The following is a 70591-nucleotide window of genomic DNA, read 5'->3' as shown; positions in this document are numbered from 1 at the left end:
TCCACAGGGTCTTGGAAGCAATCCCCAGAGAATACTGAGGGGCAGCTGTATTTTTTATTACAGAAGTCTAGAAAACTAGTACACTTAGCTTGTGATACATCACTCCAATCTCCGCCTATGTCTCTGCATCACTTTCTTTATCTTTTTGATGCAGGGTCTCCCTCTGTCACCCAGGCTGCAGTGCAGTGGTACAATCATAGCTCACTGCCACCTCGATCTCCTGGGCTCAAGTGATCCTCCCACCTCAGCCCTTCAAGTAACTGGAACCGTAAGCGTACGCCACCACATCCAGCTAATTTTAAAATTTTTTGTAGTGACAAGGTCTCACCGTGTTGCCAGGCTGCTCTCGAACCCCCTGGGGCTCCCACCTCTGCCTCCCGAAGTGCTGGGATTACAGGCATTCAGTCTTATTATTTCACTTTGGGAGGCGTTTTGTTTTGTTTTTTTTTTCCCCCTCCTAATCAGATGGTTCTCAAACTGTATGTAAGAATTACCTGGGGTGTTTGTTTAAATCATTTCCACAGCCCTGAGCTCACAAAATCTGAAGAAATGACAGTGAAGACCAGTAGTCATCATGTTTAGCAAATGCACACAGATGATGTGGATGCTTTGGAGTCCATGGACCAGTTTTGCAGAATTATTGAACATACGATGACAAGAGCTGATAGCAGAGGCCGTGTCTCATGTGCTTTGGGGCAGCTTCCTTCATCTCTGTGTTCTCTCTCAACATTTGGAAAATGGAAATTATCACAAGGACCAGAAGGGTGTTGGCCAGGATGGTATCAGGATTGAAAAGCCAGATCTCATCTCAAAATCCTTAACTTCATGACACCTGCAAAAGCTCTTAAAACCCTGTATCCAAATAAGGTCACATCCTTAGGTTCCGCAGGTTAGGGCTTAGATGTATCTTTTGGGGGTCACCCATCAACCCCACTGCATGTGGAACCAAGGACACCGAGGGACAGATGTTCTTTGTTATTACAGAAGCCTTAGAAAACTAATACATTTGGCTTGTGGGTGCATCACTACTGCAATATCTGCCCCCGTCTTCACATCACCTTCTTCTCTGTGTTTGGCGTCTACCTTCCTCTGCCTCACTCATAAACACCTGCCATGGCGTTTGGGGCCGACCTTAAATCTAGGATATGCTCAAATCTTGAAATTCTTAACTTTACAACATTTGCAAAACCCCTCTTTCCAAATAATGTTACGGTCACAGCTTCTGGGGGTTAGGACATCCTCTTAAGTAATCCCCTCATGGGAAACCACGGCCGCGTTACTTCCTCTTCGTCTTACAGCATTCACTGGGAATGACAGCATTGTGGTTTTGAGCCTCTGGACTGCGGGTGCCTGCAGCCCAGGTCACAGAAAGGGGCCACTGGACTTCTGCAGCTCTGTGTCCTCTATCTGGAGCCCACAGGCGTGCCCCTTTGATGACACACTCTCTGTGTTGCACAGTGTGGCTGCTCACCAAACTGTTTGGAGCTTTCTGCTATGGCCCAGGTTAGAGGGTGTATTCGCCCCATGCTTGAGTGACTAGGAAGCTGGGGCCCAGGGATTAAGTGGATGCCAAACAGAGTTCCACTCCCTGCATCAACATGGGGAAGGGTTCTCCTTGTCTGCAGGTGGCTAAGGTGGAGGGGGAGGCTCAGAGTCAGGAGGTAGCTTGCACAAGGCTGCCTGCCTTGGAACCCAGGGGTGTCTCATGACAGAGTGTGGGCTCCTCCCAGCTCCAACCTGGCTTACTCCTCAGAGGAGAGGTGGGGTATCCAGGGAGGGTGAAGGGGTGGTGTATCCAGGGAAGCATCCTCCTGTTACTTGGAGTCCTTCAGCCTCTACTCTTTCAGGAATGGCTAAACTCACCTCATATTCCAATGTGCCAGACAGACTCTCTCTCTCTTAACCTTGAGGGCTCTCCTATGAAGGACAAATTGAGACAGTCCCATTTTACAGATGAAAAAAGAGAGGCTCAGAGGAATGAAATGGCTCCATGCCAAGAACAGGTCACTAACTGTGATGGAATAAGTGTTCGGGTCCCCTTAACTTCATTGTTGAAATCCTAATCCCCAAGGAGGTCGAGGCTGCAGTGAACAGTGACTGCACCACTGCGTTCCAGCCTGGACCACACAGTGAAAACTTGTCTAAAAATAAATAAATATATATTTGTTTTCTGCCCCTAATTTCTAGCACAGAGCTCCTAAAATTCTTGTAACTTCCTGAGTGAGGAGGTGAGAAAAGCATATTTTGTTATTCATAATTAGCCCCTATCAGTCACACCTGAGTTTATACTAATGAGGCAGATCTGGGCGGATTGGGGATGGTTGCCAGAGAGACGAACCCTGTGATCCCAGTGGAATTTTTAGCCTCATGCCCCAAATTTCAAGAGGGGAGAGGGGCTGGAGATTGACTAATCACCAGTGGCCAATGATTTAATCAATCATGCTATAAAATAAAAATAAAATCCTAAGGCCCTCCCTCCGACTACCTTACCACCACCACACTGACTCAACAAGACCCTTTCTTAGCCAAAGGGATCCCAGAGAAACCTAAAAACTGAGTTCCTGGCGGTGACTTGAAGGAGGGTGGGACACGCCTTCTTATGCCCCTTCCCTTTTGGAGTTTAGGAACGACAGAAGACCAGCATTATAGGTAAAATAAGATTGACAAAACACTCTTTGTGATGATAACATACCAAATTACATACAAGACCTAAGGCAAGTGTTAAGTCACTTCTAAGGGCCATCAATCTTGCTACACTGCATCCTTATCGTAAAACATTCTTTTTTGCAGACTCCAGGTTTTAAGCAGACCCTTACTCCTTTAACCAACTGCGAACCAAAGAATCCCTGAATCCATCTGTAACCTGTAAGCCCGCTCCTCTTCAAGATATCCTGCATTTTCAGGCCAAACCAATGTACGTCTTCCATGTATTGATTTACGACTTTGCCTGTAACTCCTTTCTCCCTAAAATGCATCAAATCAATTTTTACTTTAAGTTCTGGGATGCATGGGCAGAATGTGCAGGTCTGTTATGTGGGTATACATGTGCGATGGTGGTTTGTTGCACCGTCATCTAGGTTTTAAGCCCCGCATGCAGAGTCTAGGACCCCAGTGCCTCCTCCCTCAGATCCAGAAGTCCAGGTCCAGCCCCTCCTCCCTTAGTCCTGGGAGTCCAGGTCCAGCCCCTCCTTCCTCAGACCAGGGAGTTCAGACCCCAGCCACTCCTCCCTCAGACCCAGGAATCCAGGCTCTCAGATCTTAGTCTAAGCCCCTAGTTCCTCCTTCCTCTGTGACTGGCAGGGTATAGTCTAGTGACTTAATGCCTAATGCCTGTTTTCTGTTACGCAGCCACGCTGCCTGTGTGCTGTATCACTTGTCCCAGGAAACGACTCTTCTTTTGCCTCCGTTTCCCTATCTGGAAAATGAGTCTCCTCCTCTCTTGCTTCCCTGGAGAGGATAAACAGCTTTTGCAAAAGGAAGCGCCTCCCTCCCTCTCCCTCTGTTCGGCTCTTACTGTCTCTATTTCTTTCCAGGGAAAGGGGCAGGAGAGGTGGTGGGTGCTGGGGTAGAAAGTGCCTTCCACTGGATACAGGCAGGGCCCTCCTCCTCCAGGCCTTTCTCTCCCTCCTCCCAGCTCTGGAAGTTCTACAGTTTCTCACAGAGGCACTGGCTAGAGGCAGAAGGTGGATGTACAGTCATCATTGCTAGCTAGGCTCCCTCCCTCCCTGGATTTCAGCGGAATCATGGAAGCCTAGGGGTTTCCCAGAATATGCGTGTGGGGGAGAAAAGGTTCCGTCTAACTCTAGCTCATCCAGGGCTCTGAGTTCCTGGAAGTCCGGAGGCAGTCTCTTTCCAGACTTGGGGTCTGTGCTGATGCTGGAGTCTTTTTTGTCTAAGGTCCCACCTCCCCGGAGCTCCTCAACGCATCCTTCCAGGACGGGCCACTCTGAGTGGTGTCCATAGAACTATTATGTAGGGGTGGGGTGGGGGTCCCAGCTGCTGGGCCCTCTCTCCTCAACTTCTCTCCTCCCCCTCTTCCCTATCCTTCCTTCTCTCTCTCCTTCCTCCATTCTCCTCTTCTGACCTTCCTCCCCCTCCTTCTCTCTTTCCCTCTCTCCTTCTCTCTTTCCCTCCCTCCTCCTCTCTTTCCCTCCCTCCTCCTCTCCTTCCTCCTTCTTCCCTCATCTCTCCTTCCCCTCCTTCCTTCCTCTTCATTTTTTTTCCCCCAGACAGAGTCACTTTGTTGCCTAGGCTGGAGTGCAGTGGCGTGATCTCGGCTCACTGCAAACTCCACCTCCTGGGTTCAAGCGATTCTCCTGCCTCAGCCTCCTGAGTAGCTGGGACTGCAGGCATGCACCACCACGCCTGCCTAATTTTTGTATTTTTAGTAGAGACGGGGCTTCACCATGTTGGCCTGGCTAGTCTCGAACTCCTGACCTCAAGTGATCCACCTGCCTTGGCCTCCCAAAGTGCTGTGATTACAGGCGTGAGCCACCGTGCCTGGCTGCTCTCCTTTTTCTTTCCCCTCTCCATCCACCAATCTGACTTTCTATCCCGACCTCACACATTTGTTCAACACATATTTGTTGAGCACCTACCAGGTACTAGACACAGGTCCAGGCGCTGAGGAATGAGCCATGAACAAATCAGATAAAGACAACTGCCTGTCTAGAGCTTGCATTCGAACCAGGAAGACACACATTGTACAAAAACAATACTAAACGTACCTTATGCAAGTTATACGTTATATAGGAAGGGGATCAATGCTATGGGGAAAAAGAAAAAGAGAAAGCAGAGGAGAGTAAAGTGGGTCAGGAATGCAGGGGTAGGGCAGGTTTTGCTGTTGAATAGATGGTCGCGGAAGCCAGCTTCTGTCTTTCCTCCCTCTCCCTACCTCCTTTTCTCCTCCGTCTCTAGTTATCTAGATCCCCGCAATGTGCATTTCCCTTCCCAACCCAGGACACCTAGCAAAGAAACCGTCTACCTGGATTCAAGCATTTAATAAAACAAGGATCTCTTCAGGTTACTGCCCAGGGGCCCCTTGCCCTCACTGGTTCCCCAGGAGGTACCTGCCTGAGATGGAGCAAAGGGAAGAGCACCTGTAACCAGAACTAGCTGAGGTTAGGAGTTTGGCAAGTTAGCCCACCATATCTGTGTCCATCTCCCAGTCTTCTTGGTCGTGGATCCTCGGGGTCCTGCACCTCTGCCCAACCTTACTCACACTTCCTCTCTACCCTGGAAAAGCCCCAGGGATCTCTGATGCAACCCCACCACCCAGCGACTCATCCTGGCCCAGAGCCCCTGTCTCTCCCTCCAGTTTAGCTCTTGCTCAGACCAAGAGCTGATCCTGCCCCTCCCTTGCTCACAGCCCTTCCATGGCTCCCCAGTGCCACCAGAGCAGTCCTAGCCTCTGACTCCTGCATTCAAAACCCAACACGTTGCATGCGTTAAATAGCTTGACTTAGCCATTTCACAATGGATTATATATATAACAAATGTCATGCTGTATATCATAAATATGTATAATTGTTACTTAGTTAAAAAAAATTTTTTTTGAGACGGGAGGCCGGAGTGCAGTGGTGCAATATTGGCTCACTACAACCTCCGCCTCTCATTCAAGTGACTCTCCCACCTCAGTCTCCTGAGTAGCTGGGATTACAGGTGCACGCCACCACACCCGACTAACTTTTGTATTTTTAGTATAGATGGGGTTTCACCATTTGGGACAGGCTGGTCTCAAACTCCTGACCTCAAGTGATCTGCCTGCCTTGGCCTCCCAAAGTGCTGGGATTACAGGCATGAGCCACTGTGCCTGGCCAAAAAAATTTTTTTAAACCCAAATGGGTGGACCTCACTAGGGACCTTCAAACCCCCACACCCTTGTTTCACCCACTGTGCTTCACAGCATCAATCTGCCCTTACTTTTTGGACTGGTCACACCATTTCTTGCCTTGGATGCCCCTTTCTAGCCCCACCTTCCACCCCCACCCTGACCATGGCTAACTCCTCATCAGCCAGCATCACCTCCTCCAGGAAGCCCTCCCTGACTCTTGGGCTGGGTTGGTGCATCCTTGCACTGTTTTGTGGCCCTCTGTTTACACAGCTGTCTTCTCCACCAGATTGGCATCTCCCCAAGGGCAGGGCCCAGGGCTGAGTCATCTCTGTGTGCCCGGCATCGCCCAGCCCAGCCCCGTCCACCAGGGCTCAGGAGATGTCCCTAAAATGAATGCATGTTTTCTCCTCTGCCTTTGCTCCATTTTTGCCTTACCTCTCCCACCCTGTGCTCCTTCCGTCCAGGTATTCTGTAAGCTGTACCCTGAGGTTTCCTGATGATGGCTGAAATGCTGGGAAGGCCACTGTGGACCCAGGGCAGGAACTGGAGAACAGCCACCACAGGAGTGGGGGTTTCCAGGAGCCATGGGTGTTAGTGAGGGGTGTGGGGTCCCTACCTGTCTCTCCACCACCAGCCCCGGCCTCCTGTGGGAGTTTCCAGCTTCACTGCTCCCTGTCTTTCAGCACTTGTCTGGGCTGCTTCCAGCCTTGGTCATCTCTTCCTGCAAGAAATTCTAGGGTCTGGACATGTAGGTCCAAGGGAGAAGGAGGCTGGGAGTTGAGACTCCTGGGTCTGAGGGAGGAGGGGCTGGGGGCCTGGACTCCTAGGTCTGAGGGAGGAGGGCCTGCGGGCCTGGACTCCTGGGTCTGAGGCAGGAGGGGCTGGGGGCCTGGACTCTTGGGTCTGAGGGAGGAGGGGCTGGGGGCCTAGACTCCTGGGTCTGAGGGAGGAGGGGATGGGGCCTGGGCCTGGACTCCTGGGTCTGAGGGAGGAGGGGCTGGGGGTCTAGACTTCTGGGTCTGAGGGAGGAGGGGATGGGGCCTGGGCCTGGACTCCTGGGTCTGAGGGAGGAAGGGATGGGGCCTGGGCCTGGACTCCTGGGTCTGAGGGAGAGGGGACTGGGGGCCTAGACTCCTGGGTCTGAGGCAGGAGGGGCTGGGGCCTAGACTCCTGGGTCTGAGGGAGGAGGGGCTGGGGCCTAGACTCCTGGGTCTGAGGGAGGAGGGGATGGGGCCTGGGCCTGGACTCCTGGGTCTGAGGGAGGAGGGGCTGGGGGTCTAGACTTCTGGGTCTGAGGGAGGAGGGGCTGGGGTCTGGACTCCTGGATCTGAGGGAGGAGGGTCTGGGAGACTGGGCTCCTGGGTCTGAGGGAGGAGGGGCTAGGGGCCTGGACTCCTGGGTCTGAGGGAGGAGGGTCTGGGGGCCTGGGCTCCTGGGTCTGAGGGGGGAGGGGCTGGGGGCCTGGGGTTCCTGGGTCTGAGGGAGGAGGGGCTGGGGACCTGGACTCTTGGGTCTGAGGGAGGAGGGAATGGGGGCCTAGACTCCTGGGTCTGAGGGAGGAGGGGCTGGGGTCTGGACTCCCGGTTCTGAGGGAGGAGGGGCTGGGGTCTGGACTCCTGGGTCTGAGGGAGGAGGGGCTGGGAGACTGGGCTCCTAGGTCTGAGGGAGGAGGGTCTGGGGGCCTGGACTCCTGGGTCTGAGGGAGGAGGGGCTGGGGGCCTGGGCCCCTGGGTCTGAGGGAGGAGGGGCTGGGGTCTGGACTCCCGGGTCTGAAGGAGGAGGGGCTGGGAACCTGGACTCTTGGGTTTCAGAGAAGGGAACCTTTGAGAATTAAAGCCCTGGTTTTATCCGCACTCTGGTTTTAGAAACATCTGGTTTTATACAGCTGCTCCACCCGAGCAGGGCGGGGTGGGGGCTGGGCAGCCAAATGCCCCACTTCTGGGGAGGGACCTGTGCTGCCCCCTCCCACTGGGCGGAGGACTCACCCTCCCCTTCTGCTCCGGGCTGGCCTCAGATCATCTGAGGATCCATCATCCTGACACAGCCAGACACCAGGCGGCCCGGCTCCCAGCAACAGCGTCAGACACAGCCCGGCCCGCCCTGGTGGGTGGGCGGGGCGTTCGGGGTCCTTGGGAATGCACCTTCTCCCTGACAGCCAGGCCCGGGCAGAGGCTTGGCCTGGCGCATCCTCCTCGGGAACAGCCCAGGGTGTGCGGATTTGGTGTCCGGCAGGGGAGAGCTCCGGGACAGGCTGGAAGAGATGGAACTGCAGGGAGAGACGAAGATGCACAAACAGAGAAATGGAGAGAAACAGTGAATGAGAGAGAGAGAGAAACACATACAGAGATAGAGTCTCACAAAGAGATAGGTGTGGTGGCTCACGCCGGTAATCCCAACACTTTGGAAGGCCAAGGCAGATGGATCACTTGAGGTCAGGAGTTCGAGACCAGCCTGGCCAACATAGTGAAACCCCATCTTTACTAAAAACATACGGGTGTGGTGGTGCATGCTTGTAGTTCCAGCTACTCGGGAGGCTGAGGAAGGAGAATAGCTTGAACACGGGAGGCGGAGGTTGCAGTGAGCCGAGATCATGCCACTGCGCTCCAGCCTGGGTGACAGAGTGAGACTCCATTTCAAAAAAAAAAAAAAAAGAAAAGAGATGGGGATGCAGAGAGATGGAGGGAGGATAGAGACAGAGATAGAGAGGGAGATAGAGGGAGAAAGAGAGACAGAGAGAAAGAGACACACACGGACACACAGTGAAAAAGTCACTCAGAAAGAGGGAGAGCCACACAAGAGGAAAGTCAGGGAGACCTCAGAAATGCAAAGGGACAGACACTCCTGGGTAAAAACAGAGAGAGAATGGTTGTGAGGGGAGATGAGGAGGAGAAACAGACAGGAATACACAGAGGCAGAGACCCAGATAGATGGACCGAGAAACAGAGATGGGGAGACAGATACAAAACAACAGAGACTCGCGGAGAGGCAGACAAAGAGAGAGGACGGGGGAATTTCTCTCTGCTGCTCCGTGTCTTTCAGCCTGTCCTGGAGCTGGACCCTGCCAGACACCAAAGGTCATCGGAGTCATAGGCAGAGAGAAAAAGAGGCAGCTACCAAGGCAGAAAGTGAGACATCAATAGTTCGCAGTAAGAGGAGGAAAGAGAAGAACAGAATTAGATACAGATAATTTTTTAAAAATTCATAGAAAGAAGGGCATGGAAACAGACATTTATCACAGATCTTCTGGTCCTGAGGGGCTCGGGTCTGAGCACCCCAGGTCCCGCATCTCTTTTCCACCCTTCCTCTGACTCAGTTTCCCTGATGGGTGAAAGCACTGACAGACCCCGGCTGGATCCCCAGGGGCAGCTGACCGACAACTCTCTGTGTTCATCCCTGAGTCCCTGGGGATACACACCCCAGTGCTCCAGCCCTCCACCCCAGGCCCTGGTGCACACACGCAGACCCACGTCAGTTAGGCACCGAATAGACGTTCACTCACAGCTCCGATTCCAGGCAGCCGTGCCTTGGGCCAGCGCACACACAGGCACACCCACAGCACGCACGTGTGTGTGTTTCGTTCCATGTACCAGTTGCTGAGACATGTCCCTGGGGGGCTCAACCCAGAGATGGATTCTGGGGACAGGAGAGGCGGCTGCGGGAGAGGCAGGGTGGGGGTGACTGGGGAAAGTGAGAAGGGGGAGGTAGGGAGAGCTTTAAAGTAAGAAGAGAAACAAATGAGGGTGACAGGAGGCAAGAGAAGTGGAGAGGAAGAAAGGGATGGAGAGAAAGACAGAAACTTGGAGAAATGTGGTAATGGGGAGAGAGAGAAGGGTACCAAGAAAGAGATGAGGATAAATAGTGGATTGGGGAGAAAGAAAGGGACGGAGGGAAATACAGGGATAGGGGATGAGGGGAACCCCCAAAATGCAAGCAAGGTGGAAGAGAAAAATCACGGGAGACAAGGGACAAGAGTGGGGAGGAAGAGAGAAGAAGACATAGAGGAGACAGGCTGGGAGAGGAGGGGGAACGATGGCAGAGAGGACTAGAGGAGGGGCGCGGGTAGACATGGGGGCCTGGGAAGGGAGGCCCGTCTGGCTGAGCGGGGTGGGAGTAATAGCGGGAAGCGGGTGGAGCTGCCCAGCCGTGACCTCAGAGCCCCTGGCCCAGCTTAGCCTGACTGACGTCAGCACTTGCTCCCGCCCCCGCTGTGCTGGTCTTCAAATGACTCCCCTGCAGCTCTCTGGCCACAGAGAGGCTGGGAGAGCAAGCAGGAGAGAAGAGAGTGCCCGGCCAGACCCACTGCGATGACACAGGTTGTGTGTGTGTGTGTGTGTGTGTATACAGCCATGTGGGGGAAACTACTGCCATATGTGTGACCAGGAGTGTTGGGGAACTGTGTGCACATGATTTCATGTGTGTATCCATGTGCGTGACAGTGACCATATGTGTGTAGGGGACATTGAGCATGTGAGGCTGAGTGTGCAGGTCTGTGTATACATTGCCCTGTGTGGGCGACCATCCCAAGTACATGTAGGTGAGATGTGCCATGTCTGTATTTCTGTATCTGTGTATCTTGCTATAAATTTGTGTATGTCTATGGTCCCTGGGAGGCAGACAGAAAGAGGGAGTGAGACAGTGAGCAAGTGAAAGAGACTGAGTAAGAAAGAGAGTTGGATTTGCCTGTGGCACATGGGAATGGATTTCTGTTTCACGCGTTCAATAGCTATTAAGTTGAACCAAATGAAATCACCGATACTGAGCCACTCAAAACTTGGAAGAACAGCAATTTCATCTGGTTCAGTATCAGCTTGACAGTCACCTACTATTTCTCTTGAAATCTTCCCTGTGTGTCCCATTGCCCCAGACTCTCAGTTGGGGCTCTGTGTGTTTGTGGCCACGTGGGCATCCCCTTGCCGGTGTTGCTTTTTCCTGCCAAGGGGTGTGTGCCTGCAGGTTCACCTGTGTGGCCGTCAGTGGGGGTCACGGGGTCGCTGTGTTTGGCCTAAGTGGGTGTCTGGGGTCATCCTGTAGAACACAAGTAATTTCATTCTGTGTGTCACTCATCACGTGTGAGTTCACGTGTGGGGGGTGTGTCTACACGTGTGTTCATCTGTGTTTCTAGAATCAACTCTCTGGATCCCTAGCATGAATTGGGCCATCCTTAGGAACTCAGGCAAGGCCAGGTTTGAGGCAAAGGAAGAGACAAGGGGGATTCGAGAAGAAAGAATAATGTTTAATGTTGAGAGTTTAAAAGCTGCACCTCAGCTTTGTCCTCTAGAAATGTAACAAAAACCACAATATCTAATTTAAAATGTTCTTGTGGCCACATTTCAAAAAGTAAAAACAAACAGGTGAAGTTAATTTTAATAATATATTTTTATTTAACCCAGTGTGTCAGGGGCCAGCACATTTTTTTTGATAAAGGGCCCAATAGTAAATATTTGAGGCTCTTGGGGGTCATCTGGTCTCTTTTGAAAGTACTCAACTTCCATGTTGTAAATGGAGAATCAGCCACAGATGATGTATAACCAATGAATGCGGTTGTGTGCAAATAAAGCTTCCTTTAAGGACACTGAAATTTGAATTTCATATTTTTCATGCTCCACAAACTATTATTATTCTTTTGGCTTTTAAAAACCATCTAAAAATATCAAAAAAAATTCTTAGCCTGCAGGCTGTAGCAGGTCTTAGCATGCCAACCCCTGCTACATATGAGATATGATAATTTCAATATGTAATCAATACATAAATGTTAATGAGCTATTTCACTTTCTTTTCCCCAGACTTGGGCTTCAAAATCCAGTGTGTTTATTGCGCTTCTCACTTAGATGCTACCTTTTCATTGGAAATACCTAATCTGTGTTTAGATTTTATAAAATTTACAGTTACAAAAGGAGCATCATAGATGCAACTTGTTCCAAACATATTTAAAAGTTTTCTAATAACTGAATCAAGTAAGAGTTTTTAAAATTTAAATGAATTAAAATTAAAGTAAAATTTTAAACTCAGTTCCTCGGTGATACTGGCTGCATTTCAAGTGCTTGGTAGATACATGTAGCTGGTGACACCTGTATTGGACACAAAGATCTATATCTTAATGACGCATTTAAATAACCCACAGTAAGCCTATGAGGCAGGAACTGGTGGCGTAGGAGGCAGTTTAGTGTAGAGGGGATGCCAGAGCCAGACTGCCTGAGTTTTATTTCTAACACTGCTTATTACCTGAGTGACCTTGGGTAAAAGTATTTGCCTCTCAGTGTCTCAGTTTCCTCATCTGTAACAGAAGACAGTAGAGGTACCTGCTCTATAAGGTTGTTGTAGAGACCGGGTGCAGTAGCTCACGCCTATAATCCCAGCACTTTAGGGGGCCAAGGCAGGAGGATCGCTCGAGCCTGGGAGTTCAAGACTAGCCTGAGCAACACAGCAAGATCCTGTCTCAATTATTGTTGTTATTATTATTATTATTATTATTATTATTTTGAGATGTAGTCTTGCACTGTCACCCAGGCTGAAGTGCAGTGGCACCGTCTTAGCTCACTGTAACCTCCACCTCAGGGGTTCAAGCAATTCTCCTGCCTTAGCCTCCTGAGTAGCTGGGACTACAGTCATGCGCCACCAAGCCTGGCTAATTTTTGTATTTTGGTTTCACCATGTTAGCCAGGCTAATCTTGAACTCCTGACCTCAGGTGATCCACCTGCCTCGGCCTCCCAAACTGCTGGGATTTCAGGTGTGAGCCACAGTGTCCGGCCCCCTGTCTCAATTTTAAAAAACTATATATATATATAAAGGTTGCTGTACAGTAGTGTCTGGCACACAGAAAGTACTCTTTCCTCTGATTCTGGGCTCTTCCAGCAACATTTACTGGGGCACCTGTTCTGCTGGGGAGCTGGGCAGTGGAAAAGCAGAACAAGGCTATGCCTCTGGAAAGTCAGAAAGAAGAGTCCTCCACCGTGGGCTGCTGACCCTGTGCAAGTCACTCCTTCTGGCCAATCAGTCCTCAGTTTGGCCACCTGTATGGTGGCAGCGAGCACTATCTGTCCCCCAGGGCTCTGCCGAGGGCTAAAGGTTGAGGTTTAGCAATTCAATTCCTAAGGTTCAAATCCAGTCTCCTCTGCTTTCCAGGGATGACCTTGGGCAGGATGCTGAACCTCTGTGTGACTCAGCTGCCTCATCTGTAGAATGGGGATAATAATAACAGTACCTACCTTATAGCGCTGTTGTAAGGATTAAAATAAATTCGTTTATCTTAAAGGCTTAGAGCAGGGACTGGTACATAGCATTTTGGTTTTTGAGTACATGTTATTATTACTGTCTCAACCCTAAGAAACCTTTGATTGGAAGATAAATCCTCATTGTATGTGCCACTAAGAAAGAGGAGGGAAACGCCCTGGTAATTAAATTGTGACACTCCATTGCATGCAATCATCCTCATGGATTTAAGAGATTTCAAAACGTGGAAAAAAATTGTATTGGAAGGAACAAAATCAGGCTGGGCTTGGTGGCTCATGCCTGTATTCATAGTACTTTGGGAGACTGGGGCCTGGGCAGCATAGTGAGACTCCTCCTCTAAATTTTTTTTTTTTTTAATTAGTAAGGCATTGTGACTCCAGCCTTGTGGTCCTAGCTACTTGGGAGGCTGAGGTGAGAGGATCACCAGAGCCTAGAAGTTAGAAGCTACAGTGAGCTGTGATGCTGCCACTGCACCCCAGCCTGGGCGACAGAGCAAGACGCTGTCTATAAAAATAAATAAATAATAATGAAAAGAAGGAATCTAATCAGCATGAAGCCTAGATAGCTATTTGCCCCAATTATTTTCGTTAATGAAAATGATTCTGGGTCCGGTGAGGTAGCTCATCCCTGTAATCCCAGCACTTAGGGAGGTCGGGGCAGCCATGTCACTTGAGTCCAGGGGTTCCAGACCAGCCTAGGTAATGTAGGGAGACCCCCGTGTCTACCAAAAATTTAAAAATTAGCCAGGAGTTGTGGCACACGCTTTGTAGTCCCAGCTATTAGGGAGGCTGAGGTGGGAGGCTGAGGTAGGAGTCTGAGCCTGAGTTTGGGAAGCTGAGGCTGAAGTAGGCCCAGACTGTGCCACTAGGCTGGAATGAGACCCTGTCTCAAAAGAAAAACAAAAAAAAACACACATACACAAAAGGAGAGAGAGAGAGAAAGGGAGAGCGAGAGCAAGAGAGAGAGAGAGAGAGAGAGAGACAGAGAAGGAAGGAAGGAGGAAGGGAGAGAGGGAGGAAAGGGAAGGGGAAGGGAGGGGAGGGGAAGGGGAAAGGAAGGAGGGAAGCAAGGAAGGGATTTTGTAATCTTCTCTCAGAGGAGGCCCTCGGGACTCATGCCCCTTCCTTTCCACTCTCTCTCCCAGCAGGACACGCCCAAGCCCACTCCTGCAGCCCGCCGCTGCTCCGGCCTGGCCCGGAGGGTGCTGACCATCGCCTTCGCCCTGCTCATCCTGGGCCTCATGACCTGGGCCTACGCCGCCGGGGTGCCGCTGGCCTCCGATCGCTACGGCCTCCTGGCCTTCGGCCTCTACGGGGCCTTCCTCTCGGCGCACCTGTTGGCGCAGAGCCTCTTCGCGTACCTGGAGCATCGGCGGGTGGCGGCGGCGGCGCGGCGCGCGGCTGCACGGGGGCGCCTGGATGCAGCCACCGCGCGCAGCGTGGCGCTGACCATTTCCGCCTACCAGGAGGACCCCGCGTACCTGCGCCAGTGCCTGGTGTCCGCCCGCGCCCTGCTGTACCCGCGCGCGCGGCTGCGCGTCCTCATGGTGGTGGACGGCAACCGCCCCGAGGACCTCTACATGGTAGACATGTTCCGCGAGGTCTTCGCCGACGAGGACCCCGCCACGTACGTGTGGGACGGCAACTACCACCAGCCCTGGGAACCCGCGGCGGTGGGCGCGGTGGGCGCCGGAGCCTACCGGGAGGTGGAGGCGGAGGATCCCGGGCGGCTGGCGGTGGAGGCGCTGGTGAGGACTCGCAGGTGCGTGTGCGTGGCGCAGCGCTGGGGCGGCAAGCGCGAGGTCATGTACACCGCCTTCAAGGCGCTCGGAGACTCGGTGGACTACGTGCAGGTGAGTAGAGGCGCCCTCAGCCCACTCGTGACTCGAACACCCGGATCCCACTTTCCTGGGGTCTTTCCTTCAGTGTACAGATTTGAATGACTCTCTCCCTTTCTTTATTCATTCATCTATGCAGTGGAAAGATTCTTTCCTTCACTCATCCATCCATCCGTCCATCTATCCCTTTATCCAATATGGAGATCATTCGTTCATTTCTTCGTTCATTTACCCATTCAATGTAGAGGCATTCTTTCCTTTCTTCATTCACCTACGCATTCCAGGAAGAGACAATTTCATTTATTCTTGACTCATCCATTCATGTATCCATCCATTCAATAGATTCATTCGTTCATTCATCCATTCATCCAATGATTCAGTTATCCATCCATTCAATGTAAAATTAAGTCTTTCTAGCCGGGCACTTTGGGAGGCTGAGGTGGGCGGATCACCTGAGCTCAGGAGTTCTAGACTAGCTTGGCCAACATGGTGAAACCCTGTCTCTACTGAAAATACAAAAATTAACTGGGCGTGGTGGCGAGTGCCTGTAATCCCAGCTACTCGGGAGGCTGAGGCAGGAGAATCTCTTGAACTGGGAGGTGGAGCTTGCAGTGAGCTGAGATCGTGCCATTGCACTGCAGCCTGGGCGACAAGAGCAAGACTCCATCTAAAAAATAAAATAAGTCCTTCCTTTCTTTATTCAGTGTAGACACTCTCACTCATTCAGTCATCCATCCACCTATCCATGCAATATGGATAATATTCATTCCTTCATTCATTTATACATTCAGTATAGAGTCATTTCTTCCTTTGTTTATCCACCCATTGGAGGCAGATTCTTAATTTCACGCATTCATTCACTCCTCCATTCATTTATCCACTCATTCAATATAGAGATTCATTCATGCATCCATCCATCTATCCACATTTCCATCCATTCAATATAGAATTAAGTTCTTCCTGGCCAGGTGTGGTGGCTCACGCCTGTAATCCCAGCACTTTGGGAGGCTGATCTGAGGTTGGGAGTTCAAGACCAGCCTGACCAACATAGGGAAACCCTGTCTCTACCAAAAATACAAAATTAGCCCAGCGTGGTGGTGCATGCTTGTAATCCCAACTACTTGGGAGGCTGAGGCAGGAGAATCGTTTGAACCTGGGAGGTGGAAGTTGCGGTGAGCCGAGATCACACCATTGCACTCCAGCCTGGGCAACAAGAGCAAAACTCCATCTTAAATAAATAAATAAAAGTTCTTCCTTACTTCATTCAGTGTAGAAATTCTTTTCTTCACTCACTCATTCATACACCCATCTATCCATCCAATATGGAGATCATTTGCTCATTTATTCATTCATTTATCTATTAAATGTGGAGATTTGTTCCCTTTCTTCTTTCCTTCTTCCCTCCTTCCTTTCCCCTCCTTCAGTGTTGAGATTCTTTTGTTCATCCATTCAGCCATCTATCTATGTATTCGATATTCAGATTAATTTCATTTATGTACTCATTCATCCATCCCATTTGGTGTAGCAATCTTTTGAGATGGAGTCTCACTCTGTTGCCCAGGCTGGAGTGCAATGGTTCAATCTCGGTTCACTGCAACCTCCGCCTCCTGGGTTCAAGTGATTCTTCCACCTCAGCCTCCCCAGTAGCTGGTATACAGGCATCTGCCATCATGCCCAGCTAATTCTTGTATTTTTGTAGAGACACGGTTTCACCATGTTGGCTAGGCTGGTCTCAAACTCCTGACCTCAGGTTATCTGCCCACTTTGGCCTCCCAAAGTGCTGGGATTACAGGCATGAGCCACCACAGCCGGCCTGGTGTAGCAATTCTAATGCTTTATATTAGTTTTCCATTGCTGCATAACAAGTTACCATATGTTTGGCAACTTGAACAAAACACATTTATTACCTCATAGTTTCTATGAATCAAGAGTCAGCACAGCTCAGCTGGGTCCTTTTTTTCAGGATATCACCAGGTTGCAGTCAGGGTATTAGCTGGAGCTGGTTGCAATCAGGGTATCAGCTAGAGCTGGTTGCAATCAGGGTATCAGCTAGAGCTGGTTGCAATCAGGGTATCAGCTGGAGCTGGTTGCAATCAGGGTATCAGCTAGAGCTGGGTCTTTTTTAAGTCTTGGGGTTATCTTTCAAGCTTATGTATTTGTTCGTTGGCAGAATTCATTTTCTTTCAGCCACAGAACTCATGGTAGCAGTAGCTTGCCTCTTCAAGGCCAGCAAGGAGACTCTCTGACTTCTAGATCTGCTTTTAAAGGGTTCTCCTGATTAGGTCAGGCCCACCCAGGATAATCTCCTTTTGATTAACTTATAGTCAAGAGATTTGGGGACTTAATTACATTGCAAAACCTATTCAACATTTCCATATTAGGTAATATGATCGTGGCAGTTATATCCCATAACTTCTGCCATATTCTATTGCTTAGTAGCAAGTTGAGGTCTCACTCGCACACCAGAGGAGATGGTATATGTCTCATTGTTCATGTTCATACAAGGATGTGCATCTTGGAGTACATGTTAAACTGTGATTGCACATTGAAAATGACTAAAAAGGCCGGGCACGGTGGCTCAAGCCTGTAATCCCAGCACTTTGGGAGGCCGAGACGGGCGGATCACGAGGTCAGGAGATCGAGACCATCCTGGTTAACACGGTGAAACCCCGTCTCTACTAAAAAATACAAAAAACTAGCCAGCCAGGGTGGCGGACGCCTGTAGTCCCAGCTACTCGGGAGGCGGAGGCAGGAGAATGGCCTGAACCCGGGAGGCGGAGCTTGCAGTGAGCTGAGATCCGGCCACTGCACTCCAGCCTGGGTGACAGCGCGAGACTCCGTCTCAAAAAAAAAAAAAAAAAAAAGAAAATGACTAAAAAAATCTCAAAATTGCATTCAGATCGGTTGCAGAGTGCCCCAGCTGCATTGAACCCCTTGGTGCCCTCCTCTCAAGCATCAGTCCGATGCAGGGGTCTGTGCTGATCCTGTCCCCTTCCACCTCACAGGTCTGTGACTCGGACACAAGGTTGGACCCCATGGCACTGCTGGAGCTCGTGCAGGTCCTGGACGAGGATCCCCGGGTCGGGGCTGTTGGTGGGGACGTGCGGATCCTTAACCCTCTGGACTCCTGGGTCAGCTTCCTAAGCAGCCTGCGATACTGGGTAGCCTTCAATGTGGAGCGGGCTTGTCAGAGCTACTTCCACTGTGTGTCCTGCATCAGCGGTCCTCTAGGTAAGCAGCGGCAGAGATTGGGAGGGCCGTGGATGGGGTGGAAAGGGAGAAGGGAAGCCGGATGGGGCTGAGGATGTGACTGGGGTTGGGGACAAAGATGCAGCCGGGCAGGAACTGGGGATGGGATAAAACTGGAAGTTGGCGGTGAGGATGCTGCTTGGGTTCGAGCTGAGTTTTGTGTGGGGAGTGAGATTGAAGAAACGATATGGATGGGGATTGGGGCTGGGCCTGGGGAAAAAGATGGGATAAGCTTGGAGTCAAAGACAGAGTTGGAGCCAGGTTTGAGGTTGCAGTGGGTTTTGGATGGGGCTGAGAATGGATGTGGGATTGGTGATGAGACTGGGGTGGGCAGGTTTGCAGTCACAGTGGGTATAGTTCAATGACAGGCAAGTTGGAGTGGATATGAGGTTGAGGACAGGATTGGGGCTGGAGTTGGAATTGAAGATAGTGCTGAGATTGAGATTATGATGACTGAGGATGGGGTTGGAACTGGAGATGGGGTTGGGGCTGGAAACAGCATTGGAGTTGATGTTGGTGACAGCAGAGACTGCCACTCTTTCACACCTCCCCTCACCCAGGCCTATATAGGAACAACCTCTTGCAGCAGTTTCTTGAGGCCTGGTACAACCAGAAGTTCCTGGGAACCCACTGTACTTTTGGGGACGACCGGCACCTCACCAACCGCATGCTCAGCATGGGTTATGCTACCAAGTAAGCTGAGGGGACCAGGTGGTCGGGTATGTGTGGAGGCCAATGAGTATCCCAGCATGTGTGCATGCTGAGAGTTCTCCAAATCCAAAGTAACTCACCAGACTGTGGGCTCTATCAAGTGAGACTTTAGAGGAGAGAGGAAGATACCATAATGGGCAGAGGGGCCATTTGCATTGAGCCAATGGACTTTACCAAGTGAGATATTAGGGAAGAGGGGAAGATGCTATAAGGGACAAGGCTGGCATTTGCATTGAACCATGGAATGCAGTGAACTCTACCAAGAGAGGCAAGGTGAGGGTAGAGAATTCCACCTAGAATTGAGTTAGGGTGAGTTGGTTCTGCCATGGAGACTAAGGTAGTGGGGAGTGAAGTAGGAAGGGCAAGAGACAAATGGATAGAGTGGGATCTAACTAGTGAGAGAGCCGTGGAGAAAGAATCAAGTGAGAGAAGAGGAGCACCCGAACTCTAGCAAGTTCTTCAAGAGAAGACAAGTAATTCCACGAGACTCAGGGGAGGATGATCTAGACCAAGTGAAGTTCAGGGAAGAGTGATTTCTGCAAAGTCAGGTCCACTGAAAGACCCAGAGGAAACTTGGGATAATCCAAGGGAATCCATGCATTAATTCACTCAACAAATATTCACTAGGTGCCTAGAATGTTTAAGCTGCGGGGATACAGCAATAGGCAGATAGGACACCAATTGATTACATCAGTAGGGGAGACACACAAGAAGTAAATAAGCAGAACATACAGTATGTTCATGATATGTGTTATGGAGATAAATAATGCCGGGCAGGGGGATGGATAGGAAGTTTTGGGGTGGGGAGTGAAGTGTTAAGTGGAGTGCCTGAAGTAGGATGGGGCTCAAGGCTGAGAACAGTGTGGCTGGAGCATGGAACTGAGGGAGTATTAGGAGAGGAGGATGGAGAGTCAACAAGGGGTCCACTCATGAAAGGCTTATAGGTCTAAGGACTCTGACTAAGATGAGGGAGCCATGGGAGGGTTTTAAGCAGAGAAGTGACATGTTGTAATGGGATCCCTCTGGCAGCTGTTTTGGGTACAGACTGCAGAAGGCAAGGTCGGAAGCAGGGAGGCCACTGAGGATGCCAAGTGACACAGGGGAAGGAAACTGGACACTGTCAAGTAATGCCCACGATTCTAGTCATGTGTGGGCTTGGCTGGAACCTGTGCAGGGATTGATTAACGATGTCTGCCACAAAACAGGAAGGAGGCCTGATGGTTCCCTTGAGAAGTTCCAATACATAGACTACCCTGGGTAGCAACCACGCCCATCTTGCTCCTCACTATAGGGACTGCCAGTAATAGTAAGCATGACAGTATTAGTAATATGTTAGTGATAGTATTAGTAATAGTGTCAGTAACCAACATGATATTAGTAATGGCAATAGTAATGGTATTAGTCATAGTAAAAACAGTAGTAACTAACATTTATTAAGCAAATACTATCTACTGGTCCTAAGCACTTGGCGTTTAATCTTCATTTAATCCTCACAGTATCCTTGTCATATGAGAACCTTTTTTTTTTCAGATGGACTCTTAGGCCGGACGCGGTGGCTCATGCCTATAATCCCAGCATTTTGGGAGGCTGAGGCGGTGTATCACCTGAGGTCAGGAGTTCGAGCCCAGCCTGGCCAACATAGTGAAACCCCGTCCCTACTGAAAATACAAAAAATTAGCTGGGCATGGTGTCGGGCACCTGTAATCCCACCTACTCTGGAGGCTGAGGCAGGAAAATCGCTTGAACCCAGGAGGCGGAGGTTGCAGTGAGCTGACATTGTGCCATTGCACTCCAGCCTGGGCAACAAGAACGAGACTCCATCTTAAAAAAACAAAAAATGATAGTCTTTCTGTGTTGCTCAGGCTCAGGCTGGAGTGCAGGGGCACGATCACAGCTCACCGCAGCCTCAAACTCCTGAGCTCAAGTGATTCTCCCATCTCAGCCTGCGAAATAGCTGGGACTGCAGGCACACATCACCACACCTGGCTATTTTTTTTTTTTTTTTTTTTTGTTAGAGATGGGGTCTCACTATGTTGCCTAGGCTGGTCTCGAACTCTTAGCCTCAAGTGATCCCCCCACCTTAGCCTCCCATAGTGCTGGGATTACAGGCATGAGCCATTGCATCCTGCCCATTGGTGCTTATTTATTTATTTGCTTATTTAGTAGAGATGGGGTCTTGTTATGTTGCCCAGGCTGGTCTTGAACTCCTTATGCCTCAACCTCCCAAAGTGCCGGGATTACAGGCGTGAGTCACCGTGCCCGACCTATCAACCCTATTCTACACATGAGAATACTGAGGCCTAGAGGGGTTCAGAAACTCGCCCCCAGTGGCCATCCACAGTGGTCACTTCTGCCTCCAGAATCCTGCCCAGGCCCCAGGGAGCATGCGATGATGTCCTTATTCCTCGCGCCCATGCAGGTACACCTCCAGGTCTCGCTGCTACTCAGAGACACCTTCGTCCTTCCTGCGCTGGCTGAGTCAGCAGACTCGCTGGTCCAAGTCGTACTTCCGTGAATGGCTGTACAACGCGCTCTGGTGGCACCGGCATCACGCCTGGATGACCTACGAGGCGGTGGTCTCGGGCCTGTTCCCCTTCTTCGTGGCGGCCACGGTGCTGCGTCTGTTCTATGCGGGCCGCCCGTGGGCGCTGCTGTGGGTGCTGCTATGCGTGCAGGGCGTGGCACTGGCCAAGGCGGCCTTTGCGGCCTGGCTGCGGGGCTGCCTGCGTATGGTGCTGCTGTCACTCTACGCGCCCCTCTACATGTGTGGCCTCCTGCCCGCCAAGTTCCTGGCGCTGGTCACCATGAACCAGAGTGGCTGGGGCACCTCGGGCCGGCGGAAGCTGGCCGCTAATTACGTCCCTCTGCTGCCCCTGGCGCTCTGGGCGCTGCTGCTGCTTGGGGGCCTGGTCCGCAGTGTGGCACACGAGGCCAGGGCCGACTGGAGCGGCCCTTCCCGCGCAGCGGAGGCCTACCACTTAGCCGCGGGGGCCGGCGCCTACGTGGGCTACTGGGTGGTCATGTTGACGCTGTACTGGGTGTGCGTGCGGAGGCTTTGCCGGCGGCGGACCGGGGGCTACCGTGTCCAGGTGTGAGTTCCAGCCACGCGGAAGCCGCCTCAAGGGTCTTCAGGGGAGGCCAGAGGAGACCTGCAGGGCCCCCGAGCCACGAACTTGCTGGGTGGTTCTCTGGGCCTCAGTTTCCCTCCTCTGCAAAACGAGGGGGTCAGCAGCCCAAGATTCTTCAGTCTGGACTCTATTGGGACTGGGACTTCTGGGTCTCTAGGGAGGGGTATTTATTGGTCAGGGTGTGGGATTTGAGGAGCGGAGGGGAAAGGGTCCTGCTTTCTCCTCGTTCTTATTTAATCTCCATTTCTACTGTGTGATCAGGATGTAATAAAGAATTTTATTTATTTTCCCTGAGTCTCCTCCTTTTTTGAGAACTAAGGGGACTGGATGAGTGAGAATTGGGGACGCTGGGCTCAGTGCTGGGTGCTAGCCGTTTGAACCTGGACAAGACACTCTCCTTCCTTGGAACCAGGGGTTCCCTCTTTTGAAAACAGGGATTATTAATCCCATGGGGCAGGGTTGGTGTGAGGGTTACTCAACTCATTCACAGGTTCTTACGAAGCACCTGCCACCTGCCGCACACTGTCAGGTACTGCAGATAATGCTTTTATCTCTGGTTCGTCTACTCAGAAGGGTAACACATCCCTTTTCTCTTCAAACCTCCAGCACCTCCTCCCCCAGCCTCTTAGCTGACTTCCTATCTCACTGAGAAAATAGGGGTTACAAGAGAAAACTTTTGCTGGAGTCCTCATCTCCACGTCTTCCCACTCACTTGCTCCTGTGTGCATACACTCCACCTTCTTGCTGTTGCTGAGGGTGACCTGCCTGTGCTCCAAGCCAATGCCAACCTCTTCCATCAGGGCACCAGACCCTATGTCCTCTTTGTCTGCTTGAAGACTTCACTCCAGCAGTTCCTTCCACCTGATCCTCCGTCAATTCTCCTTTTCCTTCGGAGCCTTTCCCATCAGCATCTGAACATATTGTTACTCTCCCATTTTTAAGACTCCCTCTCTTGACCTCAGTTTCCCCATAAACAACTGTTCCATATCTATTTCTGTTAATAGCAAATTTCCTTGGGAGAGTTGTCCATATTTGTCTCCAATTTCTCTCGCACAGAATTCACTCGTTCAAAGTGTACAATTCGGCCGGGTGTGGTGGCTCACTCCTGTAATCCCAGCACTTTGGGAGGCTGAGGTGGGCTGATTACTTGAGGTCACAAGTTCGACACCAGCATGGCCAACATGGTGAAGCCCCATCTCTACTAAAAATACAAAAAAAATTTAGCCAGGCGTGGTGGCATGTGCCTGTAATCCCAGCTACTCAGCAGGCTAAGGCAGGACAATCACTTGAACCTGGGAGGCGGAGGCTGCAGTGAGGTGAGATCATGCCACTGCACTCCTGCCTAGGTGACAGAATAAGACTCCATCTCAAAAACAAACGGTACAACCCAACGTTTTTTAGTAAGTTTACAAGTTTGCACAGCCACCACCATAATCTAATTTTAGAACATTTTCTAAATGTTCTCACTGCAACCTCCACCCCACAAAAGGAACCCCATCCCCATTGGCAGCTCACGTCTCCTTTCTCACCCCTTTATCCCCCTAAGACCTGGATAGCTGCTCATCTGCTTTCTCTTTATAGATTTACCTATTTTGGCTATTTCATATAAATGGAATCCTGCAGTATGTGCTTTTTTTGTGACTTCTTTCATTTAGCATATCAAGGTTCATCCATGTTGTTGCATTTATCACTGATTCATTCCTTTTTTATGGCCAAATAATATTCTGCAGTATGGCTATATTGCATTGTGTTTATGCATTTATCAGTTGATGGATATTTGGGATGTCTCCACCTCTTGGCTGTATGAATGATGCTACTATGAACATTCGTGTGCAAGTTTTGGTGTGGACACAGCTTTTTAATTTTCTTGGGTGTATACTTAGAAATGGAATTGCTGGGTCTTATGTTAATTCTATGTTTAATTTTTTTGAGGAACTGCCAGACTGTTTTGCACAGGGACTGTACCATTTACATTCCCACCAACAATGTATGAGGGTTCTAATTTCTCTACGCCCTTGCTACATTTTGTATTACCCGACTTTTTTTATTACAGCCTTCCTCGCAGGTGTGAAGTAGCATTTCATTGTGGCTTTGACTTGCACCGCCCTAATGACTAATGATGTTGATTTCCATTAACTCTTAAACCCACGCCAATCAGATGGTCATGCTTTCCTCTAGTTCTCCATAGAAACTGCTTTTGTCAAGTTCATCAATGATATCCACGTCGCTAAAACCAATAGCCAATTCTCAGCCCTATGTCATGATTTGGCTGTGTCTGACACAGTTGATCACTCCTTCTTGAAACTGTTTACTTGACTTCCTTTTTTTCTTTTTTGAGATGGAATCTTGCTCTGTCGCCCAGGCTGGAGTGCAGTGGCGCGAACTCAGCTCACTGCAACCTCTATCTCCCAGGTTCAAGCAATTCTCCTACCTTAGCCTCCCAAGTAGCTGGTACTACAGGCATGTGCCACCACATACAGCTGATTTTTGTATTTTTAGTAGAGACAGGTTTCACCATGTTGGCCAGGCTGGTCTCAAACTTGTGACCTCAAGTGATCCACCCACCTCAGCTTCCCAAAAGTGCTGGGATTACAGGCGTGAGCCACCGTGCACAGCTACTTGGCTTTCAGAAAGCCACAGTTACCTTGCTTTCCTCCACCTTGTTTTCTTTCCTGGATCCTCTCATCCTCGTCTCTTATCCATCTATACCCACTTCCCTTGTGCCTCCAGTGTTAATGGCTCTGAATACTTCATTCATGCTTCTTGCATGGAGATGGGACTCTCCCAAACAGACCTTCATGCTAGACCTCTCCCTTAAATTCCAGGCTTGTATATCCAACTGCCTCCAAGACATTTCCACTTGGATGCCTAATAGGCATCTCAATCCAGACTCCTAATATCTTCTTCCCTTCCTCCCTGCTAATCCCCACGAAACCTGCTCCTCCAACAGTCTCTCTATCTCAGTAAACAGAACTTCATCCTCCCAGCTGCTCAGGCCAAAAACTGCTAGAGCTGTAACTGTCCATCACTAGCCACTACCACATGGAAGTCTAAACAATTTTTTCCCGTTCATGCATTCCTTGATTCATCAGTCACCAAAACATTCACCAAGTACCTATTGAATGCCACACACTCTGCCTAGTTTGCAAGTATAGAAACAATTAAGAAGCTTGCCTTCAAGGAGCTCTTAGTCAAATAAACAAGAGTTCAGAGTGATCCACAGGTAAGAATACTCACACAGGCCTCTACGATTCTGTTGTCAAAGAGCAGGAACTATGTAACATTAACGTAATTAAAGCTACCAGAGTTGATTTTTTTCTTTTCTTTTTTTTTTTTTTTGGACACCCTTTCTTGCCTGAAGAGCTACCTAAGATTATGAGTTCAGTTCCTTAGTTGCACAGGTCACCTTCACGTGCTTCACGGCCACATGTGGTTGGTGCTGTGCTACTGGACAGTGTAGATCTAGAATATTTCCAGCATGGCACAGGGTTCTACTGGACAGTGCCACCGTGGTTATTCTTGGCCTCTCTCATCCAACATTCTGAACCATCAGCAAATCCCACTGGTTCTACCTTCAAGATATATCTAGAGCCACTGCTCCTCACCACCTTGTTTGCCGGGGCCGCATCTCGTCCCTGGATTACTGCAGCACCTCTCAGCGATGCCAGCTTCCACCTTGCCCCAGTTCTATGTGTTATGCGCCAGTAACACATAGTAGCCATGGAAATCAAATCATGACCTGCCTTTGCTTGGCTCAAAAGCCACCCGTGACTCTCATCTTTTTTTCTTTCTTTTTTCTTTTTTCTTTTTTTGTGACAGGGTCTTGCTCTGTAGCCCAGGTTGGACTGCAGTGGTGCAGTCATGGCTCACGTCATCTCTTTTTTTTTTTGAGGTGGGAGTTTCACTCTTTTTGCCCAGGCTGGAGTGCAATGGCGCGATCTCGGCTCACTGCAACCTCTGCCTCCCGAGTTCAAGCGATTCTCCTGCCTCAGCCTCCCAAGTAGCTGGGATTACAGGCACCTGCTACCACCCTTGGCTAATTTTTTATTTTTAGGAGAGACAGGGTTTCACCACATTGGCCAGGCTGGTCTCGAACTCCTGCCCTCAAGTGACCCGCCTGCCTCAGCCTTCCAAAGTGCTGGGATTACAGGCGCGAGCCACTGCACCTTGCCCTTTTTTTTTCCTTCTGAGTCAGGGTCTCAGTTTGTAGCCCAGGTTGGACTGCAGTGATGTAGTCATGGCTCACTGCGCCTTGACCTCTCAAGCTCAAGCCTCAGTCCCCCAAGTGCTGGGATTACAGGCGTAAGCCACCACACTCAGCTGACCCTCATCTCTTACAGAGGTAAGTCTAGACTTCACAGCAGCCAGTGGCACCATCTGGTCCCCATGGTCTCTGACTTCACTGTGTATTCACTTCCTAAGGCACTGCTCCAGCTACATTGGCCTCCTGGATGTCCTCTCGGCTGTCTTCCCACCTGCCTGGCACTCCTGCCTCAGGGCTCACTGTAACTTCCGCCGCCCGGATTCAAGCGATTCTCGTGCTTCAGCCTCCTGAGTAGCTGGGATTACAGGCATGTGCTAGCACGCCAGGCTAATTTTTGTATTTTTAGTAGAGACAGGGTTTCACCATGTTGGCCAGACTGGTCTCGAACTCCTGACCTCAGGTGATCCACCCACCTCAGCCTTCCAAAATGTTGGGATTACAGGCATGAGTCACCTCGCCTGGCCACCCGAACACTCTTCACACAAATATACATAATGACTCATACAGTCATCCCCTTTCAGTTTTTATTCAAATGTCACTTTCTCAGTGAGGGTTTCTCCAAAGATCCTACTGCTACTTCCCCCGGCCCCATATTCCGTTTCTCTGCTTATCTTCTCCATCACACGTTACCATATAACTTTGTATTTTGTTTTCTTATTTATTGTCTGTGACATAAGAAATACATAGTTGGTGTCTGTCCCTGGTTTCTGACAGTCTTAAACCCTCGTAATTTCTGGAGTGATGTAGGCAACAGAAGCGTCTTACATAGAGCTCCTAATCTCTTGAATTTCCTGGGTGATAGCAGCATCGTTTGTTCTGCTCAAGTGACTCTTGGTGATCTCCTGGATGGACACTGGTCACCAGCGAGACTAGGCCATGATCGGGAGCTTAAGTGCTTTCGGCCTCACCCACCCCCTCCAGTCCTTGGGGAGGGAAAAAGGGATGGAGACTGAGTTAATAAGTGATCACGACTACATGACGTAGCCTCCAGAACAATCCCTAAAATATGGGGTTTGCAGAGCTTCCAGGCTGGTGAATGCATCTATGCACTGATAGGCTGCTGCATCCCAACTCCCATGGAGACAGAAACTTCTGCACTTGGGACCCTTCTGGACCTCACCCTATCCCTATCTACCTCTTCATCTGGCTATTAACCTATTTCCTTCATACTCTGCTTTATAATAAACCAGTATGTTTCCCCGAGTTATTCGAGCTATTCCAGCGAATTACTGAGCTGGGGGGCTGCAGGTTGAAGGAGCCCCGGACTTGCGACTGGTGTCTGAAGTGGGGTCAGTCTTGTGGGCCTGAGCTCTTAAAGCTTGTGTAGTGTGACGCTAACCCTGGGTTGTTTATTTTAGAATTGAATGAATTATAGGACACTCAACTGGTATCTGGGAGAGTTGGAGAACCGGTTGGTATGGGGGCAGGAGGTAGAATCCCACACATTTAGTGTCAGAAATGTTGGGAGTAGACAAACAGTTTTCTGGCCAGGAGCGGTGGCTCACGCCTATAATCTCAGCACTCTGGGAGGCTGAGGCAGGCAATCACTTGAGGTCAGGAGTTTGAGACCAGCCTGGCCGACATGGCGAAACCCTGTCTCTACTAAAAATACAAAAATTAGCTGGGCATGTTGGCATACGCCTTTGTAGTCCCAGCTATTTGGGAGGCTGAGGCATGAGAATTGCTTGAACCCAGGGGATGAAGGCTAGAGTGAGCCAAGATTGTGGCACTGCACTCCAGCCTGGGCGGCAGATCAGGACTCCATCTCAAACAAAAAAAAAAAAAAAAGAGAGAAACAGTTTTCTTTTACTGTCCACTGGAATCTAAGTTTCATGTGAGTACCATACAAACTTTTTGTCTCTTATTTCTTCATTGGGATCTCTACAGTGCCTTGAAAGTACATGACAAAATAGTAAACACTCAATAAATATTTGCTGAATGAACAAATTAATAAAGGGAAATAGACCAGTGAACAAGAATGAGTACATGCTCAGAAGGAGCTTCCCTTTCAGGTAGGAAAGGCAAAACCAAATTAAAAAATGAGTTAACGGCTGGGCGCGGTGGCTCACGCCTGTAATCCCAGCACTTTGGGAGGCCGAGGCGGGTGGATCACTTGAGGTCAGGAGTTTGAGAATAGTCTGGCCACAAGGTACAACCCTGTCTCTACTAAAAATACAAAAATTAGACGGGTGTGGTGGTACATGCCTATAATCCCAGCCACTTGGGAGGCTGAGGCAGGAAAATTGCTTGAACCTGGGAGGCGGAGTTTGCAGTCAGCTGACATCACACCACTGCACTCCAGCCTGGGCCTTGGAGTGAGATGCTGTCTCCAAATAAAATAAAATACAATACAATAAATCAAAACAAAACAAGTCCTGCTGGTATGCAGAGAATGGGCTAGAGTGGAGAGACCAAGGAGAGGCGGGGGGCTGCTCCACTGATCCAGACATGAGGTGGGGGTGACTGGGACCACAGAGAAGGCAGCTTCACGAGATATTTAGGAGTTGAAAAGTCTGAGAGTTGGAAATGAAAATGAATTGGAAGTGGAGGAGGAGTCAGATTCCAGGGTTTCTGGTTTGAACTGCTAGGTGGATGGTGTTGCTCTTTCTGGTAGGAGGAAAGCCTTGGGGAGGAACAGCCTCTGAAGGCAAAATGGAGGACTCTATTTGAGGGTGCCTTCTGCAGGTGGAAATGTCAAGGAGACAGCCAGTAACCTGAGGGGGTATCTGGGTTCCCACCTAACTTGCACTGCGGTAGCTATGCCTAACTGTCATTATGCGGGCCACATTCATCTGGGCATGTGTGGGCTTGCTGCACCTCCAACCTGACTTAGTAGTGACCACCTTCAGAAATGAAACAATCCAGAGTTGAAATATATTCTTTATTTTCACAATGGAAATAGGATAGGGAAGGAGGAAAGAGATACCTCTGTTAGTTGCCACTGCAGTACCATCGAAAGAATATCCTGGGGAAACAAAGAGGTATGTGTGTTACAGGAAGGGTTGGGGACTAGAAACTTAAGTCCCGGAGGCCTGGACACCAGGGTCGAAAAGGTGGACAAGGGCCTGGACTCCTGGGTCTGAGGGAGGAGGGGCTGGGGCCTGGGCTTCTGGGTCTCAGGGAGGAGGAACCTGGGTGCCTGGACTCTTGGATCTGAGGGAGTAGGGGCTAAGGCCCTGGACTCCTGGGTCTGAGTGAGGAGAGGTGTGGAGGCCTGGACTCCTGGGTCTGAGGGAGGAAGGGCTGGGGACCTGGATTCTTAGATCTAAGGGAGGAGCGAGCTGGGGACTTGGATTCCTGGGCTGAGTAAGGAGGGGCTGGGACCTGGACTCGTGGGTCTGAGAGGGAAGGGACTGAGAGCCCGACCTCCTGGGTTGGAGGTTGGTGGGAACCCAGACTTCTCGGTGGGATCTGAGAGAGCGGGGAGCTAGATGCTGGGGCGCCGGGGTACCGAGGACTCACCACGCCAACACGGTCGCACTCGCTGATGCGAGGGCCCCGAGGACTGCAAGCAGGAACAGGTTGCTGGGCGTCAGAGCCTCGGGCCTGACCAGCAGCTCGCCCAGGCTGGGCCTCCAGGGCTCGATCAGCGCGGCGTCCCGCGGCGCCCAGCGCAGCACTTCCCGGAACGAGGCCTGCAACTCTGTCTCCGCCCGCGGGGGCGGACCCGTCACTGCAGGGGCGCGCACGTCAGTCAGGCACGAGCCCCACCCCCTCGCCCCGCCCTCTCCCCGCCCCGCTCGCTCGCGCCGCCGCGCCCCGCCCCACCGTTAAGAAAGAAGTAGAGCCGGGCCAGGGGGCGCTGGTCTTGCTTGATCACGCAGGAGAACGTGCCGCGGTGCGTAAGCTGCGCCGGACGGATCCGCGCCAGGTATCCTTCGGCCCGCGGCATATCTCGGAAATAGGACAAGTCCTGAGTCCGGAGCTGCGAGACGCGCGGGCTTAAACTCCTCAACTCCGGCTTGCCACTGAGTAACCTACAAGCCCCGCCCCCCGAGCTAGACCACGCCTCCTGGAGTCCCGGCCTTGAGCCTTCAGCAGCCCGCCTCCGAGCCTTCTACTTGCTCCTCTGCCGTAAACGCACCCCTTCCCCTCACTCCTAAACCCTTACGCATAACCTACCCCTAGAACCTGCTTTTATTTATGTATGTGGTGTTTATTCTTTTTTCTTTTCCAGACAAGGTCTCGTTTTGGCGCCCAGGCTGCAGTGCAGTGGCGTGATCATAGCTCACTGCAGCCTCGAACTCCTGGACTTAAACAATCATCCCGCTCAGCCTCCCCAGTGTCTGGGACTATAGGCGTGCACCACCACGCCCGGCTGTTTTTAAATTTTTTTGGTAGAGGTGGGGTCTTAGTATGTTGCACAGGCCAGTCTCGAACTCCTGGTCTCAAGCCATCCTCCCGCTTTGGTCTCCAAAAGCGCTGGGATTACAGTTGTAAGCCACCGCCCCAGGTCCTTGGTCCTGCATTCTGATCTTCGAGCTCTCCCCTAAATCCCGGGACCCTCCTCTTGCTGATGCCTGTGTCTAGACGGAGCTTCGCGGAGTCCAGTCCCCGCAAGCTGTCTCCCCAACCTCTAGTGAAGCCTAACTCCCCGTCTAAACGCTTCGCGCCTGCCCCGCCCCGACTCACACCTCCTCCTGCGAACTTCCAGGAATAGGTGATCTCCTCCTTTGGCAGCTGGAAGTTCACGATGCAAGAAAACATAGCCTGGTCGCCCCGAATCACTGTCACATCCTGAACTGAAGACGGAGCTGGGTTCACTCGCTGGGCCCCGCCCACGTCTGGCTCGCCACCAGCCAGCTCATGCCCCTCGGTGCTTTGGTCCTGTTTCTCAAGTTAGTCTCCTGCACCCCGAGGTCCCGCCCCTTCACCTGGGCAGTCCAGCGGGAGGTCGCAGACCCTGGAGTAGCACCCGCTGCAGAGGAAACGCCGGGCGAACTCCTGGAGACCTGTGGGGCGGGAACGCTGCGTCAGGCGCCACCTGCCCGCCCAAGCCCAGGGCCCTTGGCCCATTTGAGATCCGTGTAGCTTCCCAGGGTCCATAGGCCAGGTGGCATCTTGACCTCGCCCTCCCTGCTGTCCTTGGCCGACTTTCACGCCTCTCCGCCCTCTAGAGTTCCTATTGGTTTGCTTCGGCTCTCACACCCACCTTCTGAGGATTTAGAGCAATACCTGGTTTACTTCCTTTTCTCCAGCCCTTATTGGCCTCCTAAGGATTTGAAGCCCACCCTATTTCCCCCACTTGATGTCGTAGGTTTCGGCTCCGACCGCCTCCCTTACCCCGCAATTCCAAGTTTTAGATGAAGTCCTTACCGCAGGGAGGGATGCAGGCCTGGGCTGTGGAGGAAGAGGAAACATCACTACCTTAAAGTCGTGGGAAGAACCCTGCCTGATGCTCCCCTAACGGATGTTACAAGGCCGGACGCATTGCTCCCAGGAGGTAGGGCCAAGCTTTCGTCACAACCTGGGGGCGGGGCCAAGCCTGAGCATTCCATTACAAGGTCAGGCCCAGGCCTGCTGCCAGCCTTCTACTTGGGGTTTCGGGGGAGCCACACTGGTTTGCTGTAGGCCCTGAGGGGGATGGGCAGTCCAGGTGTATTCCACCGAGGAGGCGGGGCTAGATCCTGGGCGATCCTTGCAGGAGACCGGGGCTAAGGTGGTGGCTCACTAAAAGAGGCGTGGCCAGGATAGAAGTAGTCCCAGAAAGGGGCTCAGTTGGAGGGGAAACTTCATCGAAGGGGCGGGGCTGGATCAAAAAATGGTCCATGCAGGGTAAGAGCCCCTCCTCAAGGTCTGAGGCTCAAGAGATGGAACCAGGGGATTGAAGGGGAGTAGATGGGGGTCTCAGGAGTGGGTTTTGTTTTGAGATGGAGTCTTGCTCTGTCACCCAGGCTGGCGTGCAGTGGCACAATCTCCAGTCACTGCAACCCCGCCTCCAGGGTTCAAGCGATTTTCCTGCCTCAGCCTCCTGAGTAGATGAGATTACAGGCATGCGCTACCATGCCCAGCTAATTTTTATATCTTTGGTAGATACGGGTATCACCATGTTGGTCAGACTGGTTTTGAACTCCTGACCTCAAGTGATCTGCCCGCCTCAGCCTCCCAAAGTGCTGGGATTACAGGCGTGAGCCAACGTGCCCGGCCAAAAGTGGGGTTTTCTAATTGGGTCTGGGAGAGGAGAGATGGAGCGTATTTTACCTTCTTTAAGCTGTGTAATGACCTTCTTCATTTTCTCTGCAGCATCAGGGAAGGCAACCTCAAAGGATCCTGGAGAGTGGAGGGGAGGACGGCCTGTGTAGTAAAGCCCTTCCCCTAGGGCTTGGTCCTTGGTCCTGCATTCTGATCTAGCCTGGCTAGGGCTATGCCAGCCCTAGCTCACAGGACGTGCTGTCAGGTATCTGCCCTTCCCCGGCCCCTCTTCACCCCTCTCTTATTACCATATCCTCTGCTCCTCTTCTTATCTCTCGCCTTGTGTACTTGAAGGCTAACAAGTCCCTAAGTCTCCTTTCTTCTGCCTCCTGAATCTCTCCAGGATGGAAGCCCTCCTGGACACCTGCGTGTGGCTTGTTGCGGGGAGAAGGGGAGGATAAAGATAAAATTCCTCCGCAAGGCCTATTAGGTCTTACGTGGTTTGGCCTAGTTCCCCCTCCCTCCCTGTCCCATCCCTACTGCCCACCTTTCATTTCCTTTATTTTATTTTTTTGAGACAATGTCTCACTGTCACCCAGGCTGGAGTGCAGTGGCGTGATCTCGGCTCACTGCAACCTCCGCCTCCTGAGTTCAAATGATTCTCCTGCCCTAGCCTCCCGAGGAGCAGGGACTGCAGGAATGCGCCACCACGCCTGGCTAATACTTGTGTTTTTAGTAGAGATGGAGTTTCACCATGTTGGACAGGCTGGTCTCGAACTCCTGACCTCAAGTGATCCACCCACCTCAGCCTCCCAAAGTGTTGGGGTTACAGGCATGATCCACCATGCCCGGCCTCATTTCCTTTCATATGAAAACAACCACATTCTCTAGCACCTCAGGGCCTTTGCACATGCTGGCTTCAGTTTTTAACACATTTTTCCTTCTCCTAATCATCCTTCCATCACCACAGATCTAACCAAGTTCCCTGTTTTTGTCTCTCATTGCAATCATTTCATTCCTAGCTCTCATCCATCTGCAATTACATATATTTATATATAGACGATGATCACGTATGTCTGTCTCATAAGTAAATAAACATGTTCTTCTGTAGCGCTGTGTCCTCTGAATCCTGGAGAGGACCCTGAGTCTTAAAAGTGCTCAGTTAGTATTTGTACAATGAATTCCAGGATCCAACTCAAACTAGAGACCCCAACTGGTGGCCTATGGCCCAAATCCATCCCTGGGATGTGTTATATTTGGCCTGGAAAGTGTTTAAAAGAAAATGAACCAGTTGCCAACATATAAAATTTGGAATGTCACATAAAACATTTGGCATCTTTTTACAAAGTTCGAAGAGCTGTAACACAAAGATCGTATTTCCATAAGGCAGCGAATAGCTGGAGATGAGTAGCAGCCATTCCCTTGAAATGGGGCACACACTGGCCACTTCCATGGTCCCCATCCTCTATTCACTTCTGTATTTACCCATCTTTTACTCTTTTATCTTCCTTGTCTTTCTAGGTGTTTTTGTTTTGAGATAGAGTTTCGCTCTTTGCCCAGGCTGGGGTACTGTGGCGTGATCTTGGCTCACTGCAACTTCCACCTCCCAGGTTCAAGCGATTCTCCTGCCTCAGCCTCCCCAGTAGCTAGGATTACAGGCACCCACCACCATGCCCAACTAATTTTTGTATTTTTAGTACAGATGGAGTTTCAGCATGTTGGCCAGGCTGGTCTCAAACTCCTGACCTCAAGTGATCTGCCCACCTCAGCCTCCCAAAGTGCTGGGATTACAGGTATGGGCCACCATGCCTGGCTTTGTGTTTTGACCACTGCAGTGGTCTCCAAATCCAAACTGTATGGGTTTGTGGCTTGTTCCAGTGGAATAAGAAAAAGTAGACAGCTGACTTGATCTCGTGGTGGTTTGTGGAAATCAGAAATGATTTATAGGCTAAATTGTGCCCCCCCACCAAGCAAATTTGTATGTTGAAGTCCTAACTCTCAGTACCTCAGAATGTGACTGTACTTGGTTCTTAACGAGGTGATTAAGTTAAAATGAGGTCATTAGGGTGGGCCGTAATGCTGTATGATTGGTATCCTTATGAGAAGAGGAAATTAGGACACAGAGATGCACACAGGGACATATGAAGAAAGCATCTACAAGCCAAAGAGAGAGGCCTTAGAAGAAACCAACCCTGCTGACACCAAAACCTTGATCTCAGACTTCTGGAAGGCAGAAACTTCTGTTGTTCGAGTCACCCAGTCTACGGTACTTTGTTACAGTGGTCCTAGCAAAGCAATACCCAGGAATTGTTCATTGCCTCCAAATATCTGTATATCGATATCCACAGAACACAGATAAAAGGCTTCATCTCCCAGCCTGCCTTGCAGTTGTGGTCATGTGACCAAGCTATAGCTATAGGATATAAATGGATGTGTTATATGTGAGTCACAGGAGGTGGCCTTAAAAGGGAGGTAGTACTGCACCTGGAATCCCAGCTACTCTGGAGGCTGAGGTGACAGGATCACTTGAGGCCAAGAGTTCAAGATAAGCCTGGGCAACATATCAAGACACCATCTCTAAACAAATTTTTATAGATTAGCCAAGTGTGATGGCATGTGTCTGTAGTCTTAGCTACTCAGGAAGCTGAAGTGGGTGGATGGTTGAACCCAGGAGTTCGAGGCTGTAGTGAGCTATGATTGCACCACTGTACTCCAGCCTGGGCAATACAGCAAGACTCTGTCTCTAAAAAACAGAGAGAAGGTGGTGCCATCTTATTGTTCCCCTCATCCATCCTGCTGCCTGAAAATTTGTTTCGATGGTTGGAGCTCTAGCAGCCACACAGGACCATGAGGACAAGGGCTATTCCCTGGGATATTAAGCCTTCAAGGAGCTTGGATCCCCAAGAAATGGAGGTGCCATACTACCCTTAAGTGCCTACCTCAAGACTTACTTTATATAGGACAGATAAACTTCCTATGGGCTTAACCCATTGCAAGGACAGGGGAAAGCGTCCTCTGTGATTAAAGCCATACAAAAAGGGAGGGAACTGAGGATATTGGCAAGAGAGTGGCTGAAACGACGATCATTGGATATACACTTGGAGAGAGGAAGCACTGATGCCGAGAAGTGAGTTTCAGATGAGGACCTAATGGTCTCTCCTTGGCCACAGAGCAGGAGTGTGGTCTCAATATGGCAGGATGATCAGGAGCATGTGGTCAGACTGGGGTGCACAAATGAGATGCCAGGATGTTGCAGGAGTCATCCAAAGAATTTCTATGGGCCAAATCAAAGGACTCATGGGCAGGGTGAATGTGGGATATACCAAGTAAGTCATGGTGGTGGGTTGGGCTTATAACCCACCAGGGGAATACGAATGGAGTGAAATGTTCCAAACGGCCTGGGTTACAGCAAGCAGGCCACAAAGAGGCATGGGTGGGTGTTGTAAAGTCTCCCCCAGAGGAGTTGCATATCGTCAGGAGCTCTGACCCTGGTTCAGATCATCTGGGGTCTGAGTCCTGGCGCTTCCATCTTGAGCACACCTGTCTCAGATCTGAGTATCAATCACAAGCCCTCCTCCCCATGTGACCTTGGCCAAGTGACTTCGCCCTCCTGATCCTCAGTCTCCTCATTCATCAAATGGGGATGACAGCACTGTCTGTATCACAGGGTTCGGGGAGGATGAGATGCCATACAACCGTGAAAGCTTCCTCATCCCCACTCTTTCAGGGCATCGTTTAAGGATTGTATGAGATGGTATCGCTAAGCATGTAGAATGGCTCCTGGCACATAGTGAGTGTTAGAGAAGGCTGGCAAACTTAGGATTGCCATCTACAAGTTTGAGATGGGGAAACGGAGGCGTGGGGAGATTACAGAAGTGGTCCAAAGTCACATGGCTACGTTTGACCCTGGTGGTCCGGCTACAGAGCCTCCATACCTAATCGCTGCATGCATCATCTCCACACCTAATACTGCATCCAGTCTGTACCAGGTCATCCACTCCATGGTTTATGTATACACATATCCAAATAAGATCACCTGGGATCACCGAGAGGCAGTCAGCCTACGTCAGCTCCTCCATCTCCCTGCTCCTCCCTCTGGAGACGCAAAAGTCATCCTTGATTCTTCCCATTGCCCTCACCCACCTACATCTGGTCCAGTCTATCTCCAAATATATCCCAGGTCTACTGCTCTTGTCCAGAAGAGCCCCAGCGTTCCCATCTGATAAGCAGGACTATAAAACCCAGCCTCACAGGGCCGGTAGAGGATATCCTTTAGGAAGATACTTAATATGAATGACTCTGTGTATGGCAAACATAGCCTCTAACATGCCTGGGCAGGCCTGGCACACAGTCAAATCCTTATGCCCACTCCCCTTTGCTCAGACCTCATCTGGGCCCCCCGGACCACTGTGACTGGTCCAAGCCACCACGGGCAGGCTTCTCACTGGAAGTCGGAATTCCTGCCTTTGTCCAGCACCCACATAGCTGCCAGAGAGATCTTGTTAAATCCCAGGTCAGATCCTGTCTCTCTGTGTAAAGTCCTCCAATAGCTCCCCCATTTCAAGAGCAAAAAACAAAAGTCATTCCAAGGGCCTACAACAGCAATTCTCAGAGTGTTCCCGGAGCCGCATCATGAGCACTGCCTGGGATCTTGACAGAAATGTCCATTTCTGGGCCCTACCTTGGACCTGCTGGTCAGAGGCGGTGGGGTCCAGAAATCTGCATTTTAAATAAGCTCCCAGGGGATTCTGATGTATGCTGGGCCTTGAGGACCACCTGTCTATGAGGATAGCTACTTGGGAGGCTGAGGCAGGAGAATGGCGTGAACCCGGAAGGCGGAGCTTGCAGTGAGCCGAGACCGCACCACTGCAGTCCAGCCTGGGCGACAGAGTGAGACTCTTGTCTCAAATAAATAAATAAGTAATTAAATTAAATTAAAAAAAAGAAAACTATCCCCCCTTTCTCTTCCCCTTCTCTGTTTTCCTCCACAGCAGGGATCACCAACTGACATACTAAGATACTAAGATATTTTATTATGTTTGTTGTCTGTCTCCCCAGACTCCGCCCCAATATAAGCAACCCCGAGGACGGGTGGTTTGCAGCTCTGTTCACAGCTGTGTTCCCAGGGTTGTTCCCGGCACATTCAGTAAATATCATTGAACGTATTGCACCAGCTTCTCCCGGCCTCCAGACTCTCCCTCTGGGCCATCTTCCACACGACCCCAAAGGGTTCTTTCTACACCCAGAGCTGCCCCTACTTCTCCGCTGTTCACACTCCTGCTGCAGCTCCCCAGTGCCCTGAAGAAAGAGACTCAAAACTCTGACTTTTTCTGCTGAACTCTGCACCTGGGTATCTAGCTGCCTCCTAAACGTCCCTGAGACTCCTCGAAGTCACTACATTCTAACCCAGCTCATCCTCTGCCCCCGGCTCTTTCTCTCAGGCTCCTTACTTCAGTGATGACCCACCGCCCTACAGGCACGGAGCAGGGCCTGTCTCAGACGCTGTTCTTTAGGCTTCCCCAAACAGCCCAGCAGACCTAACTCTGGCCCTGGGCCGCCTTCTCCACCTTCACAGCCCCAGTCCCCACTCAGGCCTCCGCTCTGGCCTGGACCCTCACCCAGCCTCTTCTCTCTCCCCTCCAAGTTTGTCCCACATGCGGCCCCACAGAAGGCTTCCACTCCCAGATCCAAAGGTTCCTGATCTTTTTAAAAGCTTCTGTGACTAGGCAGGCTAAGTAGGGAGAAAGCACATTTCCTGGAATCCTGCACACCCCAGATGGAGAGCTTTAGGGCCTCAGATCTGGATGCCCCCTGGGTGGATGGGAATCTTCCCTCTTACGGGATCTTTGACAAGGCGCTTGGAGGGCAAAGCAGGAAGCAAAAGGAGCGACTGTGGGTGTGGGAATAAGCCCTGAGCTCCTGGATCTAAGAGGAAGCCGGTTTATTCTACAGCGCAGGGCTCTGTAACTCCTGCAACTCTGAGCCTCCACAGTTCCAGGGTCTGGCACGCTGTGGGGATCATGGCCATGGTGACCTGGCATGATTACTGCCCAACGACCACGTGTGGCCCCCAGTCCTGAGGTCTCTTTACACGGCCACACACCTCAAGGCTGTCGCGTGTGCCTGTCTCACCAGGACAGTCACACCTCGTCTCTCCTCACTGCTGTCACCTGAGCGATCCACTCTGCTGTTCCTGTTTTCCTGCCCTCTAACTGCCTCATGTCTCAAAATGTGGAATCATTTTATAAGAAATCTGTGTGTGTGTGAGTGTGTGTGTGTGCGCGAGTGTGTGTGTGTGTTCTATCCTAGAGGAAGATGCCTTCCCCAAGGTCAGGCTCATCAGGCACCCCAATTTCCCCCTGCCCTCCCCAGCCGCTGAGCTCCGTGGCCATCCTAGGAGGCAAGAAGATTGTCCCACTCTACAGATGGGTAAGTTGAGGCCAGGAGAGGGGCAGTGACCCACCCAGAACTTCATAGGCAGTTAAGATTGTGAGCCATGCAGCCATGGCAGAACTTATGCCTACCGGACCCCATCTGGCCTTCCAGCTCTAGACAATTTCTGCAGCGTCCCTTCCCCCTCACCACCTTCAGCCCCTGGCTCTTAGAGCTACCTTCAGCCTTTGCTTGGACAAGTAGCTGAGCTCAATGGCTTCCCAGCTTTCCCCTCCCAGATCACTGCCCAACTCTGGGGGCCTCCTTCCTCCGCACCTGGGTATCTAGCTGCCTCCTAAATGTCCCTGAGACTCCTCGGGCCCTCACACATACCCATTTCTTGGGGGCTCCAAGTCCACATCTCCCATCTCCCCATCCGCACACACTCACCCTGGGCAGCAGCCAGCTCCTGCAGGGCATGGGTCATCTGGGTGAAGGCATCATGCAGGTGGCTTCTCTCATCATAGTCTGGCGGTGAGGGAGGGGGCAGGGGCTGGGGGAGGCAGCTCCCCACACCACCATGTCCCTAATGGGAACATTCTGTCTCTGAGTCTCTGCCCTCCCAAGTCTGTATCCTTCCCTCTCTTGACTCTCTGCCCCACAGTCGCTATGCTTCCTGAGTCCCTCCCAAGTCTCTATCGTCCCCTCTCTGTGAGTCTCCATCTTCCCTGAGTCTCTGCCCCCGACCAGTCTCTACCCTGCTTCCCTAGTCTCTGCCTCATCTCTATCCTCCCCTTTCTGGGTCTCCATCCTTCTCTGAGTCTCCATCCTCCCCTCTCTGGGTATCTGTTCCCTCTCCAATCTCCATCCTCTCCTGTCTATCTCTTCATAGTCCCCTCTCTGAGTATCCATCCTCCCCTCTCTCTGTGACTCTCCATCCTCCCGAGTGTCCATCTTCCCCTCTCTGACTCTCCATTTTCCCGAGTCTCCATCCTCCCCTCTGACTCTCCATCCTCCCCTCTGAGTCTCTGCCCTGCTGTCTTCCCCTGTCTGTGTCTCTCTGTCCTTAAATCTCTGTTATTCTCATGGTCTTTGAGCCTTTCTCCTCTGACTATTTCTCTCTGCCTGTCCCTCAGCCTGACCCTCTGGGCCTCTCTGGTTCCTCCCTCTGCACCTTCCCCAGGACACTGATGATGGTCTCCTCACTGATTTCGGTGTCAGAGAGACCCCGGAAGGCGGCCGTGAAGGCCTCCTCACACTCTTCGAGCTTGGGGCCCCGCATGCCAACAAACATCTGACAGATGCGGAGGCGCTCAGAGTAGGTTGTGAAGCAGAGGAGACAGGCCCAGGCGGGCACCCTGAAGACAGCCAGGGCCAGCAGGGCAGACAGGACGGCACTGGCCAGGGCCAGCAGGGCCATCGTGTGGGTCTCAAGGCCAGGGGAGAAGCTAGTAACCTTTATGAAGTCACCACAGGGTGGGGGAAGGGCCAGTGGTCTAGGGTCAGAGGTCAGGTTTCAGTTGGGGGTCAAATGTCATGCTCTGGAGGAAGCGTATGAGAAGTCAGGGGTCAGAGGTCAGGCCAGCAATTCCCCAGGTGTGCGGTTGGGCCAGACGCCAGGCTCCCAAGAACCTCACCTGTGACCCTGGATGTCCTCACAGGTTAAAGGGTCTCAGGGACCCAGAGACTGGCAATATGGTACGCGGTGGCCCGGGTAGGCCCTGGGGTGGGGGTCAGAGATAGAGATGGGTACAGAGACATTCCGAGAACCAGAGACAGAAAGACCAAAAAAGACAGAAACAGGGACACGGAGAGATATCGGGAGGGGCAGAGACCTAGAAAGCCAGAATAAAAGGGAGTCGGAGGATCCACTGTGAAAGAGACGCAGAAGTCACAGAGACACAGCGGAGACGGAGAGACAGACAGGGAAGGAAAACAGATTTCAGGGGAAGGAGGGGATGCAGCGACAAGGACAGAAAAGAGCCTGGCTCCTCCTCCCAGGGTCCCTGGGGCAGCCCAGTGGGGCTAACGGTCCCCGAGTGGGGCTGGGGGTCCCCGCCGGGCCCCGTCCCGTGCAGGGCGCAGCCTGGGGAAAGCTAGGAGGCCGTATAGTGATCTCCTTGGGTGTCCTCCTCAACTATACAACCTCCTACCTCAGCCCGGGGGGCGCGGCAGGCGGACAGACCCGACAGACAGACAGACAGGGACCAGGAGGACCAGGGAGTGGGGGGGAGGGCCGGGGAGGCCCCAGCCGCGATGGTGAGCCCCCGACACGGACCCACAGACACGAGCTTGTGTGCGGCGAAGGCCCCGCAAGGTCGGTTCTACGGGTGGGTGCCAGGACCCAGGAGTCCGGGCCCCCGGCCCCTCCTCCCCAAGGAACCCAGGAGTCCAGGCCCTCAGCCCCTTCCTCATCAGGGACCCTGGAGTCAAGGCCCTCATCCCTCTCCTCCCTAAAGAACCCAGTAGTCCAAGCCCTTACCAGAGACCAGAGTCCTCACCAGAGATCCAGGAATCCAGGCCCCTGGCCCTTTTCTCCCCAAATGTTTGTGGAATCCAAGTACTCAGCCCCTTCCTCCCTCAGACTCACGAGTCCAGATCCAAAGCCCCCTTCTCCCCAGAGATCCAGGAGTCCCCGCCCCCAGTCTCTCCTCCCTTGGGCCAGGCAGGCCTCCTGGGGAAGGCATGGCCTGATAGAAAACCTGGCTTCCTGGGTGCCGGCTGGGAGAGAACCTCATCTGTCTTGGAATTTGGCCCTTTGGGCACACCTGCTTCCTACCCACCCTCCTGTCAGTCTGCAGAGACTCCGTGCCCAGGGCCAGGAGGCCAGGGGCTAGCCAACCGTCAAAGCCTCCCTGGGTACTTTCTTTCCTCTCTCCTCTCTTCTTTGGGTCATTTATAATGACAGCCACAATCTCCCAGCGCTGACCCCATACCAGGCCCAGAGCACCAGTCCTCTGACACCTCCCAGTCCAGACAGCCAGGTGCCTTAAGCATCCCCATTTGGCAGGTGAGGGGGCTGAGCCTCAGAGAGGGGAAGAGGCTCCCAAAGTCGGCCTGCGAGAGGTGGGCGGTGGACCCAGCATCCACCCTCCCCACCCCTGGGCTCAGAGCCCCTCCAGCTGCGGTCTCTCCCGTGCCCAGTCCCTCCTCCTGGACTGTCCGGTTCTAGATGCCCCTGCTCCAGCCGCACCTTCCCGTTCCTTCCTCGCAGTCCAGGTCTCTCTGGCCCAGCCTTTTTTTCTCTCTCCCTCTTTCTTTCCACCTTCCCTGGTTCCTAGCCTCCTCCTGCATCAGGACATCCCTCCCTGGCTCTGCGCTGGCTTCTCTCTCTCTCCCCATCGCCTCTCTCCTCTCCCCGCTCCTGTTTTCTTCCCTCTCTCCCCCTTTCTCCTTCTTTTCGTCTACCTTCTGTCTTTCATCCTCCCCTTCTCTCCCTTCCCTCTCTTTGTCTCTCTCATTCTCTCTGGCCCTCTCAGTCTCTGTCTCTCTCTCGTCTCTCACCCTTCTCCACCCCCTTTTTTCAGATGTCTTTCCTCACTTCCTCTCCTTCCACCCCTTCCCTCTCTCCATCCCTCACCTCCCTCCTTCCTGCTCTCTCTCAGTCTCTATCTCTCTCCCTTTCTCTCCCTCTCTCTCTCCTTCCCTCCCTCTTAGGTCTCTCTCTTTCCTCCCCTCCCCCTTCTCTCTTTGGGTCTCCCTCCCTTCTCTCTCTTTCTCCTTCTCTCTCTCCCTCCCCCTCGCAGCTCGAGCCAGGTCTGGAGCTGGGGGTGGGGTGGGGGTGGTTTGAGAAGGGGCCCAGGGCTGGGGTAGCGACCTGCTGAGGAGGGGGAGGAGAGGCGGGAAAGGGGCGGAGAAGGAAAGGGGGAGGTGGGGGGCCGGAGACGGGTCTATGGTCCCACCTCTCTTCCCCCTTCCCTCTTTCCCAACCTCCCAGACCCTCAGGCGGGGGCGAGAGTCAGGCCAAGGTGGGGAGGAAGGGGAAGGGAGGAGGCTGCCCCCGCCCCCCCCCCACCAACCTGGCCCGGAGCCCAGGCCTGGGTTCCCAGCATGCCCCGGGGCTGCCTGGGGCCTGAGGAGGGGGGTGAGGGGAGAGGGGAAGCCGAGAATCTCAAAGATTCCCGGGACCTAAGCATCTCCCCAACCCGTCAACCAGTGTTTCCTTGGGGAAACTGAGGCGGAGAGAGAAGGGTTAGGACTTGTTCAAGGTCACTGGACAAGGCATTGGTGGAAACGCGAACTCCCTGGGCCCACAGGCCGGCTTTGGGGAAGGGGTAGGCTCTGGACTTCCCCCAGGCTTAGGTCCCCCTCCCTCTCTCTGCGGACCCTGGGGAGCCCCCAAGGGTCAGAGAGCAGACCCAAACAGTCTGGCACCATGGTAACCAGCTGGCCCCGCCCCCTTAACCCCTGGAGGGCTGGACTCCAGCTGGGGCTAAAGAGGAGGTGGGTTCCGGGGGAGGAGGGGCCTGGGGATCCCCAGAACTGCAGGCTTCAAAGGGAGGAAGATGCCAACGCCTGGACGCTTGGGTTCTAGAGGAGCAGAGGGTTGGGGGCCGCGCTCCTTGGGAAGAGGGGCTGAGGTTCTGAACTCTGGGGTTTTGAAGGAGTTAGGGGCTGGAGTGTGGATTCCCTGGTCTGAGAGAACAGACTAGGGCTCAGACTCCTGGATCCTGGAAAAAAGGGGGCTGGGGGCTCGGATTTTGGAATGGGTGGGGGAATGGGTGGGGGACTGGGTGGTGTACTCCCAGGTCTGAGGGAGGAGGGGGCTGGGACTGGAATCCCGGGTCCCCCAGGGAGCATGGATGCTGGGCCTCTCCTCCTCCAGACATCCCCTGCCCCCGCCGCTGACCCTGGCCTGTCTGGCAGCCCAGACAACCTCCCCCTCCTCCTCGGCCCCCTCCCACTGGCACGGCTCACCCTTGACCCCTCAAAGCCCCGCAGCCCCATCCCTGCCCCTCCCCCTCCCCTCCGGCCAGACGTTAACTCTTCCGCTGCCGCAGGCACTCCAAAGTCAGACAGTCTTCCTCCACCTCCCCCGAGGGCTCGGGCAGCTCGCCCCTAGTCTCCTCCAGCCAGGATCCTACCAGCCCCAGCCCCCATCTCTGTCCTCCCTCTTGAATCTAGGAGGTGTCCCCAGATTTCTCCAGCTTCTGGACCCCGGAATTCAGGTCCCAGCCCCCTCCAAGGATTCTGGAGTCTGAGCTCCCAGCCACCCCACCCCCCCACCCCCAACTCCTCCTCCAAGAACCCAGAAATCCAGGCCCCCGGGTGCTCCTCCCTCAGGGACCCAGGAGTCCAGGCCCCAGCCCCCCAACCTCCCTTTCCGCAGACTCACGGCTCCAGCGGCTCCCGCGTCGCAGGGAAGGGTCTTCTCCGCCGCCCCGGGCCCGTAGGCCGGGCCCCAACGCCGCCGAGCGCTCTCCATCCTCTCCCCGCCTTCGCCGCCCGGCGGCCTCTCCCCTTCCTCCCGCCGTCCCCACCATCCTCCTTCCCTTCTCCCCGACTCCCTCCGGCCGGCGCCTCCTCCCCGGCTCTGCGGCCCGGGGCTCCCCCTCCCCAGACCCCGCCGGCGGCGCGGCCGTGGGACCAGCCCCCTCCCCAGGGGGCCCCCCGCCCCGGCCCCTCCCCACCGCCCAGCCCAGTCCGGCCTGGCTTCCCCCCTGCCCCGGAGCTGGCCCAGGTCCAGGGGAAAAAATTCCATCCAGCCCCGGGGAGGAGGAGCGGGGCGGAGGAGGGAGCGGGAGGGGGAGGCCGGGCCAGGGGAGCCTGACGCAGAGGAGGGAAGGGACAAAAGAGGCCGGGAGGCGGCGGCGGCCGGCGCTCCCGCCTCGCCCGCCCTCCTCCCTCGGCCAGTCTCGCTCCTCCCCGGCTTCCCTAGGTCCCCTCCGCCTCTCCGCCCTGTCCTGTCCCTCGCTGGCCTCCCTCCCTCTTCTCTTCTGCGCCTCCTCCTCCTCGCTCTGTGCGTGCTCTCTCGCTCTCTCGCTCCCTCTCTCCCTCCCTCCTCCCTCTCTCTCTTTCTCTCTCTCTCTCTCTCTCTCTCTCGCCCTCTTTCCCTCCTCCTCTCTGCTCCTGTCATTCTTGGTTGCTTTTGCTACCTCTCTGTCTCTTTCCGTCTGTCCTCCCTTATGTCTCTGCACATCTGTCCTTCCTTTCGCCCTCTCCCGGTCTCCATCCTCTTTCTCTGCCTGTGGGGCTTCTGTGTCTCCCATTTATTCTTCCCTTTTCTCTGTTTCTCTCCCTCCCTCCCTGTCTCTGTGTCTCTGTTCTTCCTCTCTCTCGCTTTCTCCTCCCCTCTCTCCCCCAACCAGTCAGGGTCTGCCCTTCTCTCTCTCCCCCTTCCTGCTCTCCCAGCTTCCCCCCCACCAGCTTTGGTCTCTCCACCCCCCCACCCCCACCCACTGGGGACTCAAAGGTGAATCAGACCTGAATCTGCCCTTGCAGATGGAGCTCACAGTCTGATGGAAGAGACAGAGCCAGCCGCAGACAGTCCCAATTCCGGGTGATCAGGGTATGACACAGGGAGAGGCCAGAGGCTGTGAGAGCCCAGAGCGGGAGGAATCCTGGCAGCTGGAGACGGCAGAGAGGACCTCCAGAGAAGGCGTGGTTGTGGCATGACCTCCACTAAGGCCCTTCCAGGCAGAGGGCACAGCTGAAGCAAAGGCCCAAGGCACGAAACCAAGGAGGTGCTGGGAGGACAACAAAGCCCTTAAGTCTGACTAGAGCCTCCGAAGCCATGAGCCAAGGAGCACAGGAGATGAGGCTGGGACGAGCGGGCGGGGTCAGATTCTTAGGGAGTTTCAGGCCATGCTGGGAACTTAGCCTTCTGAGGGTGACAGGGAGTCCTGGAAGGTTGTGAGCAAGGGGCGGGGACAGGGTTATATCTGAATGTCAGACCCCGCTGAGGCTGTGTGGACTGGAGGGGGAGAGACTGGTGGAGGCTGGGGAGGAGGCCCTCTCCCTGCAGTTTGCGGGCTAGGACCTGGGGAGAGAGGAAGGGGTGGGGCAGGAATGTGAGGAGCTGGAGATGGCTGGAGACTGCTGGGCAATGGGGGCAGAGAACAGGAACCTGTGGGCGGGAAGCAGGTAGGAAAGCAACTCCCTGACTCTGGCCCAGGAACGGATGGGGCAGGAGTTGCTTCCAATGGGGAACCAGGAGGAAGAAGAGGGTAGAGAGATGCTGTGGGCAGCTGAGAACTTAGTGGACATTAAGAGCCAGGGACATTTAGGGAAAACATTCAGGATGCATAGTGCTGGGCTTTCAACAGTGCACCTCCCCCTCTCCCTATCCTCCAGCCACCCAGTTCTCTCTGGGGATAGCATATATTCACTAATTTCTCATGTATCCTTCCAGAGGAATTTTATACATCTATGCACATATATACCATCCTCCTGTTTTCTGTCCCCAGATAGGATCACAGTATTCTGCACATTTTTTTTTTAACATGAAATCCAAAGATCCTCCCATATCTAGGCTTATAGAACCTCCTCGTTCATTTTAATAGCGATATAATATTCCATTGTATTCATCTATTTATTCCTAGTGTATTCAGTTAATTGGGAGATTGGAAGGTTTTTTTATGTCAAGAAACTAATGCGTATGCATATTCAAATTTGCTTATTTATTTATTTATTTATTTATTTTTGAGACAGATTGTCCAGGCTGGAGTGCAATGGCATTGTCTCAGATCACTGCAACCTCTGCCTCCCAGCTTCAAACCATTCTCCCACCTCAGCCTCCCAAGTAGCTGGAACTACAGGCGTGCGCCATCAGGCCCGGCTAATTTTTGTATATTTTGTAGAGATGGGGTCTTGCCATGTTGGCTGGACTGGTTTTGAACTTCTGACCTCAAGTGATCCTTCCGCCTTGGCTGAGCCACCACACCTGGCCCAAATTTGCTGATTTTTAAAGTGATTTTGTCCAATGCTTTTAAGCCTCTAAACCCAGATATTCGATAAATGCTTACTTCTAGATCCTTTAAAATTTGTTGATAATTACTAACAATGGGATAATAATAATGACAACAGATACTCTTTATTGAATGGCTACTGGGAGCCAGTTCCTGGAATGAGTATTTGTTATACATTATATCATTGATTGCACAGAAACCTTATTATTAGAAACTATTATTATCCCAGTTGTAAGGATGGAATACTGAATAAGATGCGGTTCTGAATAGGGAGTTGCCCAAGCTCACAAAGTATGTGATAGAGCTAGAGATTCAAACCCAGGCCTCTCTGGCTCCTTCTTTGGGGTGGGCTGGCTCTGGGAAAATATGCTGTTTCTAAGGATTGACACTAGGTACATTTAAACTTGTCATGCACACAAATTCATGTATGATTAAGAAGGACCCTTTGTCAGACCCCTCACTTTCACTTGGGATCTGGAGTTACTGTCACTCTGCATTCACCTTGGATGCCCTGTAGACAGATAAGGACAGTAACCGCATCACAGTCCTTGTCCTGGCCCTGAACCTGTTGTGTTGTGATTTTCTACGTCTGGGTCTGTCTTTGGGAATTTACTGAGGGCACAGTCTAGGTCTGAGTCATCTCTGTGTCCTCAATATCACTCCACCCAGGCATGGCTCAGAGTAGGGGCTCAGGAAAATGTTTTTTAAGTGAATGAATGAAGAGATGAGTGAATAATAAATGGCTTGTGGATTAGGCTGGGACTTGCTTAAGTCCCCAGAACAGTGACCATAATTCCCATTAGTTCCTGAAACAAGGCCTCTGTTCTGTTCTCATCAGTTAGCAAGTCACAGGGACCACTGGTTCCTTTATTCTCTGAAATATAGGGCTCCAAATCTCTCAGCACATAAGACTCAGCTACTGCAATTCCTGCAAATATCCAGAACTCAGGATCCATTATTCCCTTCACTCCCTGTCCCTGAGACAGGGGGCCACCGTTCCCATCAGACGTTGGCACACAAGTATAGGTTGAGCATACCTAATCCAAAAATCTAGAATCGGAAATGCTCCAAAATCAAAAACTTTTTGAGCACCAACATGATGCCAGAAGTGAAACATTTCAATCCATCACTTGATCTCATGTGATAGATTGCAGTCAAAACCTTGTTTCATGGGGCTGGGCACAGTGGCTCATGCCTGTAATCCAGCCCTTTGGGAGGCTGAAGCAGGAGGATCACTTGAGCCCAGGAATTTGAGACCAGCCTGGGCAACATAGTGGGATTCCCATCTCTACAATAAAAAATTTAAAACTTAGTGGAGCATGGTGATGCATGTCTCTTTTCCCAGCTACTAGGGAGGCTGAGGTGGGAGGATTGCTTGAGCCCAGGAAGTCAAGGCTGCAGTGAGCTGTGACGGTGCCACTGTCCAGCCTGGTTGACAGAGTGAGACCCTGTCTTCAAACAAACAAAAAACTTCATTTCATGCACAAAAATATTGTATAAAATTGTCTTCAGGCTATGTGTAGAAGGCATATATAAATGAAATGAAAACAAATGAATTTTGTGTTTGGACTTGGGTCTCATCCCCCAAATCTCTGATTTTATGTATATGAAAATATTCCAGAATACAAAATAAAAAGTCAAACCTGAAACACTTTGTGTCTCAAGTATTTTGGATAAGGGATGCTCAACCTACATCACCATCCTTGTCAGTCTCTGCTACCCAATATTGTAATTCTCATACTTCTTAGACACAGGGGCCACCATTCTCATCAACTGCTGAAACTCAAGTTCCACTATTATTACCTCTTGGAACAGCACTCCAAAGGAAAATAGAAACTTCCTACCCTTCACAAGGTCATCCCAAGTTCCTGAAACAGGAACTGGTAGACAGGAAGACACCTTAACCTACCTTGAACTAGGTCTGAGTCAAGGACTCACACGTTGATACTGTAGAACAGGCGGCACCAGGTCATGAGGAACATCAAAGTAGCAGAGAATCCTTCCATGTGAGGGATCAACCCTAAAACCAAGATAATCCGATAGCACCACCAGAGAATCCTTCCATGTGGGGGGATCAACCCCAAACCCAAGATAATCCTAGAGCACCACATAATCCCTACAGGTGGGGTAATCCCCACACTGGCAGAGCCTAAAATCACGAGATGATCTAAATCAAACTGGTCCAACCTGCAGCCCATGGGCCTCATGTGGCCCAGGATGGCTTTGAATGTGGCCCAACACACATTCATAAACTTTCTTAAAACATTGAGGTTTTTGGGGATTTTTGGAATTTTTTTAAGCTCGTCAGCTATCATTAGTGTTAATGTAGTTTGTGTGCAGCCCAAGACAATTCTTCTTCCAAAGTGGCCCAGGGAAGCTGAAAGATTGGATGCCCCTGAACTAAATGCAGCATATTCTCCCATCACACCATTAAATAACCCCAAATGGTAACTTGCCCCTGGTGGACTTGTAGGAAGTAGAGACAGGGTCCTCATTTTTGTTGGGTCTGGGTGGGGGGAAGTGGGGAGGCAACAGATGTCATTTCCACAATTAGTTATTTTCTGAACAAAGGGCATGGGAAAATGGGAGGGGTTCCCTATAGCCTTTCTCTTTGCATTTTTGTTTGATGAGTGAAGGACCTTCAGCTGCTCTGGTTTACCTCTAAGCAAAAGGTAGGGAAGGTTACACTGAAGTTCAAGGAGACAGGACTAGTTATAGTTTTTGCAAGTCCATCAGCTGCCATCTCCTTCTACCTCTGGTAATAGATCCTCTCTTTCCTTTAAGTAACCCACTCCATGTGACTCTGACAAGAATGTCCGAGCACTAATGCCCCTCCTCCTCCCCCTAAAAAAACTTAGTCTGGGCATCTGGGTATATGACACAAAATAGGCCAACCAGAATATTTATCATTCATTCATCTGTGAGCCCTGATAGAGCTGATTAGAATCCAAGATTTTATTTTTGATCTTTATACTTTAATTTTATGTCTTCTAAAATATAAATGTATACATATGCATTTGTACACACATATATTGTTTTAGTTTCTGAAGAACAGAGTCATACTACATATACCAAGGTGATTAAGAGCACAGATTCTGAAGCCAGACTGCCCAGGTTTGAATGCTGGCTCAACCACTTTACTAGCTATGTCTCTCTATGTCTTTATCATCAGTAAAATGGGTGTAATAATAATAGTATCTATATCATGGATTGAGACATAAGGATTAAAGGAGTTAATGTATAGAAAGTGCTTAAAACAGTGCCTGACACACAATAAGCCATATAAAAGAATTATTGAATGTTATGCCTACAAATTAATACAGAGCTAGCTCTTTATTCTAATTTCTTCATACACATGCACAGAATTTTATATTAACAGAGCAGTTTATCCTTATGAAGATATTTTTACTGCATTCTTTCCCATCCTCATTTCTTTTTTCTTTGCTTACCTTGATTGACCTCTCCCTTCCTACCCATTCACCAGGTGCTTCTCCTCCCAAAGATGTATGTTATATCTGTTGTGAGTTAAATTGTGTCCCCTCCACCAAATATATATGTTAAAATTCAAATCCTCAGTACCTGTGAATGTGACCTTCTTTGAGGGCCTTTACAGATGTAATCAAGTTAAAATGAGGGCATACTGGATTAGGGTGGGTCCTAAATCCAATGACTGCTAATCTGATAAGGAGAGAGGTACTTGAAGATGCAGAGAAAATACTTGGGAAGAAGACCATGTAATGATGGAGGCAGAGATTCAAGTTACGCGTCTTCAAGCCAAAAAACACCAAGGATGGCTGGCAACCACCAGAAGCTAGAACAAGAAACCAAGGGGCCTACAGAGGAAGCATGGTCCTGCTGATACCTTCATTTCCAGCTTCTAGCCTCCACATCTGTGAGAGAATACATTTCTGTTTTTGCTTGTTTGTTTGTTTTGAGATGGAGTCTCCCTCTGTCACCCAGGCTAGAGTGCAGTGGCATGATCTTGGCTCACTGCTGTCTCCACCTCCTGGGGTCAAGCAATTCTGCCTCAACCTCCCAAGTAGCTGGGACTACAGTCACCTGCCACCACAGCCGGCTAATTTTTGTATTTTTAGAAGAGACAGGATCTCACCGTGTTGGCTAGGCTGGTCTCAAACGCCTGACCTCAAGTGGTCTGCCTGCCCTCAGTCTCTCAAAGTGCTGGGATTACAGGCATGAAACACTGTGCCTGGATAATTTCTGTTGTTTTAAGATGCTTGGTTTATAATACTTTATTACAACAGTCCTAGAAAACCAATGTAGTATCCATGTTTATCTGTGTGTCTTTTGCCATTCTTGACTTCATGCTTAAGTAAACATACATACACACACAAACATGCACATAGTTGGGTTGCATTCAAATTCAGCTTCAGCCTCAATCTTTGTTCAAATTTTTCTATTTGACTTTGATCTCATCTCAGTCTTTCGGAGGTTGAACCATTGAGTGCCAATTTGAAGTTCATTTCTGGCATCCCTGAACTTGTGTAGTCATGATGAATACATGATGGATTGGGTTACCAGCCTATCTAACTAGTGCAATAACATTGGAAATATGAACAAATCATGTTCCTAACGTTAAAAATCTTAATAGTCATTTTCAAATTTAAGCATTCTAATGTAGCTTGGAGTGAAAATCTTGTGTGTGTTCAAAGTTAAATTTTTATTAAAGTATACGTGTGTGTAATTATATGATTACAGGAGTAAGAGGCTGAAATAAATAATGGTGATTGTGAAAGCCTATAAGGTACAGATGATTCTTCAGGAAACTGACTCTGAAACAGAGGTTAGAACTCCCCCACAAGTGTGAATCCTGAGAGCACCCCTATTAATTTCCTGCTCTCAGGATTCACCCTTGTAGGGGAGTGAAGGAAGTAGGATTAGGCGATGGGAGAAGGTGAACTACTATGCAGCCATAACAGAAGCCCCAGCCAATCCTACAGGAAACTTTGCAGCTAGATGGCTCCAAAGAGATGTCCTGAACTGGGGAAAGGGGACTGGGCCTTTATACCACTCACTGACCTATTGAAATAAAACCTTCAGACAAATCAAACACAGTTTATTTGAGTAGAGAACAATTCATGAGTAGGGCAACACTCAGAACCAAAAGAGCAGTGAGTTTGTATAAGCTGGACACAGAAGCAAAGTAGAGAAATCATCTGATTGGCTACAGCTAGGCATTTGCCTTATTTGGGCATGAATATGATCAGTTAGCTGCCTGTGATTGGTTGAAGGTAGGCTGTTTGTGATGGGCTGAAACCTTGCTATTTGTTACAAAAAGTATACTACTAAGTTACATTTCGGTTTGTTTACTTACTGAGTTAGGTTGCTGTTTATGAGGTAGGAACTCAAAGTATGGAGAAAACCTCAGGCTCATGGCCTCCAGCATAAACAGGCTCATGGCCTCCAGCATAAACAATGCTGATTTAATAGAGCAGTCCTTGGATGTGAGCTGACCCAGGAAGGGGCTGTGACTTTGGGTGAGGCAGCTCCCTTGCTCTGAAGGCAGTCCTTACCAGGGAAGACTGGACTGCCAGCTGTCAGCAATCAACACTCACAGCAGCTGGGATCAGCCAGTGCTTCAGTCCTGGGGGCACTCCATCCATTACACCATGCCTTTCAGGTCCAAAAACAATTACTGAGAACTTCCGCATAATTATACAACTCAGGAAATAGACTGAGCGTTGGTATGAAGATTAAGGGTGCTTTAGTTAAATGCCATTAGAAAGAATATTGTCTCCTCTTGGAACTGGCAAATGATTATAAAAATATCAATAATAACATGAGTCAGAACAGCAAAGATTAGATTCCATGGAAATGCAGAGATCATTTTTGGGATAGGCAGCCTCCCTCGTAGAATTGTTTGGTATTCTACCATTCATATGATTAACGAAAATAATCTTTAATGACTGTATTTGATGTTTTTTAGTTAGTTAGTTACATTTAGGCTGTGTGTCTTTTTAGAAAAAGTGTTATCTGAAAATTGTTCACATTTGTGAAGATGAATTTCAAAAAGATCGACAATTTTGCTTACTTAAATTTCTTGAAGTGGAAATGAAACTCTAAAATCGTGTGTAACAACTTCTGTGCTAACTCATCTTTGATCCAGACATCATAATGGGTGCAAAGAGCATGAAAAAAAAAAAATAGAAAAGCGTTGGAAATGAGATTCCCCAAACACATTTTGTTCTCACTAATCAAACTTCAAAACAACAGATTTTATAAGCATACTTTAAAAAGATTCTTTATAGTTTTGAGTTAGTGAAGCTAACATCTTAAAGCTGTAAAATTGATTGCATAACACTGTCAACCATTTTTTGAAGTAGAAGATGGATTTTCAAAATTTGCAAAAACTATGATTCTTTAAAGTTCTTTCTAGAAAACATGTTTTGAAAAGTTCCAAGTTATATTAAGCTGTGCACGAAATTATTTTATGTACTACTTTTGTATCTTATACATTGAACATTTGGACATAGAGAAACAATCAGATGTTTTCTACCTGATATATGATGAATTTCACTACACTTCTACTCGGTGGTGGAGATATTTCTTGGTCTTACACGTCGTTAACAACATAGTGCCTATAATTTATGGAATGTATGTCATGAAAAAATCAGTTGTTGATAATAGAACAAAAATGGCAAAGGCTATGAGTGAAATAGAAATTAGAAGTATAGGCCGGGCGCGGTGGCTCACGCCTGTAATCCCAGCACTTTGGGAGGCCGAGGCGGGCGGATCACAAGGTCAGGAGATCGAGACCACGGTGAAACCTCATCTCTACTAAAAATACAAAAAAATTAGCCGGGCGCGGTTGTGGGCGCCTGTAGTCCCAGCTACTCGGGAGGCTGAGGCAGGAGAATGGCGGGAACCCGGGAGGCAGAGCTTGCAGTGAGCTGAGATCCGGCCACTGCACTCCAGCCTGGGCGACAGAGCGAGACTCCATCTCAAAAAAAAAAAAAAAAAAAAAAAAGAAATTAGAAGTATATTATTATTTGTTCACACCTTTAATTGTGTGTCCAGGAATAATTAGAGCTCAGTATCAGGTAATAGAATTGCTGTCCATAAGCAGAAATGTGGTTGGGCCACACTTTCGTCATTCTTCAGTCAAAATCAAACTCATGACATACAAGAGACCTTGGAATTGCATTCCTATGAGGTTTGTAAACAGGATGACAAAGCAGCTCTTCCATGTTCAAAGCAATACTTAAACAAAAAGTTGACACTGTACTCTGCAGATGACAATACCCACCCAGCAGGACGTACTGATAACTGAGAGTTGCTTGAAAGAAAGTGGTTTATTTGATGAACCTACTGAAGAAATAGCCAAATGAATGTGCTTTGAGAGTGGAAGTATTTCACGCATGATACGTGCTGTAAACACTTTGCTATTGTTTTGCTTCTGCCAATGTGCTGAAATAGGTACATAGCTATTGAATGCTGAGATACAGATGGAAATTCAGAAATTATTTTTGTGGGATTGTCAGCCTCCTAAAATATCGCCCAGTGATCTCCACTTCCTGATACTCATGTCTTTGTGTAGCCTTCTCCCCAAAAGTATGGGCTGAACTTAGTGACTTACTTATAACTAATGGTATAGGGCAAAAGTGATGGAATGTCATTTCCAATATTAGATTACAAAGAACTGTGTGACTTCTGTCTTGCTAGCAAACTCTATTGCCTCTCTGATTTTCATCTATTAATAAAGTAAGTGGCTATATTGTGAGCTGCCACTTTTGAGAGACTCATGAGGTAAGGAACTGAGGGAAGCCCCTGCCAACAGCTAGAAAGGAACTGAGGCTCTCATTCCAATACCCTATGAGGAACTGCGTGTTGCCAAAAGCCAATGAATGAACTTAGAAGTGGGTCATTCCCCAGTAGAGCCTTCAGAGGAGGACGAAGACCCTGAGTCAACATCTTGATTTCAGCCTAGTGAGAAACCATAAGCCAAGGACCAAGCTAAGCTGTGCTCAGATTCCTGACCACAGAAACCGTAAGATACTGTGTGTTAAGATGCTTAGCTTTGAGATAATTCCCTACGTAAAAATAGATGGCTAATATTAATACTTCTTTTGTTTTTCTGTTATATTATTAGTATTTTGATATCTTGAAAGTGAATTGTCTTTCTCTATTGTCATATTTCTCATCCAAGATTTAAGGGGAGATTCTTCCCAAGAACCTACGTGAAATAGCAAAGAAAGGCAAAAATCTTAGGGGAAAACAAAAACACGTAAGAGAGGGCAGAACTTTCTCATTTTTGAGAGTGGCAGGCCAGGCTATATGGATCAACTCCTCTGCTGAAAGTAATTAAAAGTGGTGGATAAAATACTCAAAACAGTCTTTATAAAATAATGGAAGGACAATCTAGTGAGGAATTTCCTAGATAAAATTTAGAAAGTGAGAACTCTAAAAAGGAAGCAGAGCATTCAAACCTGCTATTGACTGATGAGCATAGGCTTATTCTGATCATAAAAATGAGCTGTAGTTTTCAACAGTCTCCTGAGATGAGGGGAACAAAAGTAAAAGTGGCACCAAACTGGTGCTATAGCATATGGTAAAAGCAAACTGAAACCCTCCTTCACGGGAGGCACTTTGATCATAGAATGAAAATGATCCCGGGTGGAAGGTCTGAGGTACGAGGAGGAAGCAGGTGGTAAATATATGGATATATCCATCAGGATTCAAATAGGAAGCTGATGGCATATTCAAGAGCTTAATTAAACATAGACTTGGCCGGACACAGTGGCTCACGTCTGTCATCCTAGCACTTTGGGAGGCCAAGGCAGGCGGATCACCTAAAATCAGAAGTTCCAGACCAGCCTGGCCAACACGGTGAAACTCCGTGTCTACTAAAAATATGAAAAGTAGCCAGAAGTGGTGACTTATGCCTATAGTCCCAGCTGCTCAGGAGGCTGAGGCAGAAGAATTGCTTGAACCCAGGAGATGGAGGTTGCAGTGAGCCAAGATCGCGTCACTGCTCTCCAGCCTGGGCGACAGAGCAAGACTCCGTCTCTAATTAATTAATTAATTAATTAATTAACGTAGGCTAATGAAGGGACTAAACAGAGATGTAGGCAGGATTAAGAGGTCCAAAAAGAGATGGTGCAGCATCCAAGGACAAGCAGCAGTGGGAAATGGGTACCAACCTAGACCTGATGGGGCAAGGGCAGTAGCCTTGGAAGATGGGCTACTTTATAGCATTTGTGGCACAGGGGAATGCAGCCACTGCCAGAACTGTGGGGGAGGGAACAGGTGGAATAAAAACCCTGACTTCTTTCCTCCCACCCTTCAATCTCTGGCCAGTGCCTCCCACTGGCAAGGGGAAGCTAATGATGCGGTCCTGAGACGTCAGCCTCCCAGTGCACAGAAATGAGCAGAGATGAGTGAATGATGGATCTGGAGAGGCACAGGTCATTCCTGCTGCCACTGATCACCCATTATGTTCTTTTGTTTAGATGAACAAGCTCACATCCTTAACTCGGAGACACCCAGGATTAGTTCTCCTATCACTGCAGAGGGAAGTCATTCCTGCTATACTTCTGAAACTGAAATTATAACAACAGACATGAAAAGTGCTCTTCATGTAAGATATCAGGGTGAAATTGAGGTGGGAAAGAAACAATTAGTTACCACAAAACGTAATAGCTTCAGTTCCTGCTGCTGTAGCTGGTCATAAAGCCTAAATTGATAACCATTTTATGTCTCTCTTACCTTCTTCTAGCACTTTGGTTTCTTGGAATTTTTTACCTGGTGGGGTGACCCAAAGGATCCAAGTCATTAATGCTTCCTCTTTATTGCATTGCTGCAATTATCCATTGACCATTATTCTGGACGTAGAGTATGAAGAACCTCACTACTGAACAGTCTGGGTTCCACTCCTAATTCTCCTTGATTGCACTATATAGCAACAACATATTTTTTTCCTAATAATTGGATCAATTGGTACCTCTACTAGCTTAGTAAAGGTACCTCCTTCTCTGCCTGATGATTTAGCATCATGACTTGGCCAAAATGGCCAAGAGGCAGTCTCTACTTCCACTTGAAACCATAACTGGGTTCTTTAGTGGAAGTGTTTCTCCTTGAAACACTAGGACTCTCAAACCCACCCACTCCAAGATTGCAAATGTAGGAGGCAAAAATTGCATAAGTGTGTGATTAGGTGAATAAGGAAGAGGGACCAGTCCTACCTCCACTTCTTGGTTTTCACATTGTGTATTCTGGCTCTGGGAGAAATGGCACTGTATATTGTTGTTGGTTTAAGGCAAATACTGTTCGATAGCATCTCACCCAACCTCACCAAATATTTACCTCCAGATGGCACTATAACTTGCCTTCAATAGGTCATTTCATCAATACATCAAGTCACCTGCTTCTGGGTAATGAGGCCCACAGTTGTACTTTATTGGCCTTAAAATTATTTTCTTGTTTAATGTGTGGAATCTGGAGGGGTTGTGCGTTTAGCTGGCATGGTAAAAAAGATAAGGGATTCTTTTAAGGTAGCCATAGATGCTTTCTGATGTTTCTAACGTATATCTTAAGTTGGGCATGCAAGGACTCATGTATCTTTTTTTTTTTTTTTTTTTTTGAGAAGGAGTCTCACTGTGTTGCCCAGGCTGGAGTACAGTGGTGCGATCTTAGCTCTTTGCAACCTCTGCTTCCCAGTTCACAAGCAATTCTCCTGCTTCAGTCTCCTAAGTAGCTGGGATTACAGGCATGCACCACCACACCCAGATAAATTTTGTATTTTTAGCAGAGACGGGGTTTCACCATGTAGCTCAGGCTGGTCTTGAACTCCTGACCTTGTGATCCACCCGCCTCGGCCTCCCAAAGTGCTGGGATTACAGGCATGAGCCACCATGTCCGGCTATCTTTTCCTTTTTGTTTGGTCTTCAAGTTAGTCAGAGGCAGCCTGTCTGCAACACAGTCTTCATAATAACCTTTATCACCAAGGTGACTGAGTGCCACTTAATCTCCCAATGCTTTGCCCTCCACCTGCACTCTCTGTTATTTCACCATTGGTAATAATTTGAGTAATCATAACAATAAAAATGAGTAGGAGGCTTAAATATAAGACACATGTAAAATAAGAAAATAGTAATATATTGGAATGTGCAAACTGAGTAAAGGGTTCTAACGTCCTATCTTATATTGGAGAAGCTTTAAAAGGTCACTCACTTTAGACTTTATTAACTGTGTATTTTATATTTTTTAAAGAATAACCAATAAACCTAGCAATAGAGTGTAAAACTTCTAAACTGGTGGAAAAGAAATGAACTAAGAAGAATAAAGATTACTCCAGCAGTCCAAACACAGGCCAGAAAGAAGAAAAAAGGAATAATTGAAAAGGTGGGGGAAAAAAAGGCAGAACACAAAGCAGGTACACAAATAGTAGATTTAAATTCAAATATATTAGTAATTGCATTAAATGTAATGTAAGGCTTCAGTTAAAATTAGTTTGCTAGACTGGGCCAAAAAAATCAACCATACACTATTTACAAGAGACACATCGAAAACATAGTGATATGGGAATGTCAAAGAAAAAAGATGAAAATGGATATATAATGCAGCAAATTCTAACCAAAAGAAACCTGGGTAGACATATTGACATCAGCTAAAATAAACTTTATTTAGGCAAAGTGTTTAGGCAAAATACTTACCAGTAATGACGATCATATCACAATGATAATAGTTTCATCAGAATATTTAAAAACCTAATCAGTATACACTAAATAATGCAGCCTCAAAATATATAAATCCAAAGTTGTCAGAACCACAGAAAATGTACAAATTCATAATGATAGTGGGAGATTTTTAACATATCTCTTTCATTAATGAGTAAATTAAACAGGTGGAAAAAGTCAGTGAGGATATAGAAAATCTACACAACATCATTAACAAATTGACTTAAGCAAAAGACAAAACACTACACTCATAGCAGCAACAAAACATGCATTACTAAAGCACACACAGAATATTTGTAAAACTTGATCAGAGACTGAGCCATTAAGAAAATCTCAACATAGTTAAGGGATTCATATCACAAAAAGTATATTTTCTGATCACTTTGCTGTTAAGATGGAGATCTGAAACAAAAATATTATTGAACTCTTGAAAGGTTGAAAATTAAGAAGTCACTTCTAAGTAGTCCATGGGTCAAATAAGCAGTCAAGTTGGAAATTAGAAAATATTTAGAGAGATATTTGGATATTTGACCCCTCCAAAGCTTAAGTTGAAATTTTATCCCCAGTATTGGAGATGGATCCTAATGGGAGATGTTTGGGTTATGGGAGTGGGTGCTTCATGAATGGCTTAGTGCTATCCTCCTAGTAATGAGTGAGTTCTTGCTCTATTAGTTCTTACAAGAGCTGTTGTTAAAGAGAACCTGGCACCTCCACGTCTCTATCTCTTGCTTCCTCTCTTCTCATGTGATCTCTGCATGTGGTGGCTTCCCTTTACCTTCTGCCATGAGTAGAAGCAGCCTGAGGCCTCACCAGAAGCAGACGCTGGTTCCATGTTTCTTATACAGCCTGCAGAACTGTGAGCCAAATAAACCTCTTTTCTGTATAAATTGCCCAGCATCAGGTATTGCTTTTTAAGCAAGACTAAATGGACTAAGACAGATATGAATAGCTTAAAATCATATTACTGGAATTGAAATAAGATAAACTGAATTTGATCTTTCTTCTCAAGAGATTAAAAAAACTCAAGAAAGTAGACATAAGAAAATAATAAAATAAATACTAAATAATACGTGTTTTAAAATGCATACAGTAGAATCAACAAAGCCCTAACTTGTTTGGTGAAAAAGTAATAAAATTGATAAACCTCTGGGGAGTCTAAATACAAAGAAAAGAGAGAAGGCATACGTAGCTAATGTCAGAAATAAAATAAAGGACATAACCACTGATGTTGCAGACATTGAGACTATAAGACAATATTTTGAACAATTTCACATACTTTGACATTTAGATTAATGAATAAATTAATAAAAATATGTAATTTAGTATAATAGCCTCAGAAAACAAGTAGAAAACCTGAATAGTTCTAAAACTATTCAGAAGAATCAGTAGTAAAAATCATCCCACAAAGCAGACTTTAGGTCAAGATGGCTAAACTTCAGGTATACCACCAAATTGTACCAAAACTTTAGGAATAAATTACTCTATTCCTATTCAAACTCTTGCTCATTTTCTGTGGCTAATTATAAAATTAATACCCAAACTCAACAATATGAAAAAAATAAAAGTATAGGCAAATCTTAATTAGGCATATAGTGGCACAAATATTAAGCCAAAGTTTGCAAATTAAATAGAGCTAGATGTAAAAATGGCAATGTATCATAGCCAAGATGTGTTTATGTCAGGAATGCAAGGGTGGTTTAATATTAGAAACTCATTTAGTGTATTTATCACCAGCACAAATACAAGAAAAAAAACATAATATAACTATCCCAGTGAAGGCAGAAATGAGTCTGATGAAATTCTATCTTTATCTATAACAATTCTCATCAACTAAGGAAAATACAAATCCAATTAGAAAAAAAAAATCAGGCAATCCAATAGCAAAATTGGCCAATCACTTCAAAGTGACTTTACAAGAAGAAAATTCAATGAACTCCAATTGTATAAGAAAAGGTCCTCGACCTCTTTAGAGGTAGAAACCAATCAGTATCATAGTGGATACCGTTACATACTCTTCAGATTGCTAAAAATGGAAAGTACCAAGGTTGGCAAGGATGTGGGGCAATGGTAACTCTCATATTGTACACTTTTGGGAGTGTAAATTCATGCAATTGTTTGGGGAATTTTGTTAGCATTATCTACTGAAGTAGGAGATATATACACACACTCACATGCAGACCATCCCTGACTTACGATGGTTCAACTTATAATTTTTCATTTTTATGATAGTGCAAAAGCCATACACATTCAGTACTCAGTATACTGAGTACACATTCAGTATAATCCCATCATAAATGGAAAATATTAAGTAGAAAATTACTTTTGACTTATTATATTTTCAATTTATGACAGACTTATTGGGACGAAACTCTACCATAAGTTAAGGAGCATCTATACACAGACATACACACATGCATACAGAAATTCCTCTAAGATGCATCCTCTAGAGAAAGGGTTCTACTAGGAGATCCCAAGATTCTCTCAGGGGGCATTTTCAAGGTCAAAACTATTTTAGTAATACACAGATGTTATTTGCTTTTTTCTCTGTGTTGACATTACATTGCTGGTGCAAAAGCAATGGTACATAAAAGGGCTGTACCTTAGCAGGAAGCAAGGTAATAGCACTAAATTGTACTAGAAGTTGTATTCTTTATCACTTCACACTCACTGTTAAGAAAAATTCCAGCTTCATTTAAGATTGCGCTTGATGAGACAGTAAAAGCTATTAATTATGTTAAATCTCAACCCTTGAATACACTTGTTAAAAAACTTTTATTTTAAGTTTGGGGTACATGTGCAGGTTTGTTGCATAGGTAAACTTGTGTCCTGGTGGTTTGTTGTACAGATTACTTCATCACCAAAGTATTAAACCTAGTATTCATTAGTTATGTTTCCTGATCCTTTCCCTACTCCTACCCTCCACCCTCCAATAGGCCCCAGTGTATGTTGTTCCCCTCAATGTGTTCTCATCATTTAGCTCCCACTTATAAGGCAGGGGGATCGATGAAGTGCAGTATATCCATATAATGGAATACTATTCAGCAATGAAAAAAATGAAATACAGCTACATGAGTACATAGAATACTGTCATCAATGTGATATTATAAAAATTTGCAAAATCAAATGAACACATAGTATCTTGTTCCATACATGTAAATATGTAATCTTAAAGACAGCTAAAAGAAAACTATATGCTGGGCACAGTGGCTCACACCTGTAGTCCCAGCACTTTGGGAGGCCAAGGTGGGCAGATCACCTGAGGTCAGGAGTTCAAGACCAGCCTGACCAACATGGAGAAACCCCGTCTCTACTAAAAATACAAAATTAGCTGGCCGTGGTGGTGCATGTCTGTAATCCCAGCTACTCAGGACGCTGAGGCAGGAGAATCATTTGAGCTCAGGAGGCAGAGGTTGCAGTGAGCCGAGATCGCACCATTGCACTCCAGCCTGGGCAACAAGAGCAAAACTCCATCTCAAAAACAAACAAGCAAGCAAACAAAAACTATATGACTGATAGCAATAAAAAGAAAAGTGAGGGCAAAATTATCAAAAAGTTAGAAGTTGCTGACTTCTGGAGGGAGGCGTGGATTATTATTGGGGAAGCCACATGCAGGGGATTCGGAAATATTGTGTATGTTTCATTTCTTGACCTATATGACTACTTTAAGGTGAATCTTATTTATTTATTTTTTTTGAAACGGAGTCTCGCTCTGTCGCCCAGGCTGGAGTGCAGTGGCCGGATCTTGGCTCACTGCAAGCTCCGCCTCCTGGGTTCACACCATTCTCCTGCCTCAGCCTCCCAAGTAGCTGGAACTACAGGCGCCCGCCACCTCGCCCGGCTAGTTTTTTGTATGTTTTAGTAGAGACGGGGTTTCACCGTGTTCGCCAGGATGGTCTTGATCTCCTGACCTCGTGATCCGCCCATCTCGGCCTCCCAAAGTGCTGGGATTACAGGCTTGAGCCACCGCGCCTGGCCTTAAGGTGAATCTTAACATGTACTTCTGAAACTATTCAGAAACTATCTTTTTTTTTTTTTTTTCCATTCATATGTGTAATGTGCTGATGTTGTAACAAGGAATGAGGGAGGCACATCTTATACACGAGTCTGAAAACCCAATCATCACACTTATGAACTACAAAAGGATCTAGAAAGTAGCTTTTCAAGCAGTAAACAAAGATTCAGTTTGTGGTATTGTTTTAATTAAATTGCCTCATCAGCTTTAACCAGATTTCCCAAAGAGGAAGTAATCCTTTCTTTGTGTTAGTTTCTATTAGTGAGGAAGGAAGCTTAATAACTTGGCAACATCACTAACACTAACCTTTCTTTTTTTTGAGACGGAGTCTTGCTCTGTCACCCAGGCTAGAGTATAGTGTGGCATGATCTCGGCTCACTGCAACCTCCACCTTCCGGATTCAAGCGATTCTTCTGCCTCAGCCTCCTGAGTAGCTGGGACTACAGGAGCATGCCACTATGCCTGGCTAATTTTTGTATTTTTAATAGAGACGGGGTTTCACCATATTGGCCAGGCTGGTCTCAAACTCCTGACCTCGTGATCTGCCCACCTCGGCCTCCCAAAGTGCTGGGATCACAGGCGTGAGCCACTGTGCCCGGCCAACACTAGGACCTTTTGCTGGCAAAGTGAGCATCTATTTAGTACCAGAACTGTGCAGTAAGGTGAACAGAGAAAAAAGTAACAGCTAAAAGTACTGAGAAATCATTGTTCCCATACTCTAATGTAAAATGTTAAAATTTGACTCCTCCACATTTTTAACTGTTTATGCCGAGCTAATTTTAGTGTTTTGAAAAGTTGTAAAAAATGGTACAGCGAATTCCTGCCAACCCTCCACTGAACTTCCCTAAAGTTACTGTCTTATATAACCACAGCATAATGTTCAAAACCAGGAAATTAATATTGGTGCAATACTACTAATTTCGCCATATGTTTTAAAAATAATAAATTATTCAGAATCCTTTTCTATAATTCATGGTCATTTGGATTTTCTTTTTGTGAAGTTTACTGCTATGAATGTGTGTGTCCCTCTCTACTCAAATGTTGAGATTGAATCACCAATGTGATGATGTTAGGAGATGAGGCCTTTCAGAGGTGATGAAGCGATGAGAGTAAAGCCCTCATGGATGGGATTGGGACGTTTAAGAAAAAGGCCCCAGAGTTCCCCTTCAACATGTGAGGACACAGCCAAAAGTCCTCATTTCTACAAACCAGGAAGTGGGCCCTTACCAGACACCTAATCTGCCAGTGCTTTGATCTTGGACTTCCCAGCCTCCAGAATAGTGAGAAATAAATTTCTCTTGTTTCGAAGTGGTGTTTTGTTTATTTTCTTATAACAACAGCCTGAATGGACTAAGGTATAAACTCAGATCATTAGTGATTTTTTCTATTGAGTTGTCTAATATTTTTCTAGTTACATTTATAGTGTCCTTATAATCTTCATTCAATGAGAATTATTTTCAAAATATTTACATATTTATTTTAAATAACAATGATAACCTCCCCCCCTTTTTTTTGAGACAGAGTCTCACCCTGTTGTCTAGGCTGGAGTACAGTGGCGAGCCTTGGCTCGCCTCCACCTCCTGGCTGATGGCAGCCTCCACTTCCTGGGCTCAAGCGATTCTCCTACCTCAGACTCCCTAGTAGCTGGGACTACAGGTGTGCACCACCATACCTGGCTACTTTTTAAATTTTTCATGGAGACAGGGTTTTGCCATGTTGCCCAGGCCCGTTTCCAACTTCTGAGCTCAAGGAATCTGCCCACCTCAGTCTCCCAAAGTGCTGGGATTACAGGTGTGAGCCACTACACCTGGCCCCATGCATGTTATATGTTGTTAACACAATTAATATATTTAATGAAAAATGCCTACATTTTCAAAAACAAAAATCAATGTGAAGACTGACATTGTTTTACATGTTTTGCAAATCTCTTTCATGTCTGGCTTAAGGGAAATTGATTTTGCCTAGCTGCTTCTTTGTTCGGTTTGTTGTGATTTTTAAACATTTGTCCTGTACTCAGTGGTGTTGGCAAACAAAGTTATTCAGCCATTATCAGATTGATGGGCATTAACTTTATTTCCAGTTTTGCTGCCACGAATAATGCAACAATTAACTTCCTTGTATATTTACCTTCTGTAGTTCTGCTTTTGTTTTAATGGGGTAGATTCTTAGGAGGTGGATTTTGAGATAAAGTGAATGTGTGGGAGTATTGCTAATGGATGATCCCAAATTGCTTCTACATGAAAGGGTACCCTTTTCCTCACCCCCATGCCAACTTAAAGGTGCTCACCTTTCCTCAGATCCATGCCAGCTTAAGGGTGTTATAATTTTTCCAGTTCATAGGTGTAAGGTGACATGTTATTTTGACTCAAACACTTTTCAGACTGCTGGTTAATTTGAGTAGTTGTTTCATGTTTAGCCTTTTGGATTTGCTCTTCTGTGAATTGTCTAATCACATTCTTTGCTTGTTTTCTATTGGAATGTTTGTTTTTGTTTTTTAAACAAATTCAATTTGTAAGACTTCTTGCTGGAATATAGATCTTGACTTTTATCTGCCATATGCATTGAAAAATTTACCATCCCTGACCCCTTAGGCACTGATTTTGTTTTTGGTACATTTTACCATACAAAAGTTTTTTATATCCACATAGTCATTTATGACCACTGTTTTTCACCACAGCTTTTGGGTTTCTTCTCTTGGCTAAGAAAGTTACCATCTCAGCCACATCATCTTCTTTCCTTCCTTCCTTCCTTCCTTCCTTTCTTCCTTCCTTCCTTCCTTCCTTCCTTCCTACCCTCCCTCCCTCCTTTCCTCCTTTTCTTCCTTCCTTCCTTCCCTCCCTCCCTCCTTTCCTCCTTTTCTTCCTTCCTTCCTTTTTTCCTTCCTACCTTTTTTCCTTCCTTACTTTTTTTTTCCTTCCTTCCTTTCTTTCCTTTTTCCTTCCTTCCTTTCTTTTCTTTCTCTTTCTTTCTCTTCCTTCCTTCTTTCCTTTCTTCCTTCCTTCCTTCCTCTCTCTCCTTCTTTCCTTCCTCTCTCTCCTTCCTTCCTTCCTCTCTCTCCTTCCTTCCTCTCTCCTTCCTTCCTTCCTTCCTTCCTTCCTTCCTTCCTTTCTTCCTTCCTTCCTTCTTTCTTTCTTTCCTGTCTTTCTGTCTGTCTTTCTTCTTTTCTGTGTAGAGACAGGGTCTCCTTATATTGCCCAGACTGCTTTTGAATCCTGGGATCAGGTAGTCCTCCCACCTCAGGCTCCCAAATTGCTAGGATTACAGACATAAGCCACCACACCTGACCTCTTTCCTACATTTTCTTCAAATTCTTTCATGACTTTTCTGTTTGTATGTTTAAGCCTGGCATGTATTTTTGTGTATAGTCTGAGATGAGACAGGAGTTCGATTTTATTTATTTTGAGATGGGCCAGGTTCGCCAAGCCCATTAAAGTTTAAATTAATTAGAGTGTAACAACACTGAAAATTAAGTTACTTGGTCACACTAGCCATATTCAAGTGCTCATTGGTCATAATAATGAAGCTCTAAAGCCAAGAATGAGGCAGAGTCCCACTATTACCACAATTATCATTGCATTTGTGGTGTTAGGAAAAATAGCCAGAGAGAAAGTTGAAATAAGGTATAAATATGAGAAATGAAAAGACAAGATTGTCATTTTGGTAGACAACATGATCATCTACCTAAAAAAACACAAGAGAATTTACAGAAAAACCTTAGAACTAATAATCAAGTTCTCAGAAATACCATTTGACCCAGTAATCCCATTACCAGGTATATACCAAAAATATAAATCATTCCATTATAAAGATACATGCATGTGTATGTTCATTGCAGCACTAATCACAATAGCAAAGACCTGGAGTCAACCAAAATGCCTATCAATGATAGACTGGATAAAGAAAACGTGGTAAATATACACTGTGGAATACTATGCAGCCATAAAAAGGAATGAGATCATGTCCTTTGCAGGAACATGGATGATGCTGGAAGCTATTATCTTCAGCAAATTAACACAGGAACAGAAAACCAAACACCACATGTTCTCACTTATAAGTGGAAACTGAACAATGAGAACATATGGACAGAGGCAGGGGAACAACACACACTGGGGCCTGTCAGGGGCGCCAGGGGAGGGAGAGCATCAGGATAAATAGCTAATGTATGCAGGGCTTAATACCTAGGTGATGGGTTGATAGGTGCAGCAAACCACCATGGCACATGTTTAGCTATGTAACAAACCTGCATATCCTTCTCATGTATCCTGGAACTTAAAATAAAATAAAATTTATTTGATTTGGCAAGATATAAGATAAATACACTAATCAGGATCTTGTAAAGAATCAACAAGTAAAGTTAGATCCCTACCTCATACCATACACAAAGTCATTTCAGATGGATGTAATCTGATTTTGAGGTGATTTAAATATGAACAAAAATGATTTTTCATTATAATTTTTTTTTGAGACAGAGTCTCGCTCTGTCACCCCTGCCAGAGTGCAGTGGCATAATCTTGGCTTACTGCAACCTCTGCCTCCCAGGCTCAAACACTTCTGTCTCCCAACGTGCTGGGACTACAGACATCAGTCACCTTGCCTGACCTCATTATAACTTTTAATTAGTTAGTTTTTTAATGTAAGAAAGTTATTGATTCTTATAAATTAATTGCACAACCCAATTTAAATGGGGGTGATTTTGCCTTCCCCCCAGGGGACATTTGGCAAGGTCTGAAGACATTTTTGTTTGTCACAACTTGGTAGGGGAGGGAGTGCTACTGGTACCTAGTGATTGGAGGCCAAAGATGCTGCTAAACATCCTACAATGCACTGAATATCTCTTCTCTCCCCCAACAACCAAGGCTTATCCAGTTCAGAATGTCAGTAGTGACAAATTGTAAAACCCTTTTATAACCTGATACTTTAATGCGTTACTGGGTTGCCTCTAATCCTTTTCCCAGTTAATTTTGAATTTCCCAGATATGTAATCATGCTAATTGCAAATAATAAAGATATATCCTTTCCAGGGTTGATACCATTTATATGGTTCTGTTTTGTAATTGCATTTGGCTAGCACTCTCGGAGCATTGTTTGCAGCGCACAGCTGAACTACATTTCTCTATTAGGAGGTTCTATCACTGTGTGAGTCATGATAGGAAGTCCTCCTTCCCACCTCTAAGGACCTAAAAGCTAGATACATGTTTTCCTGGAAACCTAGTGGCTAGCATGCAGGTATCGACTAAACTTACACTGAGACTTTATAAAGACATAAAGAAGGGTTCAGTACCCATTTTGATGGCACTGAACTAGGCTGTCCCTAGGGAAACTTGGAGAAGGTTCTTCTTTCATTGTTTCCTTGGGTTCTGACCCATTTTCTAAACTTGGTACTTTAGCCTTTTCATGGAATCTGTCAGCTGCCCAAGGTCTTATGAATGAATTCTTTTTTGTTGCTTAAGTTAACCCAGATTGGTTTCCTTTGCAACCAAGAACCCCACTGTTAGAATGTTAAATAATCATTGTGATAGTTGGGTGCCATTGTCTTGATCCTGACTTTGTTGGAATTGGTCTCTCATTTGCATTCATGTGTTATTTCATTCATGAAACAGATTGAAATCCATGAATTCACTCCTGTACCTCTAGTTGCAATCAAGTACCACATGGGTCATAGTAGTTTTCTGCCATCCCATATGTGTAAATACCTTCTCTGAGAATGAGAAATTCGTTTCCCATTAATCATGATATATTTACTAATTTGTTCAGTCAATCCCCTGAGTGTAACTAGTCCCTTATCTCAGCCACTGCTCCTCTCCAGCATGACTGGCTCCTCATCCTGCTTGGTCCTGCTTCCCACTACTGGGATGCCCTCTGGCAAAGGACTCCACTCACCCTGTTCAAGCTCTGGTGTACATGAGGGGCCATCCCTGTGTGCACACACAGGTAAGTGCCCTCCCTCCGCAGGTTCTGACACTCCCCTCTGACATCCCTGGGTAGATACCCTCCTCACTCATCTGGAATAGTTCCCCATTCCAGATGACCTCTGCACAGCTATCTGCCTTGCTCTTCCCCACCTGTTGGCTTCAGGGTTCTATTGATCAGAAAAGGAAAAGAAGTGGTGAGGAGGAAAAAGAAAGGAAGAGGTGAGGAAAGAAGAAGAGGAGGATAAAGACGGCGAAAGAGGAGAAGAAGAAGGACAAGAAGGAGGAGGAGGAGGGAGGAGGAGGAGAAGGAAAGAAGAATGAGGCCGGGCGTGGTGGCTCACACCTGTAATCCCAGCACTTTGGGAGGCCAAGGCAGGTGGATCACAAGGTCAGGAGTTCAAGACTAGCCTGGCCAACATGGTGAAACCCTGTCTCTACTAAAATTACAAAATTATCTGGGCGTGGTGGCACATGCCTGTAATCCCAGCTACTTGGGAGGCTGAGGCAGGAGAATTGCTTGAACCTGAGAGGCGGAGGTTGCAGTGAGCCGAGATCATGCCACTGCACTCCAGCTTGGGCGACAGAGTGAAATTCTATCTCCAAAAAAGAAAAAAAGGAAGAAGAATGAGGAGGAGGAGAAGAAGAGGAAGAAGAAGAATGAGCAGGAGGAGGAAGAGAAGTAGTTTTGAAGAGATATATATATATGTATTTGGATTATAGATATAGATGTATATAATTTTTTTTTGAGATGATGTTTCACCATGTTGTCCAGGCTGGTCTCGAACTTCTAGCCTCAAGTGATCCACCCACTTTGACTCCCCAAAATGCTGGGTTTACAGGCGTGAGCCACTGTGCCCAGCCTCTGGGTATATTTTGAATGTAGAACTGAGAGGATTTCTGACTGGATGCAGGGTGTAAGAGAAGGAAGAGTGATAAGGAACACTGCAAGATCCTTGGCCTGAGCAGCCGGAAAATGGAGTTAATATTTACTGAGATGAGGAAGAATGTAGGAAGAGCAGGCTTGGAGTAGGCGTCCAGAGTAAGGTTTGGACACGATGAATTTGAGACGCGGAGTACATATCCAAACAGGCAATTAAATGTGTGGATCTAGAGCTAAAAACTGAGGACTAGAATGAAGATGTATATTTGGGACTTACCAATGTTTGATAGTTTTTAAAACCTTTGGACTGTTACTAAACTGTTGGCAGAGGGAACTGGAGCCTCTCAACTGGAGCTCTCCGTTTCTCCTCGTTACTGCTGAACAAGTGAACCTTGTCCAGCAGGGGGCACAATTGGACAATTGGACGTCGATTGGCTCCCGGACTCTGCTTGAGCGGGATCCACGGTGAGAAATGAAGTTAGAGAGTAAACCCTTGGCTAGAGGAATTGTTTTTTTTCTTGAGACGGGGGGCGGGGAGCGGGAGGGTCTCACTATATTGTCTATATATATATGTGTGTTTATACACACACACACACACACACATAGAGAGAGAGAGAGAGACAGGATCTCGCTCTGTTGCCCAGGCTGGAGTGCAGGGGCGCGATCTCGGCTCACTGCAACCTCTGCCTCCCGGGTTCAAGCGATTTCAGCTACAGGAATTTTTATTTAATGGCTCACTGCATCTGTTTTCCCGGGAGTTACACAGTCAAGTCTCTACAAGAGAAAGGAGGTATAGAAAATAAGTAGGCCTGGGGTAAGATAAACAATGGGGGTGGGACATGGTGGCTCATACCTGCAATCCCAGGGCTTTGGGAGGCCGAGGCGGGAGGATCACTGGAGCCCAGGAGTTTGAGGCCCGCCTGGGCAATATAGTGAAACCCCACTTCTACAAAAAATAAAAAAAATTAGCCCGGCAGGGTGGCACACACCAGTGTTCCTAACTACTCAAGAGGCTGAGGCGGGAGGATCACTTGAGAGCAGGAGTTGGAGACTATAGTGAACTTTGATCATGCCACTGCACTCCAGCCTGGGGAACAAGAGCAAGACCTTGTCTCAAATGACAACAACAACGAAAAGATAAACAATAGGGCAAGATATTGACAAAGCTTTGTCAGTATACTTGTTTCGGCCTTAGCACAGGGGAGACCATAGCACTTGGTGGGGAATGCAGCATAGTAAAGAGGGGCAGCTCCTGCTTCCATGGGCTAATTGCTGTTACATGGGCATGCAAGATAGTCAGATATTTCAAGAGAAGTTAGGCATTCAGATTATTGGGAGAGAGCTCCAAATTTTAAACTGTGACCCACAAATTATAAATATTTTTTAAATAGCTGGGTGCTGTGGTAGCTCACACCTGTAATTCCAACACT

The 70591-nt window shown here is 48.4% G+C and overlaps 2 protein-coding genes and 1 non-coding gene across 5 annotated transcripts; 1 reads left to right on the top strand and 2 right to left on the bottom strand.

Annotated features, from left to right (window-relative positions):
* Positions 1-10084: 10084 nt before the first annotated feature.
* HAS1 (hyaluronan synthase 1) lies at positions 10085-22278 on the top strand. Of its 3 annotated transcripts, none has more exons than XM_025368118.1 (5): positions 10085-10146; positions 14212-14916; positions 17907-18132; positions 18711-18843; positions 21281-22278. In XM_025368118.1, exons 1-5 carry the CDS (start codon positions 10138-10140, stop codon positions 21954-21956), a joined length of 1749 nt encoding a protein of 582 aa, XP_025223903.1. In that variant the 5' UTR covers positions 10085-10137; the 3' UTR covers positions 21957-22278. The 3 variants fall into 3 exon arrangements, with proteins under 3 accessions (XP_025223903.1, XP_025223902.1, XP_025223901.1); XM_025368117.1 differs by having other exon boundaries at positions 14209-14916; XM_025368116.1 differs by lacking the exon at positions 10085-10146 and having other exon boundaries at positions 14171-14916.
* A 6838-nt stretch (positions 22279-29116) lies between these two features.
* SPACA6 (sperm acrosome associated 6) lies at positions 29117-40780 on the bottom strand. Its single transcript, XM_025367458.1, has 9 exons — positions 39964-40780; positions 39208-39285; positions 32455-32523; positions 31570-31593; positions 31128-31205; positions 30886-30995; positions 30022-30178; positions 29716-29926; positions 29117-29218 (listed from the first exon to the last, which is right to left on the bottom strand). Exons 1-9 carry the CDS (start codon positions 40175-40177, stop codon positions 29185-29187), a joined length of 975 nt encoding a protein of 324 aa, XP_025223243.1. The 5' UTR covers positions 40178-40780; the 3' UTR covers positions 29117-29184.
* A 21617-nt stretch (positions 40781-62397) lies between these two features.
* On the bottom strand, positions 62398-62501 carry LOC112613670. Its single transcript, XR_003116996.1, has one exon. It is a non-coding gene; the product is annotated as a small nucleolar RNA U13 (small nucleolar RNA).
* Positions 62502-70591: the final 8090 nt, after the last annotated feature.

Source organism: Theropithecus gelada, chromosome 19 (assembly GCF_003255815.1).
Source record: "Theropithecus gelada isolate Dixy chromosome 19, Tgel_1.0, whole genome shotgun sequence".
In the NCBI taxonomy this organism is placed as follows: Eukaryota; Metazoa; Chordata; class Mammalia; order Primates; family Cercopithecidae; genus Theropithecus; species Theropithecus gelada.
This window is presented reverse-complemented; position numbering and strand designations above follow the sequence as displayed.

Coding starts and splice junctions, on each gene's coding strand:
- HAS1 (XM_025368116.1), top strand. CDS start 14,179: ATGCCCCTTCCTTTCCACTCTCTCTCCCAGCAGGACACGCCCAAGCCC. Junction 18,133..18,710: donor CTGCATCAGCGGTCCTCTAG/GTAAGCAGCGGC, acceptor CCCCTCACCCAG/GCCTATATAGGAACAACCTC. Junction 18,844..21,280: donor AGCATGGGTTATGCTACCAA/GTAAGCTGAGGG, acceptor GCGCCCATGCAG/GTACACCTCCAGGTCTCGCT.
- SPACA6 (XM_025367458.1), bottom strand. CDS start 40,177: ATGGCCCTGCTGGCCCTGGCCAGTGCCGTCCTGTCTGCCCTGCTGGCC. Junction 30,179..30,885: donor GGAAGTTCGCAGGAGGAGGT/GTGAGTCGGGGC, acceptor CGCGTCTCGCAG/CTCCGGACTCAGGACTTGTC. Junction 29,219..29,715: donor AGTGCGACCGTGTTGGCGTG/GTGAGTCCTCGG, acceptor TTGTTTCCCCAG/GATATTCTTTCGATGGTACT.